This window comes from Homalodisca vitripennis, chromosome 7, assembly GCF_021130785.1.
Source record: "Homalodisca vitripennis isolate AUS2020 chromosome 7, UT_GWSS_2.1, whole genome shotgun sequence".
Lineage (NCBI taxonomy): Eukaryota > Metazoa > Arthropoda > Insecta > Hemiptera > Cicadellidae > Homalodisca > Homalodisca vitripennis.
In genome coordinates this window covers 93,461,083-93,533,171 of record NC_060213.1, presented here as the reverse complement: position 1 = coordinate 93,533,171, position 72,089 = coordinate 93,461,083, and the positions used below count along the sequence as shown (strand labels likewise).

The window sequence follows — 72,089 nt, the reverse complement described above, 5'->3', positions numbered from 1 at the left end:
AATGGAAAAACTTTTATATTACAATGTAGCTTAAAAAAACTATATCACACACACACACACACACACACACACACACACACACACACACACACACACACACGCTTGCTTGTGAGCCATACAACATTTCTGTTCCTATTTAATAGAAAAAATAAATAAAAATTGAAAACACGGTTCGTTGGTTTGTTTGAATATAAAATAATATTCAATTTACTCAATAATTACAGTTGGACTTTTCGTAATATGTGCACAACTGAACCTGGATCAATTGGGGTTATGTTTGTTAAAATATAACGTTCAAAGAGACAGGGCAATAAAAATTTGCACGTCATCCCGCACCCTGGGCGGATGCTTTATTATACCACGGGCGGTGGACTTTTATAGATATTACTTTCTTTTAAATAAGAGCATGCAATACCTCAGGATGTATTGGAAGCTATAAAAAGGTTGATAATTCCTCAAAATAAAACCTTAAAAAGGTATATTGTTTCGGGTTTGCTTAAATAAAACATTTAATGAATAATATGTCGTAATATTATGTATATTATGTATGTATTTCCTTATAGATAAATCTATATGTATGAAAATATGTTTATATATACATATATAAATACATAGATTTATTTATAAAGAAAATAAAGATTTATAGGATAGATTATTCGCTATATATATATATATATATATATATATATATATATATAAAGCATTTACAAACATAAAAATAAGCTAGCTGTATATGAAACTCTCGCAATATCGCAATATCACTATTGTGGCGTTCCGAAGGGAATGACAGATACAAGCGGAGAAAGTTCACAGTGCCCACTCCCTGCTCATGAGGCCAAATACAGGAGCTGACTTGACTCACTGAGTGCTCTGTCTATCCAGCGTCGCTATTTATCTGTTATCCCTTTTCTTATTGTTACTGATATCGAAAGTCCTGGCACATGTCCTCGTATGAAAGATTGACTTATTTATTTGGACCATTCTCCCACGCCTAGTAACTATATGCAAAGAAACATTCTAAATCCTAATGGGATTGTGAAAGTCTTTATTTAGAGTCGAATCTCAAACGATGCTTTAAGGCATTAAAACACAGAACTTTGGTTTTTAAAAAATATTTGCTTCATTTATTAATAGTAAATTTGTCAAATGTGATATGGAATTTGGTCAGTCAAATAAATTTGAAGGCAAACATTGTATATTTTCATTAAAAAGCACAAGGAATAATTAAACAGGAAAGACAAGCTATAGTGCAAAGAAAATGTAAGCAAATGAATTAGGAAATCCTTATCACCCACCTACATTGGTTTTTAAAAAATATTGCTTCATTTATTAATAGTAAATTTGTCAAATGTGATATGGAATTTGGTCAGTCAAATAAATTTGAAGGCAAACATTGTATATTTTCATTAAAAAGCACAAGGAATAATTAAACAGGAAAGACAAGCTATAGTGCAAAGAAAATGTAAGCAAATGAATTAGGAAATCCTTATCACCCACCTACAGTATTTTATAATGGTACGTTTTCAATTTAAAAAATGATTAATCCACTGTCAATAACGTACTTGTCTAACTTTCATCGAACAAATCTGAAATATGCCTATGAAAATGGTTTGGAAAATCGATAAAAAAATCCTGGAATTTTGTTCAGATGTATTAAATAGGTTTCATAACAGTGTGTAAAAGAAAAACTACTTCCGTTTATTACACGCGGGGAAATTCAACCCAAAACATTAAGGCTGAGAGTATTATAATCGTGCTCAATAAATATATTCATACTCATTCCTAGCTAAAATCGCACCCCACATTTACATAAAACACCACAAAACTGTCAGTTGTGGGCCTGCATAATTGATTTTAAAATTTTCTGGGGGTTTAACATAAGCTAAAAATGTTAGTTTTAAAATCTCAAGGAAGCATTTTACCTAGTATTTTGGATTCCTCATAGGATTAAATTAAAAGAGATTAAACGTAAAATTGTAAGTGATATAGCCTAAAAACCAGCAGCTGCATAAAATATATTGCATTTATACCGAGAAAATTAATATAACAGTTCAGTTATGTCAAAAAAGTGGGCGGGATTGTTATACGTTACATGCAAAACACAACACTACTTTGTATTACACATCAAGATACTTTTTTATCTCTGTATACTCTCGGAGATGTGTGTGTAACATTTTTAAGGTATTAGTGGTATACGTAAGAGCCCGGGTTACGAAGTTAAATATTTTTAGAGCAACAAAATCGAAAAGGAGTTGTTAGAAGTGAAATATACTCAGTTTATGAAGGCTGTCATAACCAAAATCTTTTTAGTGTTAATAAATTCTAAAATTAAAATAGATATTTTTTATATATATATATTTTTTGTTAAGTTTAAATATTATGAAATAACACTTGATAAATGATTTAAACTCGATAGGTAGGATAAGTAATTGCATATGTATTGCTAATTGTTTAAAGCTGGAAAATCAAGTAAGCACTTCTCTTAAATTACAAAATTTCTATAGGAGTTAGCCTCAAAGCGTGATAGGCCTAATGAGTTTTTAACGGGATATCATATTTTAATTACAATTAATCATAAAAAATATGCGATCAATGTGCTGTAAATCACTAATCTTAATAAACACTGGATTCATTCAGCCAATTCTATTGAAATAGGTTTTTGAAAAAGGAATTTTAAGAAAAGTAAAATTTCAGTCTTCCAGAATGATTCAGAACTCAATAAAAAGTAAAATACAGTCAGGAAACATAATTCAAATTTAACTGTCTCTAAACACCTAAACACTTTCAGCTGAAATTCAAAAAAGAGGTATACAATTTTCTAATATTTAATTTATATAAAAACTTCAATATGGAGCCCTTGATCAGTAGTGTATGGCAAAACACAAAAAATATATAACTATTTGTTACTACACATTTCAAAAATCGTGAAATATAACCAACCCATAGGACGTACTATGAAACGCTAAAATAAAATCCACCTCAGTGAACGAAAATCTCTGAATGTTTGTTCAAAAAGTAGTCGAAATTAGTTGGTCTCCTTTAAATTGTGCGATTCATTTTTACTTCGTGTAAATATAGATATGGAGATATATACATGCATGAATGATCAATTCTCTCCAGCCCCCTGACAAAAAGAAAAAAAACAAGACATTTCTCACGCAAACACTTTATAAAGAATTGATTTATAATTGTTAGTGATCTTTGTTCCTAGGACTTTCGAAAGTTTCCTGTATACCAGAAGATAACACACATTATGGAAATAGACTCTTTTTGACTGAAGTAGTCGTAGAAGCTTACATTTGTAAGTATTTTTGACTGTTAAAAAAACCAATGGTAGCTCCAGAAAGAAATATGACAGAATGAAGGAATTATATGCTCCTTAGTTTATAGCTGATAGCTACACATGTATATGTTTTCCTTATCTGGGTAACAAATTTTACGTACTAGTGCCCCGTAAATACACAAGACCTGAAGAAAATTGGATGATGGATCACACTCTTTTTTAATATAATAAGTTTTAATTGCTACATATATGCATACACACGTATATTTACTTGACACCTAACAATAAATATCAGTCAGTATATCATGTAGCTATCAGTTTTTGAAGGTATGCACAGCTAATAAAGACGTATATATGTAACAATAAAAAAGGCTTTTAGAGCTGGTCAACATTTTCATCTACATTATTTCTCGGCAGATTTGTATTTTTACGTAAAAAAATTTATCAAATAGATTCAGAAACTTTCAATATTTTTTTAAAGTATTTGTTACTTTATTAGTGTTTATAGTATCCAGCTTATATATAGCCCGTCATCTTAAAACGTGATATTATAATGCTCGTATGGTAAAATATATTTCTCCATTTGATACTTCAACAAAATTAACTTTTCAGAAGGTAATCTTTCTTCCTAACCTAACTTAAAACCAATAACAAAAATGTTTGATTGGGTTAGACTTAATAACAATATTCAAATAATAAATGTGCAGCTGATCTAAAAAGAGTACTGCTACCCAGGTCCTATCAAATATTACATCAAATATTGACACCAACTTTGAATTTCAAGTGTATAATGTTTTATTTTAGGCCAAAATCAAAATATCACATGTTTCAACCACATATGGTCATACGCATATGGTGTACAAAAGTATTATTCTGAAATTTAATCGTTCTTAGCTAATAATAATGTAAAATTATTCCCTAACGCCGAAGCATACCCCATTGAGTGATGTGCAGTATCTCCGACGTCAGTGTTGCTCATATAGAAATGAAGCCTCGTGTAAAATTCCAAGTCTATAATTCATGTATTTTCAAATGTATTGTGCAGAGGAACAGGCAGATACACAGATACAAAAATGAAATTTTCCAGCCTCTCAAACTGTACCCTTCCCGAAATCTCACGCATGTGGTGTAACTGGACACGTTCACCTGATACAAACCTAATGTTTTGTAATCTTTACGTAATCCAACGTTTTCATAATATGCTCTAACAAATCTCCTAGTTGTTACACATATTTGATACGGTAAATATCCTGTGCCGTTACAGAGACTTCTATATTTAACATGTGTAGGTAACATCGTATAGTTAAATAAAATAACAACTAGATTGTATCATTTTCGTACTTCAAAACAAGTGCATAACTAACTGGCTGTGTGGTACAATAACATTAATAATAATAATAATAAATACGTTTAATAACTCAAAAACGTCTTAATAATATTTTATTTTGAAAAAACAACGTCATCAAAGTCATTGTTATTCTAAATAAAATCAAGCTTTACGGGACATTTCATAACTATATTTGTTTTTTTTCAGAGATATCAGACAGACGGACAGATATAATAAAACCTATGAAAGCGTTTATGCCCAACGAGTGGTATGCTTTGCTAACGCTCAGCTAATTTATTTATTTATTTCCAAAGACATTGGCAGCAGCCAATTTACAAAGACAAGTATAGATGGTAGAATACAGCGGAAAATAAAATTAATACAATCAGATGAAAAATCTACATAAAGTAACAAAATAGGTATACAAAAATTTGATAATAAATAATAAGTATCCAAAGATATAACAAGTTATAAATATCCAAAACATAACAAAAAATAAAAATAAAGATTAACAAACAACAATAATTACTCAAGTATGGAAACAACTCAGAAAATTGTTTCAAATAAATTGTACTTTACATAAAAAACAACTAAAGTATAGGTAGATATCAACAAAAGTAGAACAATAAATAATTACGTAAAGGAAAAAATATTTATAAAAACTCTCTGTGCAACAGGAACAAGCAATCAACTAGCTAACGAAATTATAAGATTGATAAGAGTGAACATAAATAAATAGTGCTAATAAATTAAAATATAATATATAACATTTTATAAATAACAATAGAAATAAATACAACATATAATACAATGAACATGCACTTAACACAGCTTAAAGCTAACTAGGTCTCAATTTCTAGTCTTTCACAGAAAGAAGAAGAGAGGAGGCCTGCCGACGAACCCGGTGAAGTCCATCGAAGAACAGGTCACACCCAGACGCAACCTGATTTTCCAGGCGAATAAACCTTGCGAAAGGACTGTTGAAGTCGAAGTTGGTTGAATGGTATCTTCGACCCAGCAGATCTCGAGATCCTGTGTTTGCAGGAACTCTGAGGTCGATTTCAGCTAGGAGATCTGGACAGTTCATGTGACCATTCACTATCTTCCAGAGAAGAACAACATCAGCCACGTCACGTCGCAGCTAATTATAATAAGTAACTAACAAATATTAATATTTAAAGAATGCAGAATATTACATAAATTATAACAACGCTAAAGTATTGCAAGATTGAAATGTAATATTTTAGTTCTTAATTGAGCAGATCGGGCTCTCTTAAGTCAACAACAAACAGAACTTGTGTTTCAACTGAACACATGTTCCATTACTGATCATCAAGGTAAACTTGTGTACAGTCGGGTACGTATACAAGTTGTCTCTAGTGTGGCTTAGAGCAGGGAGAGTGGTAAGTTGAGAGCTCTCTATCACAACAGTGTTTCAACTTTAGAGTATTTCGATGTTGACTTTTACTTCGTGTTTTCAAGACGCCGGTTAGTGGAAAGACATAATAAAATTTCGTCAGGATGTCAATTAAAATGATATTTGCTCGAGTAATATGCTTTATTTATATTGATAAAAATGGATATAAATCATTTCAGAACACATAATTCTGTAACATAACATTGTATTAGATATTAGATTTTGATAGGTAAGTACTCTTTGCCGAACACCCACAATAAAATATGTAAATAGTCAGTACATAATTTCATTGGTAAAATGTTATATTTGTTTATACTTTTATGCTTAATATATTTAAAACAAATGTATTTTATAAATATAACTATTTCTTACAGTGGTATTACTTTGAATCTGTAAATTAATATGTAAATGTTGTATACGAAATGTTCGTACATTGTGAATAATTTCCTTTATTGTGACATTTTAATGAAAAACTCTCTTAAGCAGCATGATTTAATACCACCAAATCGCCTCCGTTATAAAGTTTATATTTACGTATCTATCTTATAAAACAGAGCAAGTGGAAACGTTAACTGCCTTAAAAACCCAAATGAAGTTAGCACTATGCAAAAATTTTATTCTATAAAATATCGAAGAAGTTCATTGGCCAGTTATCTGCGCTACTTTATTCCAGTATTAAATCTTTGTTGAATATCGGCAAAAATGCAAAAGAAGTTATTTATGACTATAGAAAAATTATTGTTTTCTGAAAACCTTACAACATTTACTGAAATGTTTGTAATATAAACTAAAACTGTATTCAATACATATATTTAATTTCAAATACTAAATTATATTTTCACTATCACCGAAACCCCGGTCTCATAGACCGCAAGGGAATTTCATTTGCTAACACTGTATAGCGTCGGCTGCCTGCATAACAGTACCTTCCTCCCTCCCCCTCCCCAGCACTCATGCAGTTTTTTGTTCAGTTTCAGCGTGGCGTTATTCCTATATTGACTGATATTGAAAAACGTGCCGGTCTCAGTTACCGATGGTTTTGGTGTACGTTTGTCGATTCGAGGTCTGTCATACCGGAGGTTTTGGTTGTGTGTGCTTTGGGGGTTTCTTATTACTATTTTACAATGATCCGGTTCTGGTATTTACCTGTTGCTAAATGTAAATGTGTCTAGGTATGATTAAATTTATATAGCTTTAAAGAGTGAAAAGGGCAACGGAGATGTGCTTGGCCCAACGGATTTATGACCCACAAGGACCAGAGTTGAATGATGGAATGCACTTAAAGGCGAGTATAAACAAACATTCATGTGCCGTGTGCCACATTACGGAATGCCGCTGGGTCAGAGAGCCTTTCTGAGGTCGCGTGATATCATTTTATTCAGAGGGGTATTTTAAATTACCTTGGTGAATGCGATGAAATTTTCTGATACTACGTCATTCTCTGTACGGTCAGAAATGTCTCCTCATAGTTTATTGTAGATAACAAATGGAAATAAAAGCAAAACAAATTTTACAATAAATTATATTTTAAACTTCATAGAAAGAAATTATTAAATATTATACACATTGGTATGTTAATTTTCTCAACCAACAACCCACGTAATAATAATTACTTGGTTAATTGTTATTAATTTAATAATTGAGGAAAAAATAATAGTTAGATCACTATATATATTTTTCATATGGAAAAACCGCTCATATCTACTTGTTTTCTTGTGCCATGTGAAGAAGAGAAAGTTTACTAGTCATAAAATTAGACCTCCCAGCAGTCACTCAGTGCTTTTCTCTACTAGGCCGCAAAGCACTAATTTAATCCTTACTATCTTAGTTACTATCTTACTAAATTAAGTATTATTAGAATATTTTGTAGAAAATTTGTAGCCTAAATGTAATTCAATGCAATGGTCTGCATCATGCTGCGTCACACATAGCGAATAAAAATATTTCAAAAATCTCTAAACAAACATATTGAGCAACTTGTATCGCGAAATATTGAAACAGACAGTAACAAAGTCTCTAGGAACTCACATGCACAAAACTTTCAATTCAGTATTTAACCCATTAAAGCCCACAACTTTTTTTCTTCTTAATTTGCTTGAATTGCTATTTAATTGTAAAAACTAACGTAATATGTGCCAATAAACACAATATTTTTTTTTAATTTTATTGTTTTTCTTAATTTTATGAGATGGGTCGCTAACGACCCATTGGGATTAAGGCAAAGAAATGTACATTTAGATAGATTGATATATTTACTAACACTACGAATAAGAAAAATGGTTTACATACAACTGAAAACCTGGATTTGTCTATTTTCTATACAAGTTCAAGTTTGGTTTTGATGGAAGCGTTCAAAACATGAATCATGGAGTGGTACCTCACACCTTTTACACGCTTTTACAGTTTTGTTCGCACACATCACACACCGTTATCTTTTCTGACCAGTAATGATCAAATGACCACCATGACTTTGACGTAAAGGATGCGAAGCTTTTGTAAGAACCCGACAAGGTCCAGGAGACAGTGCAGGTTGACCGTACATTTGCAGAAGAGTTTTCACAATGGCTCTACGGAACCCCAAACTATCAGTTTTTAGTCCGAAAAACCAAGCATTGCTCATCACAACATGAAACAGCCAAAATACTATGGAAATATACTACTGTTTCCCTCTTAATGACAATTCTGTAGTTAGATATATTGTTATCCATTAGGTCAAATGGGGTCCACCAATATTTAGGTTATAGTGACCAACCAAGTTAGGCTGTGGAATAGCAATTTTAGTTTTTTCTACAGTTGAATATCGTTTGACTTCTCACAGAGGTTCGACGCCATGTTCATTGGACAACGTTCGAACAACACTGTTGTCTTTCCAGACTACAGCAACAATTTGGTTCTTTTCATCGATGTAACATATATATCTACTGAAACGTTTAGGATTCAATATAGAGCACCATAATAAAAATTATATGTAACTCTTACCTTTTAAATAAAATACATTTTTATAGCTTAAATTAATTAGGTACTCATTTAAGATACAAAAGATAATTCGTTTAAAATTAGTTTTTTTACGATAGAAGGATTGTGAATGAATCATGATTTTTCAAAACATTTTCTATCATTCTATGATAAAATATAATCAACAGCACTATGTTTCGAGATGTTGAATCTGATTTCTTCTTCAGGTAAATGACTGAGCTAATGCATGACTACAATCTACGTTAAATTCTACAAAACATACCAAAGCGTTGTGACACGCATAACGCAGATCTACAAAAACAATTTTGTGTGTAAATTCCATGCACTCTAACTCAAGTACTTAATAAAGACTAAACACTAATTATTATACTGTACGACAGAATACAGGTCATAATATGTCTGCACTTACCGGCTAACCAAATAGAACCTTCAGTTTAATACAAAGCATATACTGAAATGTATCGTTGATTATCGATAAGTTAAAAAATCCAAACTAATTATTCAATAGCAAAATTTTATCTCATCCTTTAAGGAAAGGTAATGAGAGTAAAGCATTTTTAATTAGGGACGAAGTATATCAATGTAATCAAGGAAGAACTAACATCGTGTTAATGGTTAAACCGATTTTACAAAGTTATGCCGTCGTGAAGTTACAAGGCAGAAAAAAGTTAATCCAACATAATTAGTACTGATTCAGATGAACCAAGGACTAGAACTTGTACAGAATATTTATTAACTGATACATTTAGTTCCATATCTGTCTAATAGGTAATAGGTAATCCATTCGGATTTCCAATTGAATGTAATGAGTTTGATGGAAAACCAATTCCATAGTTTTACTTTTAGTAAACAACTGACGTGTAAATATTTTGAAAATAACGGGTGAATTATTGTATGTGTTGTTAATATACTTTATTTTACTGATTTATGAGCTGTAATTGGTATTAACCCTAAGGTATGTACTTTTATGTATGTACTTTTATATATATGCATTATAAATGTGATTTATTAAGGTAAAACTAAACGGGATAGAAAATCAGGAAATAATTGACGTTTTATGTATTATTTTATGAAAGCATAATACATTTATTAATATATTAAACTGAATTTTAAATTATGCGTCCGATTCATGTACGAATTATGCAATCAGGCTTGCCTAAGCGCCTGAATTAACAAGTAACTCTTTTACTCACTTAAAACTGTAAAAATATCAATAAAATTAATTAACCGGAAAACGTTTTTGTAAATAGTACCTGGGTTACTCATTAAAATCTATTTTAACAATCTGGAAATACTTCATAAGTCATTCAAGGTATTAAAATTCAATTTAGACATAAAAAATACGTCTTTTATTCTAAAACATACAGGTTTTATTAAATTACTGATAATACTTTTAAGGTTGCATGAGATTTAAGATCAGTAGTGACCGTAAGAAGCATACAAGAAAGATTGTTTTTTAAATGTGTATGATTATACTCTAAATTTGCTCAAAATAAATCTTTTAAAGAAGAACAAATCCGTTTTATAGTACATATTTATGAGTGTGTAGTAGAGTATATTTCAATTATTATTTAAAACCAAAAGTAGTAAATTTCGTGTTGCATTATTTCATGTGTGGCTTAACTTGAAAGACTTGCTATTAAAGTATGAGTTGTTCCTAATGTCGATAGCATTATTTCTGCTACAGGATGGTTACTGCAATGCATTAATAATATCAGAGGTTGCAAAGCGTTCGCGTGCTGCTGATTACTTTATTCGTGATCCCAAATGTCATTATAGCGTATCTTGATAAAACACTTGTTACCAAACGTTTCTTATAATTTAATCTCAAGTTATAAAAAATGTTTCCTAATGAAAGGACAGAACATGATAACAATCAATTCGCAAATTTTACAGGAGGGCGTAAACAAAGATGTTACTTCTTCTTATTTGATAAGGGGTAATACTTTTTACCACACAAAATGTATAAACGATGACGTATTTAATTTATACCTTATTGCGTAATTTAAATTACCGTATTGGTTTTATTGACAAACATAATAAGCAAAATTCTACCTATAGGTCATGGATTTACTGGAAAAAACATAATGACTTCCAAAGTTATCAAGTTGTTCGTCTTACATGTAGAAGTCTAAGAAATATAAAATTATCCACAAAGTTGAAAAAGAAATCTTTAATAGCTAAACACTAAACTAAATACAAAGAACAATACATTCTCAATCGAAATTTTTTTAAACTAAACTCGGTTTCTTGTGATTCCATAAATATGGTATGTTTCAGGACATCTATAAAAAAACGAACGTTGGAAAACTAATAACAAAATAAGGCCCATCACCTTATCTTTTTTATCGTAACCACGTAATTTAAGCTGCATTTGTCAAACAACTATTTTACTTCTGAGGCACTAACAGTAACTCTAAAATAAACTGTGGTTTTCCCCACCGTGAGTTGGTTTATCAAGTTATTCCCCAAAGCACGGATTTTCTTCCTCAAATATTTAAGGAATTATCACTTTGTACCTTTGACACTTAGTCACCATTAAAATCCTAATTATACGAACATATGTTGGTAAGAACCGGACCAAGGAAAACATGAAATCATCTTGTTCTTTTCTTGAGCACTCCTAATAAAAATATAGATATTTACCACAATCAGTTTTGTGTTAGAAAAATTGAAAAAATTTCATCAGAAATCTAGGGGTGTTCAGAAAATACAAAGAAGAACTAGGATAAGAGACTACACCCGGTTGTAAAACCTGAGCCTGAACAAAACCTCTAACTCAATTGTTAGTAGTGGTACAGCTATTCAAGTTCTATTAAAATTGATCATAATTGTATTTGCGTCCCAACCCACTAAAGTAATTCTTTCAAAACAATAACTTAAATTTTTGTAAGAAAAAAAACAATTATAGCTTTCTTATGCTTTTCATCACAACTGGAAAATTTCACAAATTAGTTTTTCATAAACAATTAGTTTGCTTAAAACAATATTTATCTAAAACATATTTAAAGGTTGAATGTTTTAAACGCGATATTAAAATTTTCAACTGTACAGGTAATTATTTTAATTAAATTACAATGTAAACTTTTATATAGACTTGAAGGTTAAAAAGTTTATTGTTCACGTCACAATGTAACATCGGTCATGACAGTCTGGCGGTTTGCGCTTTTAAACAAACATGCGCCCGCAGATTGCAGTAAATAAACAAAATCTGCTGAGTATATTTGAGTTAAAAAGTCAACATTTTCCGTAATTATTGACTAAATGATTCAACAAAAATAATAGCTGAGAGAGATTATCATTACTAATTCTATTTTTCTTAGGTACCCAGTCAAAATAATGGAGAATTTTAAATTACCTTAGTGAATGGCATGCAATTTTCTGATGCTACGTCATCCTCTGTACGGTCAGAAATGTCAACTCATAGTTTATTGTAGATAACAAATGGACATAAAAGCCAAACAAATTTAACAAGAAAACTATATTTTCAACTTCATAAAAAGAAATTTGGAAATATGATACACATTAGTATTTTAATTTTCCTCAACCAACAACCTACTTAATAACAATTACTTGGTTAGTTGTTTATAATTTTATAATTGAGGAAAAAATAATAGTTAGATCATTATATTTATTTTTCGTATGGAGAAACCGCTCATATCTCGTATTTATTTTCTGCTGCCATTTGAAGAGGAGGAACTTTACTAATCATAACATTAGACCTCCCCGTCGTCACTTAGTGCTTTTCCTCTAATAGGCCGCAAAGCACAAATCTAATCCTTACTATCTTAGTTACCTAGTAAATTAAGTATTATTGTAATATTTTGTACAACATTTGTACCAAATGTAATTCAATGCAATGGTCTGCAACATGCGGCGTCACACATAGCGAATAAAAATATTTCAAAAAACGCCAAACAAAGATATTGAGCAAATTTCATCACGAAATATTTAAACAGACAGCAACAAAGTCTCTACAAACGCACATGCACAAACCTGTCAATTCAGGAGGTAAATAATCTCTTTGAAATTGTTTCATAATTTAAAGACGGTTCTTAGGGGCGTAAAAAGGTTTTAAAATTCTAATAATTTAAAAAATAGTTATTCTATATCGTTCGTCAAAGGTGGGTTTTAAAACAGAGTACAACATTTGAGATAGTGCATTGAGAGTATATTTTACTTTTATATTTAATTGCAATTGTAATTTTTATATATTTTAGTTTTGTGTTTCATTCCATAAAAATCAGGACCTCTTTGCAAAAAAAATATTTATAATAAAAAAGAGAATATTAAGAATCAAACGTTTATGTAAAAAAAATTACTTCTTTAATGCAATCAGTCAATGCTATAACAATGGTGGTACAAAATTATTTTGCAGATAACAGATGAAATATTCTCTGATATACTTTAACACTATATAGTTATCAAAATATTTGTTGAAAAAAGGTTTGTTGTTATTTTTTAGTCAAGTGTAACAATTTGGTTTAGACTTATTTGCTTCAGACTTCTCAGAAAATGTTTTAAATGACTTGGAAACGCGAGTCTTTCATCAACGAGTTTTACATCAGAAATACGTATATTCACGTGTCATACTTCTGTCATTTGGGAGTGTGTCATGGGCGTCTCGCTAGCTGTAACATAACCAATATGTCATCCTATGGTCCGATACAATGCATTCATATGTGAATAATAAACACACTTTTGATTTTTTCCCGTTCTTACATTGACTGGTATAATTAAAGTTACTTTAAATAAATTGCATACGTTATAAATAAATTCATCTAGTAGTTAAACAGTAAAATAATACAATTACTATACCTAAAAATTAATGTTAATCATACTGTATTGTACGAATCAAATAAACAATAAATAAGTTAAAACAATAATATTTATGCTTATTATATACTCAAAATATATTACGCAATCATTCTAGTGAATAACAGAATTCAATAACTACATGTTATTTAGTCGAACTTACTTAAGATTCGTTGAGATTTAGACATTGTTTAAAAACATTACAAATATTTGAAATCTAAACTATCACCACAAAATGTTTTACATTCGTAACCGGAATATGTCCTTTAGAAGAGATATTTTACCATTTTAGGAATATTTAGGTACTAATAGTTTTATTATCGTAAACAGATTTTATATTGGACACATATATTACAACCACCGTATTTGAATATATATATATATATATATATATATATATATATATATATATATATATATGTGTGTGTGTGTGTGTGTGTGTGTGTGTGTGTGTGTGTGTGTGTGTGTGTGTGTGTGTGTGTGTGTGTGTGTGTGTGTGTGTGTGTGTGTGTGTGTGTAAATAAACTTGTCAATAAAAATTTATAACAAATGTAATTGTTTTGTTATAATAGTGATTACATAACTATATTGGTAGGAAAAAACCCTTCGTTAAGAGAGATTAAAAAAAACTGAAGAATATACTCATCACCGGTTACCCAGAGCCCTATGGTAACCGAACTTGAAGCGAGGAATAGACTGTGGTATAAACTCACAGTGACCCTGATTCTCTGATGAGCACCCTGGATCTTAAAACACCGGAACAAAATTCAGTTTTCCCACATTGCCTCGACAGTATTTCGCGCTATGTTGCTCAATTCACTGTACGCGGCATAACTCATGGGTATATTTTAATCCTCCCTTCAACACTCAGTTGTTTGGGTTGTACAAGATATAACGGTAAATATTTATTAAAAGTACCTGTAAAGTCTCAATAACATACGATAGGGTATGTTGTGTTATGTTAGTACAAATATACTAATGAATTTTTTCAAACATTAGGGGAAATTTCAATTTTTATGTATATACGTTTGTGTTTTAATCCTTAAACAAAATAACGCAGTTTTAACTCAAATGAAAATTGTATGCTATTAAACAGTATAAATTATAGATGATGCTCTTCGTTGTTTACATATTATCTAAGATATACAATCTGTTATAAAGGTTAAACTTTTCGGGTACTTCCATATTTATAAAAAGCAACATAGCCAAAACGTTTGTAACGAATATCAGTTTGCAGAAATGGAGAGGGTAAAAGTTTTGTGTGGATACAACAAAAACAACGTAACCTACAACGTGTGGATTTACAGGGGTGTGAGACAAGCTAAGTGCTTTGGACACAGGAAATTAATGGCTGTGGATGTCTGTGTAAACAAGGGTAGGAGACGATTAAGTGGTACAGGGTCTAGTACAACATCATTTATAATCTGCCTGTAGGTTAATACCGTATAATTTAATCAATTTACATTTCAACACAACATAATATTATATATACATATATAATATTTTTGAATTAAATATTGTAGACAGTGTAAGAAGCTGAATAAATAACAACATATATTAAATTATCCTGAATGTTATTGCTAAACTTCGTAGTTCATTTGGTTACTAATGTAACTCATAAAAAATGTATACAACATAAACCTGAAGGGCCCTATGATTTATATTAGTATTTATCGATGCCACGTAAAGTACTTTACATATTAGAACTTGATGTAATTCTAGTTTGAGGAGTGTTGTAGTATAAAGTAAACGAGTCATATCAATTATAAATAGAATAAAAATTCACAACAATAATAGTGTATCTACCAAAATTATGTACATTACTTAAATTTTAGTATTTACATAGAGATCTAAATATTAACTTTACTAAGTTACTTGTATTAAGAATGTATAGTTCCAATAGTGGGAATATTCAGAAGAAAGTGCTATTGATAATAATTGTAATATGATCCCAGAGGTTTGTGAATAATTGCATTATGCAGAATTAAAATTTATTAGAATATCCATATACTTGCACAGTGTTATGTATTTAATGTAAACACATAGACAACCATTGCAATATAGAGTAATTTCATATTTTAACCCTATTAGAATGCGTTTAAATTTACCAAGCGTGTGCAGATGATAGGATTCTACTATAGGCGTTTATTTATTATGTGTACATTTATGCAAAAGTTCCATTGACATCGGGGACCATATATAGCAGCGCAACTGTGACATACCTACTACGTTTCTCTACCCTTACTTCAGTGGGAGCTCCAATTATAATAGTCCTCCGCTCTCCTTTCTCAAGGAATCATTAACAGTCATTGTGGTTAAAACCATACAGCTTTTTGGTTTTAACTGGATATCGACCTAGAATTTGTTTGATTGTTTATATATACATTCTTAATATAATTATGTTTAGTTTACTATATTTCATGGTAGTTAATAGGAACTTAGTTCTTTATGTTAAATACTAATAGTCATATAATAAACGAAATAACGATGAAAAACTAAGTTATAATATTGAAGTTATTACAAATAAGAAAAATTCTAATATAACTTATAGAAGTAAAAATAGTAAAAACTACAGATCCAAAAATTACTCTTCATAAAAGAGCATTATAAAACAGGTTGTTTCTAATAGAAAAACGCTATAAAGAAAATCCTGTTGTCACTTATTACAATATAAAGTTTTATTTTTAGCTTGATCTTTGATCATTACTTGATGTACATTTTACATTACATTTAAAAAAAATGCACATCTTAAGTTAAGCTTAAGATAAAATGTTTCGTATTTTTCTTGTAGAACATACTTAATTGGATGTTAAGATTCCATTACTAAATTAAAACTATTTCTTAATTTCAGTGTTCTTATATTAAGTTTTAATTCGCAACTAACCAGTGATAAGAAAATTAAATGTCTAGAAGTGGTCATACATTGTAAATGTTTCAAGTAATAATCCGGCATAGATTTTTAATGAAAGAAACATTTAAGGTCGGATTTGCGGCATTGTACTATAGTAAAATATCTTTAATTTGATGTACTACACGACCTAAGTTCTCATTAATATTAAATTCTGACTTCTATGTGGCTATCTTCTTGATATGACCAACAATTTTAATTACTTCAAAAAGTTCGTTCACAGGTGGCGAAATGATTTATTAAGTTTTGGTGCTTCACCTGTAATCTTTCACTAATTATCAAGCCCATGCGTCAACCTGTATGAAGTTTACTTGAATGCATGTTTGTGCATGGTACATAATATAATCAATGATACCTCTAAAAAGTGGTTGTTTTTTATCCGAGCGAACTCTTAGGTCTTCGAGCCAATTTTATCTCACCACATAGTATGATGCTTGGTGATATGTATCTATCTTCTTGGTTTATCCATTCTGATTAGTACTTAAAATAAGTAGCATTGCAAAACTACAGAATAAGTGCAATAAATATTGCATACATTATAAATGGATATATCCTTATAATTATTTATTAAATTTTCGAAAACAAATTGAACCCTTTAGTGTTAAATATATAAGGTTTATTCTGTTATTTTCTAAAGGCCTGTGAATAATTTCCATAAATATATAAAGGGGTACATTAAGAGTTTGTTTTAACTAAACACGTCATGTCGTGGTTGACAAACTGAGTAATCGATAATAATAAATAAAAAAATCCAAACTAATTATTCTAGAGCAAAATTTTTATTAGGAAAGTTAATAAGAGTAGACCATTAATAATAAGACATGAAGTACACACCAATGTAATCAAGGAAGAACGAATGTCTTATTAATAGTTAAACCGGTTTCGCGAAGTTGAGCCGACGTGAACTAAAGTTACCAGACAGGCAAGACCTAATCCAACATAATTAGTGCTGATGCAGGCGAACGAAGTACTAAAACTTGTACGGATTACTTAATAACTAATACAGTATGCTCCATACCTGTCTGATAGATACTCTTTCCAGATCTCTAATTTAGTGCAATGCGATTACGTGAAAAACGTTCTTTATAGTTTAATGATTGATAAGAATGTACGCCCATTATTTCTTTTTAAATTGAAGGATGGATTATATTGTTAGTTGCAATTAGTGATGTATGAGCTGTAATTGTTATTAAATAGTACGTTTTTTGTAATACACTTTTTCGTTAGAGAGTAAGACAGTACAAAAGGAGATGTTAATACAGTTATTTTTTCTGGTAGTGTTTTATGAAAAATGACAATTCTCTTATTAATTTAATTATAATTTAAAATTATGTATTGGTTTAACCGTGACTTGTGTTATCAGGCAGAGAAAAGCGCCTGGATTTAAAAGTGAAATTTAGACGCAAATAAAAATTTCTTAATACAACAAAATTATCGGACATAATTTTTCAAGACTAATCCATGAATTACTTATTACATTTGCATAACAATAGATAGATAATTGAAAACACCTTTTTCATAGAATCAAGGAAAGTTATTGCAGAAGATAGAGACGACATAGTTCAATAGATTTAAAAATCTTTTTATATATCCGGATATATTTTATATGACTATTATGGAATTAAAATTAAATATTAAAATGAGTGTACGGAGTTCTGTGGTATGGAGTCAAAGTGATGATCGGATGAATATCCTGAATTTAAAGGCATCAACATAATTCCATTTTTCATATTGCCTTGAAAGTATTACAAATTATGTTCATGAATTCATTGTAGGGACATAGCCCATCAGCTTATTTGGCCCCTCTTTTTATTACTCTAGTTTTCATGAACTATACAAGTAATAACGGGAAATATCTATCTCGAATACCCATACTGTATCAATACTATGCAGTTAAGGATGTTTTATATATTTTCTACATTCTAAATTACGTTGTTGATCATATGGGGAATTAACGTTATTGATTTATACGCAATTGTGTCTGATTTCTTAAACAACATATCGTAGTTATAACTCAAATTACAATATTCAGCTATTGTAAATTATAAATTAGAGGTCATGTTATTCGTTTTTAACTTATTATTAAAGGTATAAAATATGTATTAAATAGATTGGTTGAACATTTTGGTAACTTCTTTATTTATAAAAAGCACCATAACCTACATGAAACGTTTTTTTAAATATTGGTTTCTTGTCATAATTGTTAAAAACATCCATTATTTAATTGTTTATCAAAGAAAATTATGATATTTGAAACTTTGGTTTATAATTTGTAACGTATATCAGTTTTGCAGAAATGAAGAGCGTACAATTTTTATGTGGATAAAACAAACAAAAAATATAAGTTATAACCTGTAGGTTTACACAGTTGTGAGAGAGATTAACTACTCTGGACATGGGAAATTAATAGCTGTGGATGTCTGTGTAGGCAATTGGAAGGGATGTGGTTGAATAAATAGTACAAGTACAACATAAATTATAATTTGCTTTTATGTTATTATCGAATAATGTAAAGAATGTATTATTCTATTGTTATCAGTATGTTATATAAGTAGCTTAAAATTTAAAATTATATATTTTAATTGCATTTTAAGTTTACTTTTTCAGGAAAATAAACGGGTAAAATTAACATATAAAAGATAATTTGTTTAAAATTAGTTTTTTACGATAGAAGGACTGTGAATGAATCATGATTTTTCTAAACATTTTTTATCATTCTATGATACAATATAATCAACAACACTATGTTTCGAGATGTGCAATCTGATCTCTTCTTCAGGTAAATGACTAAGCTAATGCATGACTACAGTCTACGTTAAAGTTCACAAAACGTACCAAAGCGTTGTCACACGCGTAACGCAGATCCACAACATCAATTTTTTGTGTAAATACCATGCACTCTAACTCTAGTACTTAATAAAGTAATTTTAAATACTCTAGTACTAATTTAAAATATTGTTCTACAGAATACAGAACATAGCATGTCTGCACTTGCCGGCTAACCAAAAAGAACCTTCAGTTTAGTACCAAGCAAATACTGAAATGTGTCGTTGATTAACGATAAGTTATAAAAGCCAAACTAATTATTCAATAGCAAAATGATATCTCATTCTTTAAGGAAAGGTAATGAGAGTAAAGCATTTATAATTAGAGACGAAATATATCAAGGAAGAACTAACGTCGTGTTATTGGTTTAATCGATATTACAAAGTTACAAGGCAGAAAAACGTTAATCCAACATAATTAGTACTTATGCAGATGAACCAAGGACTAAAACTTGTAAAGATTATTTAATAACTAATACATTTAGTTCCATATCTGTCTGATAGGTAATCCTTTCAGATTTCCAATTGAATGCAATGGGTTTGGATGGAAAACCAAATCCATAGTTTTACCTTTAGTAAACAATTGATGTGTAAATATTATCAAAATAACGGATGAGTTATTGTAATCGTTTGTGTTAATACACTTAAGATTACTGATTCGTGAGCTGTAATTAATATTGACTCTAAGGTATGTACTTTTATAATGCATATAGCGATATCTACGTATCATAAATGTGAGATAGTAAGGTAAAAGAAAACGAGATAGAAAATCAGGAAATAATTGACGTTTTAGGAATCATTTTATGAAAGCATCATCATTTTTTTAAATATTAAATTGGATTTAAAATTAGGCGTCCGCCTCCTGTACCTGTAAGAATTGTGTTATCAGGCTTGCCGAAGCACTTGGATTAACAAATAACACTTTTACTCAATAAAAACTGTAAAAATATCAATACAATTAAGTAACCGGAAAATTAGTTTGTATTAAATAGTACCTGGATTACTCATTAAAATATATTTTAACAATCTGTGAATATTTCATAAGACATGCAAGGAATTAAAATTAAGTTTAAACATAAAAACCTAATCTTTTACTATAAAACATACAGTTTTTATTAAATTACTGATAATCTTTTGAAGGTTGCAAGGGATTTCAGATAGTACAATAGTGACCGTAAGAAGAATACAAGAAAGAATATATTTAGAAAAATATGTAAGATTATACTCTAAATTTGCTCAAAATAAATCTTTTAAATATGAACGAATCCGATTCATAGTACATACTTACGAGCATATGGTAGAATAGATTTAAATTATTATTTAAAACTAAAAGTAGTACTTTTCGTATTACATGATTCCATGCGTGGTTTTACGCTAAAGATTTGCTATTAAAGTTCATGATGTCGAAAGCATTATTCCTGCTACAGGATGGTTACTGCAATGCATTACTAATATCAGAGGTTGCAAAACGTTCGCGTGCTGTTGATTACTTTATTCGTGAGTTAAATTTTCGTTATACCGTATCTTGATAAAACACTTGTTACCCATTTTCTATTATAATTTTAACTCAAGTTATGAAGGTAATTTCCTAATAAAGGGACAGAACATGGTAACATCCAATCCGCCAATTTGACAGTAGAGCTCCTCCAAACATTTTACCTCTTATTATTTGAAAAGTGTTAATAATGTTTACTACAGAAAATTTATAAATTATGGATTATATAATTGATACTTAATATCCTTATTTAAACTATCGTATTGTTGTTATTGACAATTATAATAAGCAAATCTAAATATAGGTCATGAATCTACCGAAATAACATGATAACTTCTGAAGTTATAAAGTTGTTCGTCTTACATGTAGAAGTGTAAGAAATAAAAAAACACCTAAAGTGTTGAAAACCAAACTTGAATTAGTCAAAGAATAAACCAAAAACAAAGATTAATACAATGTGTGTGTGTGTGTGTGTGTGTGTGTGTGTGCGTGTGCGTGTTTGTGTGTAATGCAGGACAAAATATGCAACAACTTACGGTCCACCTTTTTAATTAGGATTGACAAAATTACTCAAGAAATATAACAACTTAAAGAGATTATCGCGTGACTAAATCAAATATTCTTAAACACCCAGTCAAAATAATATTTTATATTTTAGTTATATAAAAAAAGTTTTATGTGTTTAAAATAACATAATTTATAAATTAAATTTATTTAAATACAGTTACAAACTTAAAAATATCACCAATATTGTCTAAAAATTATGTATTATTCAAGCTTTGATTTTCGGAGTTATGAAATTTTTAGTTTGCAGTTAATTTTAATTTTGTCTTACTTTACTACCTATGTGCTGAGTTTGTTAATTATACATTTACTAGATCTACAGGTAATTTATTAAAATAAATAATACAAAATTACATCCAGAGAATAAATGACACATTTCACAATCTTTATTCTTATTATCTTTATAGCTCGTAGTTTGTTTTTTAATGTTGAGTATTATAAGGTACAGAAGTTTGTGACAACCATTGGTGAACACCCTGTATATAAGAGAAAATCCCTTCAAAACTAAACAGGATGCCAGCATCACGCCCCATTCTTTATTCATGTGTTGCCTCAGTCTGTAGCGTGCCTATTGGCGCTTTTCATAAATTTTTCAAATCTGCTGAACTCAAGGGAACGGAAAATTAGTGTACATTGTCGTGGAAAAGATTCTATGTTATTTCATAAAGTTAGATTTCCAGAATAACTGCTATTTACTAAACTGGAATAGGAACTATCATTATAAAATATTATAAACAATGTAATATAAAAAAACATACTTATATGAACTAAGCGTAAATTCTGGGTTTTAACTTGTCAAATTTGTTTTAACCAATATATTACAGCTAATGTAAGGCACTCTACAATATAATTATATCGATGGTTTTAAAAATTATTCTATAATACTATTATCTAGAAAACCAATTAAGTACTTGGCGATATTTGTTCGTGGAAAAATTATGATACCATGCAACTGTATGAGGACGAAGATTTAATATTACATTATTTCGTTACTTAAAAATGCGTATATATTAAATAGGTTTAAATATTTTTCTTGAACCATATGTATATTTCAAAACATAATAACTTTTGAACTCATTTGTATACTGCAGTTCTATGTTATATGTTCAAAACTTCGATATGGTTACAATTACCGAAATCTTACTTTGTTTTTTCTCACTTTCTTTTTATGAGCACGTGTTGGATCAGTCCGATGAAGCCACACCTAATCGAATGACCCAATGCTCTAAATAGTTACATTATTATTTCAGCACCTTCTGCGGCTTAGGCATATCTCGTTGATCCAGTAATAGTATATCAATGGCACTGCACCCCGTTTTTAGGATTTTAATCTGGCATTGTTCCAAAATTTGTCAAAATTTAATCCGGCGTACACCATTTCTTATTATTACCGTGCAAGTTCAATTCCTTTTGTTTATGAGCTTCTAATTATAGTAATATTTCCTTTTTAATAGATGAAAAAATATTTATTAAAATATAACAGACTAACTAGCATAGGTTTTTGCACTATGATAGCCTTAAATTGTCCCTGTTACTATACATAACATTATTTATTCATTCTGGCTGAATTTTAAAATGGGTGTTTCTGAAATATTTCCTAGTCTTAGGCATGTCTCATAGAACCAATGAACATTGTCCATGACATTGCACCGTTGGACATTTCTATCTGGCACTATCCAACAGAATTTCAAAGGTAACTTTGCTAAACATATACATGTTGTGTAATTTTTTTACCAAAGAGCATAGTTCCATTATATGTTTATTCGTCGAATTTAAGTTTATACGATCTTTTAGACACTATTAGACATTTAACTAAAATGCATTTAAAACCATCGTTGTATATTACAGATCCATAAAACACATGATGCACGTATTTCTAATATTCTATACAGATTTTTGTGTATAGAGCAATTTATCGTTGATTTATTCAGCCTATTAGGTAAACAACATTGTCAACGTGAATGGGTTGTGGTGAAATGACCATATGTACGAACAAGCCAACAACCACCCGGTTAATTACACCACGAATATATATCGGCACTCCCACACCTGACCTGCAGGTTCACTGCAGAGCTATTAACACATAAATGGGCATAGACTATAGCTGTTGTAATGGTTTGTATAATTATGCATTACGATATCATGTGTAACAAATGTTACAATGAGATCTTAGTGAAAAATGGACAGATATTTAATTAATCTAATTTAAATTGAAAACGATGAAAATGTATTATCTACACAACCTTCTATGTTTGCCAGTCAAAATATACAAACATACTATGATATGTCATTGTACATTACAGTATGCACAAATATAAAGTCTTCTCAGCCTTGAACCTGATAATTGTATAATCGACCTGGTTGGGTTATTATCAATAGGTCTTAGGAACTTTGTTACCACTATATCTGGTGGCTATGAGGCATCTGAAAGTAAGAAATTTAGGGTACTCCTTAGCTATAAATGGGATTAGTTTGCTGTGAATACAAAAAAGTATAAGTGAGTATGAGAGTTAGATTTACTGCGGGGTTACCTCGTAATTAAAAATCTATTCATCGTTATAGCATGGCCTACTTATAAACACATGCCTACCGTATCAGCTGGAATTCAGCAATTTGCATGAAGCTAATTTAGTTGATGTAGTGAATTTTCAGTGAAGATGCAATTCTAAGTTTTTGGTAAAGCAAATTTATTCAAACATAATAGTTTAATGCAGGAATATTACAAGACCAAAATAACATACAAGGCCCGAGCAGATTGCTGTTACGTTATTTAATGAAGCTGCTTGTCGTTTTAAAATACGTATTACTAATTAAAAATGCAGTTTATATATTAAAATACTCCAAACATTTTCATCAGTTATGTGAAAATCAATACTTATTTGAGAATGCATGCTGTTAAAATAAGCTAATCAGCTAAACTAAGTTTTTGCAACTTTTACGGATCAGATGTTTTGCATAATAAGCTGCCAATTCACAAAAAATGTAAAAAATTGTTGTTGTCTACTTTTAATAACGGATAAATTAACGAAAAATCATGGAGAGAAGATAGTCTATTATATCGGTTAGTTCTAGTTAGAGTCCTTAAATAATACCACGACTTCAAATCCTTCATTGAATCCATCATTTACTTTCTATTTTTTATTTAGGATCCTAAATCAGTTTCTTTCTAATATTGGTAACTAAAATGACCTAGTCTTTTCTGTGGTTGGCTTAGCGGTTTAGTTAATAATTGTATGTATGAAACAACGATTGCATAACATTTCGAGGACTTAATGAAACAATGTTCTTATGAGAGAATTAGTAAAATTATCTTTATTAACGGTTGAACTTCGATAGAGTTTACAAATTTTGTTATTTTTACTTATTCAAATGTTTTTGATCATTTTATAAGTATTATCAATAAATTATTAATTGTTTTTGTTTATTACTTTATATTACACCATTAAAATAATGTGGTCAACAGCAAAAGCTTACGCTTTCACTAATTTTTAAGTCGATTAAGAGTGTGTGAGACATAAGGTACCGAATAAGGACAATGAGTATTAATAAAACAGTAAATGTAGTAAATTTGTGGTGTTTTTTTTTTTTTTTACATGAATAGCTCAGCTAGTTTAAGCTTAAAATCTTATTGTAGATGGCTTTCGCACCTTAAGATTTTAGCGTGAAAAATGGTACTAGATAAAAAATGTTCATGACTTATCTATGTTGATTTACTGCACTGCTTGAAAAATACTTTTATAAGTTGCTTCTAACACGCTAATTATGATGACTAATAACTAATTATTAATTCATACATGTTCGGTATTATAAAATTTATATACTAGAATGTAAACTCCATTTATAAATGTCCAAATTGGTAATATTTAAAATTTAGTGGAAAAACCATAAAAAACTAGGAACCGCAACACTTTTATTGTAATTAATCTTTGTTCAGTTTTTTACTGGTTTTTGACCGTTCTCGCATGATATCAGAAACATTGATATTTAATTATTTGTGTTCTAAGCTTAAAGATGATTCTAAAACGCAAGTATATAATTTTTGTTATAAAAATTTATTTCATATTTTAACTATCACAATTTTGTGTACTTAATAAAAATATCACGACTAATTTATATACAGATACGTATTAAACTCGGTATAATATATGTTTCGAACAAGCACTAATGTAATTGTAATTATTTTAAATCCCTTTGCTTTTTATTAATAATCAAAATGGATATAACTTGAGGGTAAGGCACTGTGATTAGGGTAAGGCGTCCGTGTTACCAAGGTGACGTAATCCTTGTAATCCAGACTGCACTAAGGTTAATCTGGTACATCCCACTCAGTAGCATTGTTGATTACTTATGTTAATTGCTTTCTTAGTTCATTTTATTACTATAGATTACCTCATCAATAATTACCTACATTTACCATTGTAACATTCTTCAGACATCATAGTATATAGAAATGATACAATTTATTTTTTCCTACAAGCAACTAAGTGTTTGTGTGTGTGTTATTTTACAAATACAGGCAGCCTTTTCAATTAAAAATTTCAAGTAATGGAAAATAAATAATTTTATTACTCGCATTGTTGGAGTATCATCTATGGATTGGATACTCTATTAGTCAATATATTCCCATACGAGGAGGATTATTGACATTGAATAGTGTGGTATTTTTGACTAGTCATGTGAATTTTTCGAATACCTTATCATTCAGATCATAAGTTTTGTGAGTCATAGACAGACTTAAAGTCCTGTAACTCATATGTCAGTATATGAGATACACTTAAACCGACAATCGATATACGTACTGTTATGAAATCCACTAACATGACGAAAGCTGTGAGTTCGTATGTTTTAGGTCTATGTACACACTTTACTTTATATTCAAGGACACTTTTCCCAAAGTGGCAGCCTCTAAAAGGGCAAGAATTAATGTTGTGTTTTGTTTTTATTGGTGCATGTTTTATAGTTAGAGAAGATCACTCAAAATTTGTTTGACTTATGGGTGGCATAATCCTGCAGTATGATATGTTTATTTTAACCTACATTATAACTATGCGTTAGGTTAGTTACTCACCTGAAGAAGAGATCAGATTACAGATCACGGAACCTATTGTGACTGATTTCTTTTTTTATCACTGAACGATAAGAAAGCCCGAAAATTTCCTGTTACCTTCACTATTTATCATGCATTTGATGCTGCTTGCTTATACAGGGTGACCAGCAACCATTAGAACAAACTTTGCCACATTGTTCAGCAGGCCAAGTGCCAGCCTCTAAAAGGGTAATAAATCATTAGTTTTTACCCTATTACAACATTTTTTTGTTTTGCATGTTTTATAGTTAGAGAAGATGACTCAAAATTGGTGTTTGACTTATGGGTAGCATAACCCTCCGGTATGATTTGTTAATTTTAACCTACATTATAACTATGCGTTAGGTTAGTTACTCACCTGAAGAAGAGATCAGACTACAGATCTCGGAAGCTATTGTGACTGATTTCTTTTTTTATCACTGAACGATAAGAAAGCCCGAAAATTTCCTGTTACCTTCACTATCATCATGCGATTGATGTTGCTTGCTTATACAGGGTGTCCAGCAACCATTTGAACAAACTTTGCCACATTGTTCAGCAGGCCAAGTGGCAGCCTCTAAAAGGGTAATAAATCATTAGTTTTTACCCTTTTACAACATTTTGTGTTTTGCTTTTATTAGTGCATGTTTTATAGTTAGAGTAAGATGACTCAAAATTGGTGTTTGACTTATGGGTAGCATAACCCTCCGGTAATCTGTTTACTTTAACCTACATTATAACTATGCGTTAGGTTAGTTACTCACCTGAAGAAAAGATCATATTACAGATATCGAAAGCTATTGTGAGAAAGCCCGAAAATTTCCTGTTACCTTCACTATCATCATGCATTTGATGTTGCTTGCTTATATATATATATCAATGCAAGTCAGTAGGTCAGCCTGTTCTCATTATATCGCGTGGTGAAACTGACATATTGCATTTTAATTCTTACAATAAAAAGTTTTTATTCCTCTATTATAACGCAATTTAAAATTACATACAATTTTATGAAACAATAAATTACTAATAACGATGAAAAGATTCTTTAATAAAGGTAATACACGGAAAAAAAACTTTCCTTTCAACATTAAAATACTTTATGTACCTCGGAAAAAAACTGCATTCACATCTTGCTCGTACGAAGTTATTTTAAAAGGTACATTATACTGCGTAATGTTCAAGATAAGTGCTCACAGTAAGGTACTTATTAGTCGAGAGGTTGTGTAGAGTTAAAGAGCCTGGTCAGCATGAGCAATGCGTAATTACCATTCCGTTCAATAATTCAGTATGAAGTGCTTCTTGTTGTAATCATGGAAGCTCGATTAACTACTTTTATTACAACAACATTTTTAATGTTACCGAATGTTTATTGGAGTCAGACCGATTATACATTTCAATTAGAATAATTCATAATAAATAAAATCTATTCGATTGATGGTTTCCCCAACTAATCTCGATAAGCGGTGGCGGAATTTTTTTACACTCTTTGAAAGTCGAGATTCGATTCATCGAGTAAATTAAAAAAGTATCCTGGAATTTAAGAACTTGGAAAAATAATTACAGTACTATGAAACATATTAGTAATTTATCTGATAGTAAAAATCTGTTCACCTTAATTTCGCTATGGAAGAATACACATATTTGAATACTAAATTTATATAAAATATTAAACCAACAGTTCTTGATCAGTATTCTAATTCTATTTGCAAAAGCTGTGTTATTATTTGCTTTTTACTACAAATTGCACGAATGACATACGAACCTAATACATTGGGCTTGCTATAAACCACATAAAATGAGCCGGTGAGAGGAAAAGTGGTCTAAGTCAATTTTTTTTTAATTTGAGATTATTTGTGTAACATATTGTTTGTAAGTCATTCTATCACATGCAAAAGTGATCCAAGTCAAATCCTGTTTTTTTTCTGATTTAGATGGCAGTGAATAATCATTGGCCAACGGAATAGGTGAAATACTGAAAGCAAAAGTGGTACAAGTCTGACTTATACCATTTTTCCATGAAGGTGCTTGACTTACTTCACTTTTCCATGTGGTGTGTCTTGTTATGTGCTTTTGCTTCCTCTGCAGACTTAACACAGTGATAGTTTTGAATTTTTGCTCAAATAGTTTATTTAACGAAACCAGTATGGAAAGTGAATCTGAAGATTCAACTCCTTCAATTCTATTGGATTCAGGATCAGAATACATTCCATCTGATGCTGAAAGTACAGGTAACTATGCTTTCTAATCTATCTCTAACCTCACTTTTTATAACCTCAATAGGCAATAGGCCTACTTATTGTATTTTGAATATTACTTGGCCTGTAATATTATTGTACTTTAAAGAGATTATTTATAGTAGATTGAGAATTCCAATTGTCTAGCAAAGTTAGAAAATTAACCTTAGCTTGGGCCTATCACTAAGTTAGTGGGCTGTTGTTTACACAAGCAGAGATAGGCCATGCCTTTGCCTATCTCTGCATATGAGATAGGCCCATGATTTTGGGCAGATGCCTATAGGCCATACAATATTAGGATATAATTACCATCCAATTATACTGCCAAATCCTAATTTGAGTTTATTTTTTTAGATAATGAAAACGCAGGCGCAGCGATACCACAGAACATCTCTTCTGTCAGTGAAAATTCAGGTGCGGATATTTCATAATTATTTTTTATTATCTCTTCTTATACATTAATGAACATAAAAACTGTTATATTGCAGATTGTGCTGTAGTATTGGTAATAATAAAAAGATAAGGTTTAAAATACTCAAATAGCCAATACAATGTTTTACATTTTGAGTTGTCCGTAGATGTCAGCCTACCTGGCGAAAGGCCTCACAAATTTTAAACATTGTATTGGTTATTTGAGTAGCCTATTTAAAATCTTATCTTTAGAAAAACTGTTATCCCAAAGTGTGTAGCTATTCCAAAGCTATGAGATAAAGTACGTGACAAACCACCTATAATAGCTCGAAAACTAACATATTTTGTTTCTTTTAGTTGAAATACTATTGTTGGCCTACAAAGAATTTGTTTTGTTACAGAACACAATATCGCAGTTGTTGCTGATGCCAAAACAAGAAAACGTAAAAGGAATATTAACAAAAAAACAGAGCGGAAAATGAAACGTGCTTATGGGAAGGAGTATTTCACAGCAAAAGGCAAAAAGGTGGCGCAAAAAATATTCGTAAATGAACCATGTCAGCCTTCTTGCAGAAATAAATGCAATGAATTGGTAGCCGAAGAAGAAAGGAAGATTTTATTCCAGAATTTTTACGATATGGCCAGTTTTCAAGCACAAAATGCTTATATTTGTGGACTTTGCCAGCAGTCAACACCGATTACTCATCGAATAAGAGATGGCTCTAGAGGAATAAAAAATCGAACAGTAAGGTACCACTTACAATTACCTACCAAAAACGTTAAAGTGTGCAAGCAGTATTTTTAGGTACATTTCAAATCTCAAACGGAAGAGCTTCTAGAGCCCTCAAAAAGGTTACAGATGGAAAAGAGCCGGGTAGCGATTTAAGGGGGAAGCAGGTTTCTGTTAACAAAACCGATGAAGGTAGACTGAAAATACTCAGAGATCATATTTCTTCATTTCCCTCGTATGAATCACATTATACAAGAAGTCACAATCCGAACCGCAAGTATTTACCAGAATCTCTTAACATTAGAGAGATGTACAATCTGTACAAGAATCATTGCTATACTTTGAACACACAACCTCTATCAGAGTCAATGTACAGAAAAGTGTTCAATTTTGAATTCAATTTGCACTTTCATCAGCCTCACAAGGATACGTGTGTGAAATGTGACACGTTCAAAATGAAACTAGCCATAGCTGAAGATGAAGAAGAAAAGAGAAATATTGAACGTATGAAGGAAATACATTTGAGAAAAGCAGACCTTGCAAGGGAGAAACTAGACGCAGCGAAAGAAGAATCCAAGAACAATTCCAACGTTTATTCATTTACGTTTGATCTTCAGAAGGCGTTAGCTTTTCCAAATTTGACATGTTCAATTGCATACTACAAAAGAAACATGTATGTGTACAATCTGGGCTGTCATCAGCTAGCAGATAGTTCAGCTTTCATGTATGTTTGGAATGAAGTTGAAGGTTCCCGAGGATCTCAAGAGGTTGCTTCTTGTATTACAGAGCACTTAAGTCACAATGTTTCCAATGATGTTAGTCATGTAATAACGTTCAGCGATAGCTGTGGCGGGCAAAACCGCAACATCAAGCTTGCTCTCACCATGATGCAGTTTATTCAACAAGAGAATTGTAAAATTCAGACAGTAGATCATAAATTTATGGTCAGCGGACACTCATTTCTGCCTAATGACGCAGATTTTGGCATTATAGAAAAGTATTCTAAAGGAAAAACAATATACTCTCCTCGTGATTGGTACGATACCATAACAAAGTTAAAGAAGAAGAAGCCCTTTGTGGTTAAAATCATGAACCGAGAAGACTTTAATTCCACTCAGGCGCTCGAAAGATCAATTACTAGAAAAAAAACCAATGTAGATAAACACAAAGGTTGATTCCCTTTGATTGTCTTGACATCACCCCAGCAAAAAAAGGAAGGCGAATGGTATCCCTCGCAAGTATCACAACTGAAGCTCTGTACTCGTCACCTCGTCCGGTTACAGCAGCGAAGAAGAAGGACATGATGGATCTCCTAGCCTTCATTCCTCCCATCCACCATAGTTTCTACACAGACCTGACAGTTGGAAATCAGCCTGAAGGAATTGACGACACCCCCATCATCGATCGTTGCAGTGAATCAGAATCCGATGATGAAAAGGACTAAAGGATAGGCTAACTTATCATTGTTCAATGTTTTTGTAGCTAACTAATGGCAAAATAAATGAGTTCTTTCAGTTTCTTACATTGTCAAACAATTATTTACCCGAAATATGTTTTGGAAAAGTGGTACAAGTCAATTTTGAAAAAAACTGCAAATTGTTACTAATCGATTGCATTCATTAAGTACATATTTTGATATATAAAATGATAAATCAGGATATGAGTAACCAATTTTGTCATAGAGTAAAAAGCTATTATGATGAATAGATTTATAGTACTCCTTTTAGTAAACCCTTCAGAATCTCAAAACTATAAAAAAGTGACTTGTACCAATTTTCCTCTCACTGGCTCAAATCATATAACATTAAGAAATTAGTTAGCACCTTAAAAAAATATTTAAATATTTTGGGCACTTAGCCTGTTATGTAATTTCCTCATCTGTTTACATTTTTAAGTGGTTTACTTTTATTTTAATTAATGAAAAAAACAAAAATGTAAAAATAATACATTGGTTATTTATTACACTGATATTTTGTAATATAAACAATTTAATTTAATTTGACAAGATATGACATTGTTTTACTTACTAATTTTTCGCAAACATATAACCAACCTACAATCGTCAAACAAACATCATGATAAATATTTTGATGTATCCCACTAATTTTATAAATGTGAAAGTTTGAATGTTGGGATATTTGGAGGTTTGTTAATAGAATCACGCTGAAATTACTATACGGATTGTGCTGAAATTTGGAACAGGTGTAGCTTTTGGTCTGAATTAACACTTCGAGTGCTTTTTACTACTCATAACACAATTATTTTACCAAATAAAGTCAAATTCAAATTTAAAAATTAGTTTTCTTACATTCGAATGTTATGATACGAACGTAAACGTGTTTTATATTGGATCCGACAGACTGCGCTACGACACGTAATACAAAGCGAACTGGTACTTAACAGCTGTTAATACTTTCAGCTGAAGTTCATCAAAGAGGCAGAAACATTTGTTTACATTTAAAATTCAGTAAAATCGTTATTGTAAAGTGCTTGACAAGTAGTGTAATGCGGGTTGCATAGAAGACGTCATTGCCTAATTTTACATTTAAATTGCACCAATGATTAATAAACTATCTAATATAATGAAAATATTATTAAACACTATTATGAAAACAACCTTATTGTAGAAATCCGTGGTTGTTTGCACATGAGGTTTTTGTTTGTTTGTAAAAATAATTATATTATAAGGTTTTATGGCATTTTGTATGAATTTATAGGTTATATTTTACAAATTTTAGTTAAATGTTAAAACTCGGAAATAAACTGAAATGTTATCTAGTTAAGTTTAAATAACTGTGTGTTTTGTGTGTAGTAATTATTTATACCACATGAATGTAGATTAATTTTATAATTTCATAAAAAATTTAGATTTTTTATTTTCCACATTTCATTAATGAGGTGAGTAAAATATTTCATATCGTAGGATAAAACCACTGTACTGGATGTAAAACACAAGTCCAAAAAAAAATTATACTTAGGATATTTTTGGGAAAAATGCATTTGAACTAACATAGGACAATGTTTCTGAAAGTAACTGCGTAAATTTTGTTGATAGCCTACGCATACTTCGCAAAGGAATATGGATAAAATTGTGTTTATTAATTGGTAAGGAAGTAAAATAATAATGTTTTACTGATTTAGTCTCATAAAACTAATTATATTATTAAATTTATGGCATTTTTTGAATTTATAGGTTATATTTTACAAAGTTTTGTTTAATATTTTAAATCGGAAACAAATTTAAATGCTACGTGGTTAAGTGTAATTATCTGTTACTATTGTTTGTCGATATTAATTGTATACTTTGAATGTAAATAAATTGTTTTTTTTATAATATAAAAAAATTCTATTTTGTTATTTCACTAGGCTATGTTGCGTTATTGAGGAAGGTAAAAAGAAGCTTTCTTTAGAAATCCATTTTGCAGACGCCTTTCCTCTAATTATTTTTATTGGTGTTACCATTGTTAATATAAGTAGGCATTTGACAATAGCTACAAATATTTTAACATGGATTTCAAAAATATGAAATGTATTCTAAACTTTTTAACTGACTTCTTAATTTTATATAAAACATTTATGCCCCCTTTCTTTTTTCATATATGTAGGTAGTACGCGGGCGAAGTCACGGGAAAAATCTAGTACTTCAAATATTATGAATCCTTAACCTCAAAACCATGAGGCTAAAATGTATGTATTAAAATATTATATATTAGAGTTGAACAGTTTACTTTATCAAAGGATCTTAAAGATTCTATAAAATACAGAATGGACTCCTATTGTTTGGTTTAATTTAACTTGTTTGGTAATTATATGAAATAATAGATGACATTAACACTATTTATACACATACTCACATATAATATTTATACTATATATATATATATATATATATATATATATATATATATATAAAACATGAATATGCAATATAAATATATTTGATTGCAAATATAGCTAATTTTCTCCAATTGATTGAAAAAAGTTATAAATATGGAACATCTGGATTTAGTATTTATATCATTAAAAAATTATACACTTAACACTTATTGCACTTCCTAAACACTAAAGCTGAACTAATAATCGTATTTAAAAAAGCCCATACACGAGAACGTGTTGCTGTATACAGATTTGCTGCGCTCTTAACAGATTTAGATGTAAATCTGACTTTGAATAACCAGAAACACTCTTGTGTAACGGCTGGAAAAGCTACTCTTGCTAACAAATCGGCATTAGTAGACGCAATACTTCATGTTATATTGTGTTCAAGTCATGTTATATTACTTCAAGTGAGCGAGAAATTTGGATTATGTGCTGCACAATAATAATTAAAAATCAAGTGCAAACAAATAATTCTTCCTTAATTGTGGAAGAATAGAAAGAGTAGAAGAATTTGAATAAAGCAATTTAAACTTTATTTTATTAATTAATTTATTTTATTTCATAATTGTTAAAACTGATTTTAGTTGACATTATTCATTATTAAACTTTATTTTATTTATTTATTTATTTTATTTCATAGTTGTTAAAATTGTTTTTTAATTGACATTATTCATTATTTATTAGATTTTAGGATAATAATGAGTACTTTAAAATAAGTATAAAGAAGTTGATTGATTCAATTAGTATAAAAATCAAAAATAAATTTAATAATAGCCCTTATATAACAATATGTAAAATAAAAGTAATAAATATTTTTCATGAAAAACTAACAAAATAGAACTAACTCTTCGAAGTGTAATGGTATAAACCAAATTATGTAGGATAAAAATACAATTATTCATTACATAATTTATGAAATATGTTTAATTATATACTTATTAGAACTTAGTTTCCAAAATTATATTTCCAAAAACGTCATATGTCCTTATGTCATATGTTCCTTAAACTGAGATGTATGAATGTATTTCTCCTGCCCAGATTTAGGTTAGAGAAGGGATCCTATTGCGTGTAAGATATTGTTATACAAATCTTCCTAAGAATTGAAAAGGATTAAGGATGTATTACATCTGTAACTGTCTCAACCTATTATTATAATGTTTTGCTTATATAATTGCAATTAATTTTATGCTTTAAATTTGTTTATTCGTTCGCTTTCTTGTGTAACTCTTAATGACTTATCCTAGCAACTTTAGAATCGACCTTTAATCTATCTCACGATGACAGAGTGATAATATTCAATATACGCTACAAGTGCATAGTTTTTCCATATTATTTAATAAAAATAGCACAAAGGCTTACAGTTTTTAGATAACATAATTAATATTTTTATTTTGGTAAAACTAATTTAATAGGTAACCATAAAGACAGCACAAAATTGCTGAATAAACTGGAAAAACTCTTTTAAAAATTGATTACCCTACAGGGAATAGTCATGGATTACATTATGGCTAAAATAGTACCGTAGAAAGGGTAATCTTCACACACAGTTAAATGATTTGGTGCGAAAGAATGGAGTAGGATTTAAATTGGGTTGGATCTATCAGAGGACTAGTCAATTGATGGTTAAATAAAGGAATGAATATTCGAACGTACAGTAAATGAAGTTCACTGATGGTACAGTGTATGTTTATTTACTGTATCGTGTAGTGACAGATTATTCCTATTACTAACAATTAATAAATTAAGGAAAAATACTAAAAATTAACTAAGAAATATAATGTTGACATATTCACTAAACGAGTTGTTCTGATAATAATAATTTTTACTTGACTGCTATTGCTGTCTTACTACTTTTAGCATACTTTAATAAAAAATTTTACAATACCAAAAATATTATTTTTATGTTACCAATAAATATAAATACTTTTCATTATTCAATATTAATTGAGCACTATCGAATACTACTATTAAAATAGGAATGGAAGTTTCATTATAAATTGTAAAACATATAATGACATATTGAAAGTTTGTCTTTTAAAATACTGTTTTGAATTGAGAATGTATTACACATTGTTATTTACAAGGTTATTGACTTTACATTAAAAATACCATACTTTAACTTAAAAACAAAATATTAATCATAATTTTTTAGACAAAGTGGTCTGGCTAACACATTAATTAGTTTTGAAGGCTTTTTTCAAACGCTTTGGTTCACTGTTTACACAAAAAAAGGTAATTAATAACTGTTTGACCAAAAACTTTAAAAACAATATAAAATTAAAAAATGAATCGTAAAATAAATGTTTTCATTTGAAAATCGCCTAAAACATTTTTACCACCTAAATTAAGCTCGTTTTGAGGAATTAATTGAGATAAAAATAATTGTATGGAAATATTTGAGATCGAAAAGGGTTAATAAGAGAGAAAGAGTGTAAAAATTAGTTAGTTCGACAGCACAGTGGTCTACCTTCCCTGTTTTATAGTATTCTTAAAAACATTAAAATATTCTGCTCAAATCTTTCAAAAAAAAGAATTAAAATAAAAAAAAGCTTCCTAGTATATGTATAGTCGATTACATATAGATAGAATATTTAACAATGATCTAAATAGTTTATAAATTAATTGCTAGCAACGATACTGTAAAACAGACTTCTAAAGTTAAACGATGGGGCCGTGGAACTTAATTAAAGTAAGGTTCTATTATAAGAGCTTTTAAATTAGTTTCTAAGGTTAACTAAATTTATTCTTTTCTTTAGTAAAAGGGCAACAGGAAGGTGATTATTCGACCTTTATATATCTTATATAATCTCAGCTACATCATAGTTGAGGTGCATTTCTCTGAATCAATGAATTTGGGTTTTATAAAATCGTTAATATTTTCTATAATTGCACTGTATAAGAATTCTAAAATGAAAAAGTTTTAATAAATCATGTTTAATTACAAAATAATTTACAATGAATGTAAAATAATTGCTTTTATAACTCAAATAATTAAAATTATTTTATGCTTTAAATGTACAAAACCTGAAAAACTTGTTCTATATATCACAAGTATTGATGTGCTACGGACACACTGTATTAGGATAAATTTAAAATTGTAATCTAATCTAAATACAATCTTTTTTTTGCTATTATTATATGTGGTTTCATTATATATTTAATGCGTTGAGGTAAGAAGACATTTTTAAATGATTAAATGTTTTTGTAACGGTGCCTGAAATTTAAATGTGAAAATAAACAGTTTATCGATGATTCTACAAACTGAACGGAAATCTTACTTCAATAAATAAAGAAATTCATTTACAAAATATTAAATTTTTTTGTATTCAGTTTTTCTTTTCAATTTGTGTATGCTGAATTATTCTCCTAGTTAGCTGTGACATAAATTAAACGGGTTTGGAATTATTTCTAGCTCTTAAATTAGTTTCTAAGGTTAACTAAATTTATTCTTTCCTTTAGTAAAAGAGCAACAGGAAGGTGATTATTCGACCTTTATTATTATCTTATATAATCTCAGCTACATCATAGTTGAGGTGCATTTCCCTGAATCAATGAATTTGGGTTTTATAAAATCGTTAATATTTTCTATAATTGCACTGTATAAGAATTCTCAAATAAAACAGTTTTAATAAATCATGTTTAATTACAAAATAATTTACAATGAATGTAAAATAATTGCTTGTATAACTCAAATAATTGAAATTATTTCATGCTTTAAATGTACAAAACCTGAACCTGTTCTATATATCACAAGTATTGATGTGCTACGGACACACTGTATTAGGATAAATTTATAATTGTAATCTAATCTAAATACAATCATTTTTTGGCTATTATTATATGTGGTTTCATTATATATTTAATGCGTTGAGGTAAGAAGACATTTTTAAATTATTAAATGTTTTTGTAACGGTGCCTGAAATTTAAATGTGAAAATAAACAGTTTATCGATGATTCTACAAACTGAACGGAAATCTTACTTCAATAAATAAAGAAATTCATTTACAAAATATTAAATTTTTTTGTATTCAGTTTTTCTTTTCAATTTGTGTATGCTGAATTATTCTCCTAGTTAGCTGTGACATAAATTAAACGGGTTTGGAATTATTTCTAGCTCTTAAATTAGTTTCTAAAGGTTAACTAAATTTATTCTTTCCTTTAGTAAAAGAGCAACAGGAAGGTGATTATTCGACCTTTATTATTATCTTATATAATCTCAGCTACATCATAGTTGAGGTGCATTTCCCTGAATCAATGAATTTGGGTTTTATAAAATCGTTAATATTTTCTATAATTGCACTGTATAAGAATTCTCAAATAAAAACAGTTTTAATAAATCATGTTTAATTACAAAATAATTTACAATGAATGTAAAATAATTGCTTGTATAACTCAAATAATTGAAATTATTTCATGCTTTAAATGTACAAAAACCTGAACCTGTTCTATATATCACAAGTATTGATGTGCTACGGACACACTGTATTAGGATAAATTTATAATTGTAATCTAATCTAAATACAATCATTTTTTGGCTATTATTATATGTGGTTTCATTATATATTTAATGCGTTGAGGTAAGAAGACATTTTTAAATTATTAAATGTTTTTGTAACGGTGCCTGAAATTTAAATGTGAAAATAAACAGTTAATCGATGATTCTACAAACTGAACGGAAATATTACTTCAATAAATAAAGAAATTCATTTACAAAATATTACATTTTTTGTATTCAGTTTTTATTTTGAATTTGTGTATGCTGAATTATTTTCCTAGTTAGCTGTGACATAAATTAAACGGGTTTGGAATTATTTCTTGCTATTTTTTATACTTTTCTATTAAAACTCATTGCACACATGGAAATACAGACGTAAAATGAATAGTGACTATATATTTCGATAACAATGTCCACATTTCATAAATACATATATATTTTTCTGTCATGTTTCTGTATTTTGTTACTAAATACACCACTATTTAGTATTTAAACATTTTATATAAAAATATGTCTTGAAAAATTTTGGGACATGCAATGTAAATGCAATATTTTATGAATAAGAAACAATTATCATTGATTTATCTACCTAAATTGACCGTTTAGAAAAACTGTAACTATACCAATTACCAGGTCATTTTCAAAATGATATTTACAGATCTACGAGGTAAGTGTTGAGAAAGAAGAACAGATGGTGGAATATCTCTTGGTATTCCACACAAGTGCCTTACCTTACTTCACATTACCTGCCAATAACTAAAATTCCTGGATTTATATGTTTTCTTTATAACATCCATACTAATAACATGTACGTTTCATTCATGGGTTGTAAACTCAAGCTATAAAATGAAAGACTATTATTAAGAATCCGACAGGGTTATCATGATCTTTATAGTTGTATGTTCACAAGGAAAACTATAGCTGTTGATGGAAAGGACCGAGTTAATTAAAGTTTTGTACTTAACATTTTTGACAATCATAGCCTTTAGTAAATCTTCTTCCACAAATAGTCATCATTATAACATTTTTTATTTTGACTATTTATTTTGGACTATTACATTGACAAGTTAAGCATTATTAAACAGAAAGACTTTTGTGGGAAATTACCGAAGAATTAAAATAATGTTTGGATTCTTTTCCAAAATGTTTAACAATTCCAAAATGCAATTTAGCAACTGTAAGAAATATAGCAAAATAGAAAGTGTAGAATTTACTAAAAATTTGTGAATTTTTAATGCGCTTTTCTTTGTTTTCACCAACGCGTCAAACTAAATATATGTTATAAAATGGAAGATTCTACCAACCATATATCCTTCTGAAATCCTATATCTTCTAGTTGTATTTTGAATATAAGCTAAAATTTCACGTCTAAGCATTTATATTCTTCTTTCAATTCTATTTTCTGACCTATTGATTACTTCATTGATTTCTTAGTTGAAAAATAAAAGTTCAATTCTAGCATTTTTTTTACGAATTTTTATATAACTTTTATATAACCACGCATTTTCGGCGCTCACATTCTAGACGTTATTAATTTTTCATACTGAGCCGGGGCTCAGTTTGGTCAATTTATTTTTTGTGTCTTTTATTTTTCCCACCTCGGCCACTCTTGTCAGTCGGTGGGGGAGTCACTCCGTCAAGTATTGATTTTCTGCCTGGTTGGACTGATTGGTCGAGGTCAGCTGGTTGACCTTGACTAGTTTACCGACCAGCTGTTCACCGGCACCGGCTACTGTTCGGAGCGGTCAGACACGTTCGGAGAAGCTACTGTGTTTCTGGCTGTTCTCTGCTCTTCCCGTTTCCCCATGGCTGGCTAACTCGACTACTTTCGGCAGGTAATTGTCTTTTTCTCTCTCTTTACTTAATTAAGTTGGCGGTTTTCTCTCCCTCCCAGACACATATTTTTCGTACTTAGTTAATAGTAGTTTATATATATATATATATATTGTAACTTGTGTTCCTCGTGTACGTTGTTCGTGTCGCAAAATGTTTCTTTCCTGTCTATCGTACGTTCTAAATTTGTTAATTTTTTTAACTATGCCAGTTAAGTTTATACTTTCGCTCTTGTGCTTTCTAACTGATCCGTTCGGCGAACGGAAATTATTTATTCCGTGTACACACTTTGTCTTTATTTAGTGTAAGCGAGACGGTACAGACTTTGCAAATTTTGTTACCTCGTGTTTTTGTGTTGCGTGCAAAATTGGGTGGCAACATTCATGATTTCAACTTTATTATTTAATTTTGGCTTTATAGTAGCGTGAACGGGATATAATTTAATTATTGTTATTCGGGAAATAATGTATTGTTATTATTTATAAATTACATAATTATTATTACACTACAATTAATATTATATAATGATTAAAATACAGTGATTTATTGTAACAAGTAAATGTTATCAAGCTGAATAATTTAGTATGGCTGTTCTAGTCTATAAGTAAATGTTTAAATATTTGAAAATTTGTTTTGTTTGTAATATTTAATATTGTCACCAAGTAGTGTATCTTATAATACTTGGTGACTTCAGTTATTTTTGGAAATAGTCTTTGATACTTAAAAGGTACTGTTAGTTACAGATGGTTATTTTTAGTTCTTAAATTTAAATATTTTATATATATACTTTGTTGCAAACATAATTAAGTTTTTATTATTTCTCAGGTTGCAATAACATTTTTCTAAATATCTACTGGTTATGTTGGGATTCAATAGGGTCCCCGTGAGTGCCGTCAACGGAATGGTGCGGCGAGTCTGCCCAATGGTAACAACAATGAAACAAACATTGAATGCCCGCGCCCCGCCAGCGCTTCTGTACCGGCATCCAACCGGAGTGTATGTGCTCCTATTCATTTCATCTGGAACAAGGTTGGATCCAAAATGTTTTTATACTTTTCTTATACTGAACTTGCGAGGATTGGGGTGTATGGAGCGCTGCCAGATATTATGTCTGGAGGAGGGCCAATATGTAACTAGTAATTAACTAGTTAACTAGTATGTATTTAGTTCTGTGACATGATCTGAAGGGGAGGATTTCATTTTAATTCAGATTCGTGGAGGCAACTAAGCCCCCGACTCCTTCGAAAATCGTCTTTAAGTATTTTTTTTTTTTAATTTTCGGCTACCAACTTGAAACCAAATTATTTTTTAAAAATAGTGGGCCTAGAAATTCTACAACCTTTTCCCTCCCCTCAGTTCATAAAAATTACCAGTTAAAATTTTATATTCACTACTGCCGTACCTGATATATGTTATTTATAGACCAAATTTCTATTTATTGTGTTATTATTATTATATTATTTATTTATTATGTTATTGTCATTATTGGAATTATATTTATTGTTTTTATTTAGATTTTAAGTTACGCGGTGCACCGTGGTGCTGCAGTTAACCGTATTTTGTATAAAAATGTTCGCCACCTTCTTAATTATAAATCATGTTCTCGAAGTCTTGTCTCTCTTTGTCTCTCTTCCCACTAGTGGCATGTGATTTTTTTATGGTTTGCTCCGAGTTTGGGAGGGGTGCGCTTCCGAGACCTCCTGTCTTTTTCGCTAACTCGGGACAATACACTGAGCAAAATTGGTGCTAAAAATAACGTGTCTATCTCATAGCTCAATATAAAGTAATCTCTAAGCATGATTACACTGATATAAGGTATCCAAAACATTTATTGTTTCAATAGATAATTCCATACTAACAAAACCATAACCACATTACTGCATTTTAAATTATTTACTCCTACCCCTAGTAAATCTGACGACGTATATTTCGTACTCGAAATTTAGGCTGTTAAAATTTCAATTTATTTTCACTTAACATTCAAATTTAAAAAAATAATAGTGTGACAAGTTTAAATTACATTTTCATCACATATTGTATTGAAAGTCTTATCGGAAATATAAAATATCAGGTGGTATACCTCAATACATACAACAGCGGGACTGCGCAAGAACACAGCATACATAATGCAAACCCTTAGAGGGCTGTGTTGAGTCAGAGCGGGATATTTCATAGCAATGATTTATTGGCACCGTGTACCCAATCGCTTCATACAGTACAACACTATGCATTTTTCAATAAAATGTGTGTATGAAAACGTTGACACGGTACTTTTTATTTGTTTAAAAAGAATTACGTTTTCCAAAGTTGCGATATATTTAATAATTATTTACTTCTTATTAAATAAGTACGTTCTATTATTACATCAAAGAGCTATATAGATACACAAAAATAAATATGCAATATAACATATTTAAACTTCAAATAAATTGTAATTAAAATTAAAATTTAGGTAAGTATTAAAAATCTTGGCAACTGCTACATCCCCTTCAAGTTACCTGAAATGGGAAAATGATTTATTACCAGATTCGGTTTAGCGTGCATTCGCTGAAACTTCCCGTCTACAGAAAGGAAATTTTTTTTTCAAAAATATTGTTTTAAATATGTTATACCTACTTTATATATTATTCTAGAACTCCCCCGGATATAGGAGGTGCTTATTATACTATACATACACAAGCCGAGTGAAATATATTCCCAGCACGATGACTCCTTACTGCCATACAGAATGAGTAGATGTGGAGTGCTATTTTAATCACTTGAATATACATATACATCTATATTAATACCTAAATTTATAGTATATGATAGTTTTACCCTATTTTAGATACTTTGAGAAATTTATTAAAAAAACCTTCACTTATTATAAATCTAATAAAAAGATATACCTTAAATTGTGATAGTTTTAATAGATCATGCAATCGGGAATATGGTAAAAAAAATTTTCTCTCTAAATCGGTTTTTTATTATTTTGGACTTTTGTTCTCTTCTTAATATGTTGACACTACTCTAAAGTTTTCTGATAAAGCAAAGCCTTAAAAATAAAATATTCCATGTACTATGATTCATATTTTTATAATTTCAACAGAGCAATAATATCCCACAAAAAGCACCCACACACACCCACACACACACATACACACACACACACACACACACACACACACACACACACACACACACACACACACATACACACACTCTTAGGAAATTCTCTTATTTAACACCCTTTTGAGTAGAAGTAATTTAGGACGAACTCAAAACCCAAAATAGTCCTTCAATGGGTTTATTTAGAAACGAACACCTAAAAGTGTTTATGTTGGAATTATAACACTGACAACTGGTGTTTGAGATGCCATTATTTCATTTTTAAAAGCTGCGGTTAGAACACTTGTTGACGTGTTAACAGATTTAGGACTAAAACACAGAAGACAGTAGAGTCTACGACTCCAGATGAGCGACAGGAAATAAGTGCGTGAAGAAAAGAAAAGAACTTTGGACTATCCTGGAAACTTTTAAAAATGTTTACTCTAAAACTTGCCTAAGAAATTAAATTATCCTTAATATCCGACCTAAACATGCTTACCGAATAAAATTATTGCCATGAAATAAACTTATCGTATTTTCGTAAAAAACGGCATGTAAGACAGTTCAGCTAGTATTTTTTTACATCAAAACATGTCAAACCCCACCATCGAATAAAAAATTTCTCAAAATGTATATCCACTGGTAAATTTTTAACTGAAAGTATATTTGAATTGCAATTTATTGGACATAAAACATCTGTAACTATAAAATTTATGGATCAGATCAGTTATAACAGGTGTTCCCTTTTCAACCATTTTGGACGAGTACTTGTATAATAAAGTTCTTCTTACAGTGTATTTATATACATTTTATAACAAAATCATATTATAATTGATATTTATTCTACAAATGTTTACTCAAACTTACTTTAAGTACATGGAAACATTATTATCAAACGGTGGCGTACACGTCTAAAAACTGTACGTATTCACATAGGTTGTAAGACTGCTTAGTAAAGAAGTAAAAATAATATGAATATTATGGGTATTGATGACGAAACATCAGCCAAGTCGTATTGACACATTTTTAACTATAAATATAGGAGAGGGATGTAAGCAGGGAGTATTGTTATGAAATATAAAATAAAAAGTGTTCTTTTAATATAACTACATGTGTGACTGAAATTTTCATTTCTTAGATACTCACAAATTTCCCCAAAAGATTTACTATATGATATACAGGAATAAAAAAATTTAAATTTGAATTATTATTTTCAAATCAATCCTTGTCCGATATAAGTGGAAATGTTGTCTTTTCGAGTGGGTAAATTCAACATTTAGTGCTGTTTTTAAAGACTGAAATGTTCACGTCAGTGTTCCTTTCGTCAGCGTTAGGGATATTGCACATTCTTCAGATTCTTCCTCTAAAAAAAACTTTAAAATACAAGTCCCTTCAAGTAAGACGTTCTCTCTCTCTCTCTCTCTCTCTCTCTCTCTCTCTCTCTCTCTCTCTCTCTCTCTCTCTCTCTCTCTCTCTCTTTCTTCGAAAAGTATCAATAGTGCTTTACTTTGACTGCTCGATACAATAACGTTATAACTGTATGATATAATAGGGACGGCCACATCTAAAGCAGCCTCTCCAGTAAAGACAGGAAAAGGTGTGAAAACCTAATTATCTTTGCAACCAAGAATATCGACACACGTGGTTAGTGATGTGCCGCTCCTGGAGTTAATTTGGCCCAGATTTAAGTGATACATCTGCTTTTGCTATGCTCAGTATAGGTTTAACTGGATGGTATAAGCCAGCCACGAGTGATCCCTGCTGGTTTAATAAATATTGGTAATAATGTCCACCTTACTTTAAATTTATTTCTTTGTTCTCGAAGCTTTTTAAATTATCCAATTCTATATTTACCTATTTATATATTTACTTAACGAAAGACATTCAAATTTTAGAGTAGCATGTACACTTCCATTCTAGTGAAATTTATAATTAATGCATTTAATATTATCTAAGAAGGCCTTTCAAATATCGATTATTAGATAATTTTGGTCTAATCCTTCCATAATCCGTCATATCTGTGTTTATGTATTTAACATTCCTGAAAAGTTTTTAATAATATTGCACTACTAAAATATGAACAGGGATTGATTACCTTATTCCACGCTGAATGTAAATTTACGTAATTATATCTAATTGCTAAAAGTGCTTTTTAATTTTAAGTACTTAAAGTTGTATACAATGGTCAAAGAGTTATGCCGATGCCATCTGTTATATTTTGTTATTCATAAGAAGACAATTCTTGTTTAGTTATTTCCTTAGAAAACGGAGTGAAAGTTTAATATTTGTAATGCCGGCTTTTTTGTACTCGTTATACATTGTAAATAATACATTCGGAGTTGTACGGAAAATGAGGAAGTGGTAATTAGTTATTATTACAAATGTACCAAAAAATTTTAATGAGGTATAATTACCAGTAACAACAACATACTGCAGGTAATTTAAAGCAATATAACTTCCAGAAACAACAATTTACGCTTTAAAAGCTAAAATTAGAACCAGAAATCAGCCTACATTGGTTAATAGATTTTGCGTAAGGTAGAGACAATTAACAGATGTTGTGTTTTGGTTTGAGGTAATGCACCTTGTTTTCTGTATTAATAGGCACTAATAATAATTGGTCCTCATGCTATGATTGACCTGCCATGATGTTTGTATTTCAGATGGAACCGTTTCAGGACAGGGCATGGAAGATGTAGGTATCTCGTTCATAAGCAGACCTGAATCGGCTGAACTAACGGCGAGCGTGGGGAAACAGATAAAACTTTGAACCAGTTAATTTCTGACCGTCTGTTATACGAATAAAGGTAAAAAAAATCTGATTTCAAATTCCTATGTAATCCTGAGACAGCATGAAATTATTTTACCATAGTTTAGGCAATAGGAATTATTTCAACATCGTTAGTTCTAGTAAATGAACAATGTTCCTAAAATACTTTGAGGACACCCAGTAGATTTAGTTAAACCAACAACATTTATATAATATCTTTAAAAATATTTTCTTTCGGGGAAAAAATGCAACATGATGAGTTAGTAAATTAAACTGGACTATCCTTTTAAGATTTTATTTAATTTTTCTAGTAATAAACATATTTTTAAATTGCTAAAATTATTACAAAAATAACATATTATCACTAAATCATATCATAAACTTTAAAATATTTTATATAGCTTTTGTAATAAGTATATTATATAAATAAAATATCCGTTGAGAATTATTGATTAGCCACTATCACGTGTCGAATGATTGTCACGGTAATTTACAGAATAAAAAATTTGAAAAAGTGGAAAATGTAATTTAGTGGCTAAAGAAGTACGGTAGGAATGGTAATCCTCTCACACAGTTAAATACATTTGGGGTACAAGAATGGAATTGGATTTAAATTGGATCGAATGTCTCAAAGCACTAGTTAGTTGTTCGTTGAATGAAGGGATGAGTAATCGAACGTACAGTAAATGAAGTTTAGTGATAGTACAGTGTCTTTTTATTTATTGGATTGTGTATTCATCAAATATTCCTTTTACTAACATTTTAAAAATGTACAAAAAATACTAATTAAAAAGTGTAATGTTGACATATTCACTAAACAAGTTGTTCTAATAATACAAATTTGAACTTTACTTATATTGGTAATTTTCACTTTTAGCATATTTTTATATCGCTAATAAATGGACCTACTATTTCATATTTAAGATGAATTGCGAACTAGTGAAACCTATCACTAAAAGGGGACGAAAAATACTATGTCTGTCTATATGTCCTAAAGTGAACTTTCCCCTGATTATGGAGTGACGGAATATTGACGATGACGATTAAATTATTTCTTGTTAAGTTTCCATTACGAGGGATAACAGCCGCCATATAATTTGAAGAATACGAGGATAGATACTCCTATAAAAGCGATAAAAGGGGAGACCATAGTATAAAATACTCTGCAATGATATAAAAGCAGGTTTTCGAGTAACCTAGGAAGAGAAACTATGTAGAATAATATTTGTAGGGAGAAAAGTTTTCCTTTTCTCCCAATGTAGGATATTCTTATCCTCTTACTTATATATCACATCATTGATAAGAGAAATCTCACTTTTGAGGTTTATTGATATCTTCTTAAACGTTACAATGATAGGAAAATTGTTCAATATGTGGTAGTAAACGTAGGTAGTAGTACATTGTTCATGTTCATTTTCTAACTTATCATAGCTTCTCGATTAGATTGGGACTCATACGGCGTTTAGTGATAAACGAATACAATAGACTATTGAAGGACCAGACACAACTGTACAAAAGGGAGAGCGCACAGATGGAAATTCAGAGGGCGAGACTGTTAATTAATTTTCTACCTTAAAATGAATAGAGCTCTTTATTGAACCAAGAGGTCCTTAGGTACTAAACTAAAATTCTAGGATCTTCCTAAGAAAATTTACACCACTGACGGTAAGGCAAACATACCGTCGGTTAGCTCTTTGTCATTTTGAACTAACGGTAATTGAAACTAAGCTTGGACCTAGAGAAACCTATATAAAAACCTTGTGTTAATAATAAGCATGATCATTGCCTATTAACTTGACTATGTAAAGATTCTTAGGAATTTAAGGTCTTCCAAAGACAGTTATCCACAAATGAATAGTTAACGAACAACAATATTCTAAGAAGGCCCTGTCGGATTCTTTATAATTGATAGTGATTCAGGTATATACCGTATAATTTTTTTCTTATTTAGGAATAATCTTTGAATATATCGCTCATTGCCTAAGATTGCTGTTTAATACCCCTTTAGAAGTAATTTAGTTTGAGCTTTGAAAAATAAACAAGATAAGAAATCGAAATATCGTCAAGTGATTTTCACCTTGATAATAAATGCAGGATACCTATTTTGTAATGTTTATTGGTTTAATACATATACTAATACCAATAGGTTGGGTTCCAGGGATAGGCCATATGATTTTAGTAAAGCTAATGAATTTATATAGTACAGTATAACAAATTTAATAAAAAGATTGTAATAAACGGTGACATAATAGTGATTGATGCTTGTTTTGTACTCATAACGGTAATGTACACGCACTAGGATATGCGGCAAAGGTTTAAAGTAAACTTAAGCTCTCCGCATTGCAGATGGGGCCAGTTGTAAGCTTACGTGGTATAAAGCGGATATTGTACGGCATTCTCATTATTTATTATTGTTTTATCTCTTAAAACAGGAGTTTCATGATGAAGTGGTGCATATTGAACCATATATAACAAAACAAAACCTCTTCTGGTTAATATAAAATAATTTCACCCTTAATCTACTTCTTTATTTACTAATATAAGAAATGCTTGTAATGCAATTTGAATCGAATAATTAGTATATTGATAGATTTGATGTTATTGTAATACGCTTTTAATTTAATCATTCCGTATTTCAAATGCACATACTTTAACTGACAGGATGTACACTGTAAAAGTTTGTGTATCCAATTACTTCCCTTGTTGAACAGAATATATTTATATCAAATTATCTGTTTCTCATTAGATAGTCGTTCTCATTACCCATGGAGTATTTGAAACAACTTAGAAAAGATTATGCTGAAAATCTAAAGAAACCGTCTTTTGGAATAATCATTAAATATTCAATAAATAATAAATTAAATAACAGAAAATACGTAGAAAGTATTTTAACTTTACCTAATTTCTGACTAAAATAGTAAATTTGTTCTTATGCTAAACTAATATGAATGATGTAGGTAAAGTAATTTGGATGTACTACAAAAAATTCTTTTTATTTACATCAAGTGTGTTTAAATCCACTGCCTTTATCATTCACATTTATTTATGTAAATAAAAAGTTTATTAAACATTCTGGGCAATTTAATGGACATTCTGGGCAAGGACCTTATGAAACATAATAAGGTGGAGAGTCGATATAGTACAAGGGAAATTGTTCAGATGAAAAGTGCAATGGTCACAGACGAGCTTTGAAACAGTTCTATCTCTAATTCAGTCCCAAAGTGTAACATCTTAGAGCACTCGGCCATCGGAACTCCGTAAATAGCATATTATAACGTATTTAAAAGTACGACTACCAATGTTTTTAAATATGAAGATTAGGCTTTTTGATTAAAGCAAATGATCTCCTGTGCTATCTTGATGTTGTGTGCCCGGCACGAATTTTTTCTGTTCTCTGTACATCTAATTGCAAAAAGCTCTAGAGGCGTATCTCATTCCCTGAGATCGAAAAGAATAATTGATGTCATGTAATCTTTCATTTTGGCCCAAGTGTACAAAATATCAGCAGTTAATTCTTCAGTGTAACATCATGTAATTGCAATATAAAAGCACCTGATGCGTAAAATAGTTTTATTAGGTTTAAATGATAAATACCATTTAATTTTACAAATATTTAGATTTAAGTTGTTTTACTTATACCAAACCGTTCATTTACAGAGATTGATTAGTTGAGGGAGAGGGGAGTTAAGGAGCAAACAGTAGAAATAATAGTTTATATTTTTCCATAATTGTATATTGATATTTAAAATAAAACACTGTGTTTCAACAATTTAGATATAGACTGAAGGCGTAACAACTGTACTTCAATCATTATGATGTGGTGGCCCTGTCCCTCCTAATTACGATCTTGAAGAGAGTAAGGCTGAAAACGTGTATAGATATAAATCTTAAAAAAAACCTTTAAATATCATTTCGTCTAGGTTTATACGAATATTTCAATGTTATTTAAAAGTCGTTAAGTTATTTAAAATAATAATTAATTTTAAAAGTATATTGATATTTCGCTATCAGTGCATTTCCCTAAGATTGTACTTGATATGGTTTCAGATCATGACATAATACCTACAAATATTATTAATGTATTTCAAATGAATATGTTAACTGTTACGCATTAAACGCAGGGTTTTATTATGAAGTATCTAACAAAGATGAAGAATTTCTGTATTTTGTCACCTAAAATTATTTATTCAGTAAATATAATATGTCACTATCTGCAACCAACTTTGAAACCTACCTACGAGATTATTTATCCGTAAAAATGTAATAATTAATATCGTAAATATTAAATATTAATCAACTCTAATCGTGGTTAATTACAACAACTACACGTTGTATTTTAATGAAATATGACTTTAATTTATTTCCTATCATGTCTAAGAATTAGTTAAATATAAAGTCATATATCACAGATTATATAATCTATGAACACATCCAGCTTGTCACATTAAACGTATTTTAGTTTTATGAGAGCCGAATTGACAAAAACATTTGATTAGGCTGCTATTCGTAAAACCCATCTATAAACACGCATTGGCCTGATTAGCAGTTAATGTTTAAGTATAACAATGATATATACAAGTATATACAATAAAATTTGAATGATATAATTAAACCATAACAAAATCGTAATGTTTACTATAAACCAAATTTATTTATATTTATAATTATTTTCAATCATTTTGTCTTCAAAATAATCCGTTATCCCTTTATCATAAAGATATAAATTTTTTTTAAATTAATTAAATGTTATTTTATCGACACAAATTAATAAGATTTAAATCAAAAATATTTATAAATGTTGGGATAAGAATAATTAAAATTATAAAAAATAAAAACCCAATATGTTTTAACTAAAGTTTACTTTTAACCATTTCATAATTATATATATATATATATATATATATATATATATATATTATATATATATATATATATATATTAATAAATATGATATAAATCATATATAATAAGTCCAATAAGTTCCAATAAGTTGGTATATATATAAATTTGCAAGTAAATGGATTATTTAGGGATATATGATCAAATTCAAATAATTAAGCAGAAAGCAACTAAATACATTTTTTGCATGAATAGATACGATAATTGAATTTCGAAAATAGAACAATAATATGAAAAAAAATTTCTAAGAGATCGTAAGAAAGGAAATAATGTCTTTAAAGTTGATTGCGTGTCAAACGACATGAGTTATAAACTTCCTGATGAGCGATCGAGTAATTTTTATTTTTCAATTCTCAGCAGTCTATAGAACTAATACACATAGAACTAATTTCCTAATAGTTTTTACTCCTATTACGAAATTACCTACTTGAAAATGTTCAAGAAAATGTGTCGTGTTATCTTAGTTGTAACATTGATGTTAACTGTTTTTGATGTTGTGTTAACTGTAATTAAGAAATATTAGGGGCTCGCAATATATGAATGTTTAAAGTCATAGAGAGCTCTTTCTAAGGTAGAATCTAATGTTGGCGTTTGTTAAATGATTCAAAACTGTTTATATCCATAAAACTGTATTTATCAGATTGTAACGTATATGACTTGTTACATACAGACATGTTCGTGTGTGTTTTCTTTCTTTTAATGGTTTCATAGGTTTATATATTAGAGAGCCTTATTTATAGCTATCCAAATATTAAAGCAAATAATTTCAATATTATACTGCGTTTCAAAAATTAAATTGATACAACTACCATAGAATCAAAGGAATACACTTTGGTATATTTCTGATTCAATTTGAGCCAATTCAATATTTTTAAAAAGCTGACAGTTTTAGTGCTTAGATATGACATTGTAATACTACTCTCCATTAAATTTAAAGTTTGATATTACAACTATGAAAATTTTTATCCCAAATCTGGGAACGCATAGGTTCAAGTTGTTCAAGCATACCTACTACAATAAACCTAGTGTCTAGCTTACATCTTCGTAATCCACATGTCAAAGAGTAACGTTATATTTTACAAAGATTGAACAATCTAAAAGAAACTGTAAGTAAAGTTCAACACCTCCTTAATTAGTTTCAAACTTTAATCACGAGAGAGGAAAGTTCATTGACATGCAATATCCGGCAGTAACCGCAGTAGTTGATCCAAGAGAGAATATTTTCCAACGAAATGATCTTCTGAATCAACAAATTAAATAACCGTTTTAATTGTGGTAATATTAATTTTTATCAATAAATAAAGACTTTAGAAGCATATACCAAATGTTGACATTCCATTACACGGATAAAATTAACTATCTCTAGAAACTTAAATAAAAATGCTGTTATATTACGTCTTACCCAAAGAATCCCAAATAGTAATCTTTGAATATACATTGAATATACTTTGCATGAAATGTCTTTCTATTGTGCAAGCAATAGTACACTTTGCTTTTTAACAAATATTTAGGACACAGTCTGTCACTACCTAAAAATGAATATTGCATATATAGTCAATTATCATCAAGATTTAGGGTTCGAGAGTTTAAAATGTTTCCATATTGTATTAAAAACCTAAATATTATTTTTAATTAGTTCCGGGCTACAAATACAGAATTTTTTTAAATATACATATATATGTTGGCTTTATATACATTTGTTTTTTGGTTGTAAGAAAGGCATAATACAAGAGTACATAATAATTATTTTATTATATTTAATTGAATATTTATAACGTTTGAGTTGGTAAACGTTAACTTTGTAAAGTCCCTAAAACTACATTGAGGGCAGTTCACTTGCTAACTAAAATATTGTGCTTAAATTCTGTAAACCTTAGCAGAAAGTATGTTATCAAATTTTACTTTATGTTATTTGAGGCTATGATGAAACATTCATCTTAAGCATGTACAGACTGTCGTTATTGTCTAAGACTATTCAATAAGATTCATGTATAGATGTTATCAAAGATATTACAGTTACTTTAGGGAACCTTATACACAATCCCATAAAACCAGCAGGCAAATTGTTTAGAGTAATTGGCAATTGTATTCCTGTGGAGTATAGTTTTCTCTGTCATCGTCCTATCACATACAAGTTCCTCTCAAAACTTCTTTTAACAACAATCAATACTTCTACGTCATCCACATACTAATGGTAAAGTTGTAAACTATAAAAAGCTTCGGAAAAAATATTATTATAAAATAAAACATTCAAAATACGATAGTTTTATTTAGTTCGTGTGAGAACTTAAGTTAAAATTAACTTTTGAGATAGAAGTGAGATTGGATGTAAAAAATAGGCTGTAAATTGTGGTAAGTCGCGTTTGTGTACATGCATTGAGTGCATTACAAGATAAATATCCTTTTATTTTGGAACTATATAGTAGTTAATTTTTTTTTATTAACAGTTCAACCATACATTTGTATATATATAAAGGAATTAGATATAAGTCTTTGGTTTGTTTAATTTTTTATTAATATCCTCCTTCATATTCAAAGTACAATTAATGGTCTTAGGTCAATTTTACTGATTGATAAATAAAAAAAAAACACTATATATAGGTATTAATCTTACTTCTTCAGATGAAAACACCCAGTAATATTTTCTTTTATTAAAAAAAAGAATCATACCTCTAATTGTAGCACTCGAGGCATTCTCATCATTGAGCCGTAAAGCAACCAATTCATCATCACTAGCTCGGTTCCTTTTAAAGAAATTGATACACAACAAGTTTAAGAGAAAAGAACACCTAAAGTTTCATCAACTCTAAAAAGTCTTCAACATGTTACGTGATAATTGCCAAAATAAATATGCCTCAAGTATGTGTGGAGCAAAATGTATTGCACAAATTTTATCACGAAATATTGGAGACAGGCTGCTAGAAGGTTTCGGGAAATTTGAATGCACAGAACCTTCAAATCAGCAATTACCTGATTAACAAGACTTTTTGTCGTATTTTAAAGACGATTCCTTTGCGTTTTGTAAAGTAGAAACTGTAACAGTGTATTTACAATGATTTATTCTGTATTCTATCTTCAAAATGTTGCTTTTGAAATAACACTAAATTTAAGATCGTAAATTAGGAGTGAAGCCAAAACATTTATTTAATTTTGTTGTCAACATATAACTGAAAACTATGTTTTATGTAACATTGTTTCTTTACAAATCAAAATATGTTTAAATAAAAAAAAAATAATTTTACGAATCATAGGTTTCAGACTAAATATGTTACTTTTATGTAGTGCATCAAACATGCAACAAAATTAAAAACATATAGACTGTAACACGTTTAATAATTATTCATCAAACAAATATGCTTTTGTAACGGTTAGTAAATTCCTCATAGTGATGAGGTTAAAGCGGTAATCATATATAAAAGTTGTCATATTCATATAGTTACATGAGGAGAAACACTTTATTATTATTTACTATATAAACTGTACTAACTATGCAATACCCATGCATTTTGAGAAGTGTAGGAAAGTATGGCTGTTGCTATGACTTTGACTGTACCTAACTTGCTCCCTTTCCTCAGCAGTCAAGGTTGAATATGATAATTATGTATTTCTCTCAGTTTAATAAACCACGTTATGTCTTTAGCACAAGCTGTTGTATGACTCGTGGTCTGGAGTATTTCTATCTTCTAATAACTAGTAAACTTTATAACACGCTACTGAATCTGATTTTTATCGAAAAAAGCTATAACTACTGTTGTAAGTTAATTTTACAGCGTATTTTGCTTTGGCTTGTTTATAATGAAATTTATTTTTGTACAAAAAAACCCCTTATTATGAATAAAACTGACGGTAGTGGAACGTCTACCAAATTCAATTTGACCATGGTACTAAGTTTTTTGAACAAATATAATTTATTAACTCTCTACCCATTGAAAATAGATATCTTTAAAAACATGTCTCGGAAATTTCAACATATCTATTATAAATTCAATAACATAAATCGATACCACATTTTAGAATCAAATTTAATAAACTTCGGTAAATGACATCAAGTTCACCAATGAAATCTTTGAAATGTACAGCCAAAATATGCTTTATTAAAACTTATAATATTCTTATATGTTTAATATTTTCAGTTTACAATAAACATCTGTTGCAAAAAAAGGTTGAAGTGATGTTACTATCAAGCTAACTCTGTGCTTTTAAAACTATGTATGTAAATTGATTGAATAATTTCAGACATTACACTAATATGATTTATAACCAAATAGAGGAAACAGTTGTGGTGTTGGGGTCAGATATTAGTAATATTCGTAGGCTATAACGTGACATTAAATAACGTGTAGTATAGATAAATATATTAAGTTACATATTTGAAAATATGAGAGATACATATGCTATTATAAACTAGTGCAGATGTGAATTACTTTCTGCGGGTACGAACGTAATATAATGCAAATGAACTGATCGTTGTTTAACGTGACTGCGATAGATATTGCAGTAGTAGTTGTAAGGTGTCAGTAGCCTTGTTCCCGCCAGAACGTGGTTGTTACCGCGGTACATTACTGATATCACAGGTTGTTCTGTGGCCGGCAAATCGTTGGCGTGCTGATGATTACTTTATTAGTGGCCACAACTCTCGTTGTAGAGTTATCTTGATTTAATACTTATTGTCGTTTGGTATTTTACACTTTTTACTGCAATAATAAGGTACTTTTCTATAAAGCAGAGTTGTGCGTTTCTAATATGGTATTAATAATAAATAATATTGACTGTTAATTATGGTTTCAACATTTAATTAATAAACAAACAGTTATGTGGATGTAAATTTCCCACTTTAAGAATCCAAAGAAACCGTATGTGTGGCATATTTACTCTATCAATAATAAACATAATTTAATGATGTATTACATATTGTACTGACGTAAATTTAGGTAATGATTTACTACTGTGTAATGTTTTACTTTTTTACAATAAACATACATTTTTTATTTTAAAATTTCGAAAAAAATATAAAACACAAGTAATATATTATCGTTAAAATGTGATATTTATCGTACCACTAGGAAAAAAAGTTAAAGTCTGTAAATTGCAAATTTCATATATTTTAAAATTAAAATATCCTACTATAAATCAGCTTTTTTCAAATCCTACGTGTTTACGGATTTAGAGTAATTGTTCTCTTTTCATAGTAAAATATATGCGTATAAATCAAGAATATCGCGCATCCAAAATAGCGCAGTTAAATAGTTTTTGCAATCGTCAGTGGTGCAGTCTGCTATACACAAATTTATATTATAAATAAATTTAATTTCAAATTTTTTTAAGGCTAGAACTAAACTAATGAAACGTTTCAATTATTCCTCGCAGAGCCAACAAATCAGTAAAGAATTTAAGTTTTCAATTTTCGTAAAGTTTTTTTCAATTGTTAGGAGGGCATCAGTACGAGCATGATATTCCAAACAAACTTTCTTTTTAAGTAAAAAGTTAAAAATATTATATTATGTTGTATGAATTCGAAAGGAAAGGATGGACTATATGGCTCTTACCATATCCTTTAAATCACAGAATATGAACTTTGCAAAGAACAATTTCTAACAGCAATTATCAGGCGATTTATTGAAATAATATTCACATTTATCCTCTTTCTATAATATAGTTTTGTCTTATGTCATCTTTATTCTAAAATAGAGATTACGTTTTTCCCAATAAGTTGATGAACCAGATACAAATTAATGGACGTGTTTGGATAATACACCATACATTGTTGTAAACTATCTCTATACAATTAAGCTATCCCACAGAATTTTAAAATTATATACGAATATGTCAATCGTAATAATATAATAATTATAGAATAGTATAAAAATACTCAAATAACTTAGTTCTTTTCGATTTTAAAAGTTTCGGTTTGTATAGTTCAGTAATAAAAAATATTATTACATATAATTGAATCTGTATGAGTGTTTCACGTATAATATATAGTTATTTGTTCAATGAAAGAGAATATATAAATGTTCTACAAATGATGAAAGCCCGAAATGGTATTCGATCCAATAGAATTAGCATTACATCTGTATCCAAGACAACAATAGTGAAGGAAACAGTAACATACACGATTAAATGAAAATACCTGTGATATCTAAATCAGTTAATAAGAATATCAAAACCATATTCAGTGCAATTAAAAGTTCGATATATGAAATTAAATGGACATCATTTATGAATAAAATTCTTATAATTTTTCATTGTATTTTTTAATATTAAAATTTAGTTAAAAATAAAAGAAAATTGGAAAAAGAATTTATACCCAATGGCAACACACAAAGCATTAGCTTGCCAGAGAAGCTGGTGCAACATTAATGGTGCTCTGTAGAAGGTGAGACAGACAGCTGTCAGTAAAACTTGCATACAAACAGTAACATTTCCATCTGGCTTGTATCTCTGTAATTATATACTGTGTATTTTATGAATTATAATTTTATTGTAACTCTCCTTGAATTTAAAGCATTTTTCCAGCACTACAACATATATAAATATATTGTTAAACGCTCAAGATATATATATATATATATATATATATATAAAATTTTAATAAACATTAAATCGCAAAATGTACTTGCTCAGCCGGGAGTCGAACTCGGATCTCTCACTTGCCGGGTGAATGTGCTACCATTACACCACAGAGCGCTCACTTTTTCCGATTCAATTATTTTGTATTTGGCCGTATCTGTCACATATGCGTTTAAATAAACAAACTAACATATGATCGGAAGACCAAATACCTGTCAAACGACTCTTATTTCCATTAAATTGTATAAATGGCAATTACCTTATTTAATTTCAATAAACATTGAATCACAAAACGTACTTGCTCCGTCGGGAGTCGAACCCGGGTCTCTCACTTGAATATATATGATTAATCTTTGAAGAGATATCTTATGGCCTGCAAATATACAGATATATTCTTCTTCTGATAGGATTTGTTGTTCTCTGCAAATAATCGTTACTCTATTTTTGAAACCTATCAGTCGTAGATATGTTACCATTACAAACCGTACTTGTGATAATTGTTTCTCATTACATTGACTACTTGTGTAATTCGGTGTTATTAGTTGCTTGGGAACTGCGTTTGGTATACATGCCCGTAGACAATTTACAAAACGTGTGAACCTAAAGTGTGAGGTAATAAAGACACGTAGAAAAGTAAATTGTTCAATCTCTAAAAGGCTATAACGACCGTCCCTGGCCAATCGCCAATTAGTTGCGCCTCTGAGGGCTGGACAATTGCCAGCTGATAACTGTAGTTTGTCTTCCCTGTTTGTGGAAACTTCCTAGTTTCTGCAACAGTATAATTTGACCATCCAGTACACGTTGTGAAATAATTATAACACATAACTGATATAGATTTAAATATAGATTAAATTTAACTATAGGTCAGTAACACATATACAGATTATTACGAAATCGAATAGGGAATTAAACAATATTTGTTAATATTTTTATATTGACTCAATTTACCGTATAATAGAATCACTTTTTAAAAATACGTGTTTTTATTGATCTTCACTTTTGATCTTTATTGGTAGCCTACATGTGTACAATCAGTTCTATAACGTATAAAAATGCCGATGTTAATTCCATTTAATCGTAAATTTACATCCTTGTATTTAGAAACTTCAAATGAAAAACATAACAAATTATAAATTTATGCTGTGTTGTTTCCTCTCATAAAAATATACGTCCGCTCCAATATATATCTGGAACAATCAAGAAAGTAATACATCTATTAGTTTGAAAAGTCTATTTTGGTCAAAAAGCGACTACTTCAATTGGTCATTTTCTGCGGTATTACGAATTGTGGGATCATTTTGTACAAATTTGATGTTGTACAAAAACAGCTAGATCATACTGATAAATTCAAAATAATGTTCCAAAAATCCGTAGAATTAGATTAAACTTAAAATACTAACACTCAAGGTCTATTCTATTTTACATTACAATATGCACAAATATAGAAATTAATTCATTGCTAGCACAGATAACTAACTGTATGTAAGATCTCATTCAGTTTAGATGATTTTTAGACACATTTTATTCTCTAGTTTGGAGGTTATATTAACAATCGTGTATAGCAACATAAAAACAATGTAAAAGACCGTGAAATGCAGTGTCAACAATAGTTGTAAATGAAAAAAAAACTGCAATTCATCTATATATATATATATATATATATATATATATATATATATATATATATGTGTGTGTAGATGAATTTATCTGGTCAGCTACTCCAAATTTTTTGACTCGAAAGGCTCAAATTTACCGGTGTACCAAACTCAGCTATCAATGAACTTAAATCTAAATTTTAAATATTTGTTGCCTTTATTAAATATCATATAATTTCTACTTCCATGTGCAACATAGTTACATGCACACTCCAAGTGATGACACCAAATTACGTAACGGAGTGGGTCTGTTATATTAGTTAATTTTTAATGAACTCCTTAAAACTATACCAAGGCCACATTTTATATTGAAAATCTTAGCTTTGTTTTAATATTTGTGTCTTTTTTGTGAATCTGAATTGGTAATTGACTACATTCTTTCTTCTGGCGCTAGTTGAGCGTGTGGGCTCATACTTTAATGCATCAATTATAAATTAAATGATACATCAGGAACCGAATTAGATAATACTGCTGGAAGGAAATCAATGAACATCGATGTATTCAGAGATAACTGAGGTTGAGCAGTTTTTTGTTATGTAATTGTTTATTTTTCATTTTTATTATATACCTAGGACATATAATTATTCCCACTAATACAAAATAATATTGTTTTTGTGTTACTTTAAAGTGTACAGATGCACTTAACAATTTTCATTGGTAATTTAATCATAATGCCACTTGGATATAATGGTAAACAGCAAAGGCAGACGCTCTGCCATTCTTTTAAATTTTGAGTGTAAATTACTTTATCAGTGACAGCGAGTTTTAATAAACTAATCATCAATGGTAGGCTCTCTTTGGAATATCACGTACTATAATATTTTCTGTCAATAAATGTAATATATTTTTAACGAATTTTTAAAAATAAAGAATAGCATAACTAGTTTTCAGCCTACTATATCCGATTGTACATGGCTGCATATATCAGGATTTGTATGTGGTTGCGGTGATAGGATACTAAGTTGAATGATTAGGAACATTTCGTAAAGGCCTGAGTCATAAACAAATATTCATTTGCTTCTATTACAAGATAATGAAAGTTATAAAGCAAGTTGTAAGAAAGTTAATGATAATTAATATTATTTTATATATTCTCCGGACTACTAATGCTTATGTATGTAAATATATATATATATATATATATATATATATATATATATTAAAATAATTAATCGTTAACTAAAACCTTTTTAAAAAAATTATTTTTTTTTTTAAGACACGTGTTTCCGTATAAACCATCTTCAATGTGAACATTAACCTCGAACTAATGATCAAATAAATAAACATATGCGTATTCTATGTTTAATATTTGTTCAAACATAAGATTTATCTTATTTTTTAGATTAATATTTAATACTATGTAAAGTTCCTTGTTATCATTTAGATAAATATGTATTTCTTCTCTGGAGTTTAATTTTTCTCCTTTTTTTTAAACTTCAAAAATTTACATTTTAGTCTCCATGTTTTTTAGTTGTGTCCAGTTTTTAATAAATGTTCAGCAAAAATTTATTTTACTTTAGACTTTTTATTTGCTTTCTAAGTTTGTATTTATTCTTTAAACCTTTTATTGAAATTCCTGCCAGTTTGTCCAGTATAATAGCTTTCACAGTCACTAAGGTTAATTTTGTATAATCCATATTGTTTCTATAATTCTTGTTTTCCATATTTTTTTTACTATGTTATCAGTAACTTCAAATGTTTTATTTACTGTTTGGTAACTGTTAAAAAGGTTGAAAGGTTTCTCAAACGGCTTTGTCTTTTTTAGTATTGAAAGGTACACATATGTATTTCTGAATTTTATAATTATAGGATTAGGTGGTATAATGCTGGTTTTATTGATTTTTCTAGTTTTCTTCTGAATCATTTTGTGTAAAATATGGGGTTGATATCCATTTTTGATAGCTACTTATTGTATGATTCTCAATTGTTTAGTTGTATTCTTATCACTCATTAGTATATTTAACATTCTGTTTATCATAGCGTTTCCATGGATTGTTAGAGGATGATGGTGTTAGAAGATCTGTTTGATTTGTTTTTATATAAATTTTAAATGAGTAATTTATATTAAGATTAGAATTTCTTATATTAAGAAATTTAATTTTGACTTTTTGGATTTCTTTTGAAAAAAATTGATTGTTGGGGATATAGAAGTGAGGAATGTTAAAAACTGTTCTGCTTGTTTCGCATCTCCGTTGAAAATACATAAGGTAGCTAACGCAGTAAATTATTTTATCTTTAAATGGATTAGTATCCCTTATTATTTTGTTGTTTTCTAAATGGTGCCTTTTAAAAAAATTATATATATATATATATATATATATATATATATATATATATATATATATATATATATATATATATATGCGGGATATATATATATCCCAGATCTCATATCCCATTGCCAACCCATCTTCTTGTTTGTAAAAGCCCTTATAGTATTGAAAATAATATACGTATATATGTATAAAATACAACTACATAAAAATATAAATTGTATTTATTTGTGAATAGTACTAAACCTAGAAAAAAAGGACGTAATAAACACATGTCACTGGGTTAAAAAATATTGCCATTTATTGATTACATTTAAAAGTAAAATAGGTTTAATAACCCGAAATACAATTTTTACTGGTGTATATTCTATTACTTATAAATCATATGTCGACAAAAATATTTTTCAAACATGATCCTATTATCTTGTACAGTGATGTACTTAAACCATTTTTTAAATGAACGTAATATTAAATTACATGTACCATTTAAAAATTGCTTTTCTTAATATTCAAAAAGGATATAACTAGAAAATACGAATCAGTGACTATATCGGCGTATCCAAGGCAACGTGATATAGACTGTACTTAGGTTAATCTTGTAAATCCCACTCAGAGGTCTTGTTGATTACTTATGTTAATTGCTTCTTCGTTCATATAATTGCTTTCTAGATTATCTCATCTACGATCCCCTACAAGTTTCACTGTAACTTCTTAAAAATATTCTGACATTCAAAGATATAGCATGGTACAGTTAATTTATCTTCGATTGACTTACAATATGTGTTATGTACTAATACGAAAACCATTGCCAGTTGAAGTGTAATAAATAAAAAATAACAATACTAGATATTATTATCATTTTTGAAGTATCATCCGGAGATCGGCCATTAAATTACTCAATATAATTAGATGTGGGAAGAACTATTACTTGCTACTGCATTTTGCGATACTTTTGTATTATATTCGCAGGGTTTTGGATAAGTTGATTTTCAAAAAAGATTTTGTGACTATAATTTGCCTCCATTTTAGAAGGCAGGAACCGGTAGTATCGATTTACTTATTATTACACGATTCGCTAAAGCATCTCTTGTGAGGAGCATCTCCCTAAAGTGCTAAGAGTGTCAAAATCTGACAAACTATGACATTATTATTTTATCTTTTCTTAATTTGTAGGGTTTGAGTAAAACTTTGGTTCAATACAATCAGGCTTTAAAAAAAACGATTACACACACACAAACACGCGCGCGCGCTTTGCTCGTGCGCCATACAAATTTGTTCTTGCTATTTAATAGATGAAAAAGATAATAAATTTAAAACACAGTTCGTTGGTTTGTTTGAATATAAAATAATATGCATTTTACCCAATAATTATAGTTGTACTTTTAAATATATTTATATTTTATATGTTTTATATATTTATATGTTTTATATATTTATATGTTAAAACATGTGCAAAAGTGAACCTTGATCAATTGCGGTTATGTTTGTTAAAATATATGTTCAAAGAGACAGGATAATAAAAAGTTGCCCGTCATGCCGCACCCTGGGCGGATGCTTTATTATGCCACGGGCGGTGAACTTTCATACATATTACTTTTATTAATATAAAAACATGCCATACCTCAGGATGTGTTGGAAGCTATAAACAAGGCTGATAATGTTTCAAAATAAAACCTAAAAAAAGTATATTGTTTCGGGTTTGCTTAGGTAAAACATTTAACGTATATTATAGCTTATTAATATTTATTTTCTTTATAGATAAATCTATATAGAATCTATATATATATATATATATATATATATATATATATATATATATATATATACATAAATTAATGAGAGTCATATATACAATCATTTTATTTACAGCTAGCTCAGTTTTAAGTTTGTAAATATTATATATTTATATAATATTTATATTTATATAATATTTATATTTATATAAAATATATATATATATATATATATACTATTTATAACTTAAAACTAAGCTACCTGTAAATAAATTATTACATATCAAATTCTCATTAAATTATATTTTTGCAATATCACTATTGTCTATCTACACATGTAGATGTACTATACACTTATTACACATAATATACTACACACAATCTACACACGTATATATTTTCCTGATCTGGGTAACAACGTTGACGTATTAGTGTCCCGTAAATACACAAGACCTGAAGAAAATTGGATGATGGATTATACACTCTTTTTTCCTATAGTAAGTTTTAATTACCACGTATATACATACACAAATATATTTTTTTGAGACTTAACAATAAATATCAGTTAGTAAATCATGTAGGTATAAGTTTTTGAAGGTACGCACGGCTAATAAAAAAGTAAAAATGTAACAATAAAAAAAGGCTTCCGTTAGGTTTTTATCTACATTACTTCTTTGCAGATTTGTATTTTTATGTGATAAAGTGTTATCAAATAGATTCAGAAACTTTTAATATTCTTTAAAACTGTTTGTAATTTAATGAGTGAGTATAGTATCCAGCTGCTATATAGTCCGTCATCTTAAAACGTGATATTATAATACTCGTATGATAAAATATATTTCTTCATCTGTACTTCAAAAAATTAACTTCTAGAAGGTAATCTATCTTCCTAACCTAACTTAAAACCAATAACAATTTTTGATTAGGTTAGACTTAATAACAATATTCAAATAATAAATGTGCAGCTGATCTAAAAAGGGTACTGCTATCCAGGTGTTTTCCTACGAAATACGAGTAAAATCGAATATTGACACCAACTTTGAATTTCAAGTGTATAATATTTTATTTAGGCCAAAATCAATATATCACAGGTTTAAACCACATATAGTCATACGCAGATGGTGTTCAAAAGATTTATTCTGAATTTTAATTGTGCTTAGCTATAGTAATAATGTATATAATTATAAACCTTTTAACACTATTTAAACTTTTTATTTTTATACTATGTACATTTTGAATTCTGGGATTTCATCTTCAGGTACTAAGGTTAAGTTAAATTATGAAAATAAATATATAAAAACCAAATTGACATGTGTTTTTTTCTACGTTGTTGGGTATATTTGTTGTATTTAATTTTATGAGCGATCAATGTATATTGTTTTAAAGTTTATCGAATAATAAATTTTTTGTTACAAAATCTTGCCATTTAATAATATATTATGATTAATTTTAGTACTTTTTTTAATTTCAAAATGTTCTAAAGTAGACAATAGGCAACGTTTTTTGCTTGTGTATAAAATTTTAAGATTGTTTTCGATGTTAGTGTATACATGGCCGGTGTTATTAAAATGGTCTGCTTATTTTGAATTTGATGATGTTTTCAATGCTTTTATGTGTTTATTAAATCTAATTTTGAAGGATCGGCCGGTTTGTCCAATATAGTGGAATTGACAATCGTTGCAATTTAATTGGTATACTCCGCTATTGTTGAATGTTGATTTTAGTTTGTTGAATTGCTTTTGTTTTTGATTAAAAGTCCGAGGTTGTTCGAGGTTTTGAAAGCCAATTGATATCCTTGAATATAAAGTGATTTGTTAATTTTGTGACAATGTTTACCATAGTAATAATGTAAAATTATTCCCTAACGCCCAACCATATCCCATTGAGTGATGTGCATTATCTCCGACAACAGTGTTGCTCATATAGAAATGAAGTCTCGTGTAAAATACCTGACTAGGTATTTTCAAAGGTATTGTGCAGGGGGACAGGCAGATAGACAGATAAAAAATTGAAATTTTCAAGCCTCTCGAATTGTAGCCTTCCCGAAATCTCACGCATGTATGTGTAACTGGACACGTTCACCTGATACAAACCCAATGTTTTGTAATCTTTACGTAATCCAACGTTTTCATAATATGCTCTTACAAATCTCCTAGTTGTTACACATATTTTATACGGTAAATATCCTGTGCCGTCAGAGAGACTTCTATATTTAACATGTGTAGGTAACAGCGTACAGTTAAATAAAATAACAACTAGATTGTATCATTTTCGTACTTCAAAACAAGGGCATAACTAACTGGCTGTGTCATACAATAACATTAATAATAATAATAAATACGTTTAATAACTCAAAAACGTCTTAATAATATTTTATTTTAAAAATACAACGTCATCAAAGTCATTGTTATTCTGAATAAAATCAAGCTTTACGGGAGTTTTCACAACTATATTTGTTTTTTCAGAGATATCAGACGGACGGACAGATATAATAAAACATATGAAATTGTTTATGGCCAACGAGTGGTATGCTTTGCTAACGCTCAGCTAATTATAATAAGTAACTAACAAATGTTAATATTTACAGAATGCAGAATATTGCATAAATTATAACAACGCTAAAGTATTTCAAAATTGAGATGTAATATTTTAGTTCTTAATTGAGCAGATCGGGCTCTCTTAAGTCAACAACCAACAGAACTTGTGTTTCAACTGAACACATGTTCCATTACTGATCATTAAGGTAAACTTGTGTACAGTCGGGTACGTATACAAGTTGTCTCTACTGTGGCTTAGAGCAAGGAGAGTGGTAAGTTGAGAGCTCTCTACCACAACAGTGTTTCAACTTTAGAGTATTTCGATGTTGACTTTTACTTCTTGTTTTCCAGACGCGGGTTAGTGGAAAGACATAAAAATATTTCGTCCGGATGTCGATTAAAATGATATTTGCTCGAGTAATATGCTTTATTTATATTGATAAACATGGATATCATTCATTTCAGAACACCAAATTCTGTACCACAACATTGTATTAGATATTTATTTTTCTTAGGTAAGTATTCTTTGCTCAACGCCCATAGTAAAATGTTTAAATAGTCAATACACAATTTCATTTGTCATATGTTATATTTGTTAATAATTTTATGCTTAATATATTTAGAACAAATGTATTTTATAAATATTACTATTTCTTACACTGCTATTTATTGCTTTGCATTTGTAAATTAATAAGTAAATGGTGTAAACGAAATTTTCGTACATTGTGAGTAATTTTACTTTTTACATTTTAAGAAAACTTTTAGTTATCTCTCTTAAGATGCATGGTTTTATACCACCACATCACCTCCGTTATAATGTTTACATTTACATATCTATCTTATAAAACAGAGCATGTGGAAACGTTAACTGTCTTAAAAACCCAAATCAAGTTGGCACTGTGTACAAATTTGATTCTTTAGAAATATCGACGATGTTCATTGGCCAGTTATCTGCGATACTTTATTCTAATATTAAACCTTTGTTGAATATCGGCAAAAATGCAAAACTAAGTTATTTATTTAACACATTATCTGTGAATATTATGTATATAGCCTTTTGAGATTTTTGTATTAAAGTAGTTCAATCTTATAATAATTGCAATCATTGACATGTTTTAATTAGAAGAAAATACTAAGCTTTAATTAATAATATATTTGAAAAATATAATTAACATGATGAAAGGCTACAAAGTTACGGACAAAGTCCTCTAAGTCTTGAGGTTGTAAGGGTAAAGATGTGTCACTTTAACACGTGTGAGTTAATAGTTTCCATATTGAGACAGCAAGGAAGTCCAGCAAGTTTCCGATGGCTTTTAAGGTCCTTTAGGTATTTGATTGACACGGGTTTAACTTAATATATGTATTAATATTACAATAGTCTTCTCTGTAATATATCCAGAAAGAATAGACTGATTTAATTATTTTCCAAGGACCAGACAAAACGTAACAAAAAAAGGTAAAGCACAGACGAGTAGACGGTTAGACAGACAGAGGGGCGCTAATGAAATCTTTTACCTTAAAATCAATAACAGTTTTCCTTTTAGGAACCATGTAGAAGGATACAATTCTCCCTTTACGATTTTCAGACCAACAGTAATCTAACTGTAATAAACATATACCGATTGTCATTTAAAATTTCGATCCACAAACCAGAACAGTTCATTCTTAGACTAAGACAAACCAATTTTAAGTCTCTAAGACCTTTTCATAAAGAGTGATTACACAGACGGATGTAAATCTCCATGGTTTCAATAAGGTCCTGTTTAGACGTTGATAAGTAATGGTATAAATTAACTTATTTTTAATGTTTTACCTTTGGTCCTCCGACTAGTATATCATAACTATCAATCATCTCGCAAGAAGTATATAGTTTTATACAACATATATTATTGTTTGTATATTAACTCACATAAACACGTGTCGTTAAAGAAATGAAAAGTATTTTGCTCTTTGGTAATTTTTTTAAACTGTACTGGAAAGCATGTTTATCATATCACAACGCCTAATGAAACATTATTCAAATCCTTTGAAAAAATTTACTCTTGACAACATGGTGTAAAGCCAGTTGGCTTCCTTTGAATATCCGATAATATACATGTCAACATTCGGTTACAAACATAATATTGTAAGTATAATATATATGTAAATAAAATATTACTCTGTGTGTACAAGGGTTGTAGTACGTAAAATGATTCAACATTCTGCGTCTTGAATGCAGATGCATGATATATTTAGTTATTGAAACACCTTATTTATGTATATCCATTGAAGTTATTTAGCTAGTAATAAGTACCGCCGATATTAACTTATTTACTGTATGTAAAAGGAAAGGTAAATATTTTATTTCATTTTATACACACCTGTATAATCACATTAATAAAAGCTTGATAAAGTTTTTTATCAAGGAGAAAACTGTGATATAAAAATACAAACATAACTTTAATATTACTTCTTTGTTCTTAATTTTTTTGGCCCCTCTTACGAGTACACAACAATTATTTGTTTCAACTAAATACGTTTACATATTTTCAAATACCATTGAGGCGAGTGCCACTATAGTTTGGAATTTGGCGCGTAATCATCAGTGGCCGCGAACAAGATAGCCAGCTGAGACGACCAATTAGTCATAACTTTAACAATGGGAACATCTTACTATCTGGAATACTCCTGGACAGGTTCCGATAGGTTGATTCTTGCCAAAGATAGGCAAGCTGCCTGGGCGGATTTGATCTCGGCTAAGGGTGCGGCTATCGTGTAGAGTAGGCCGGGTGTCAGGGACATGTAGATCTCTAAGCCCAAGTTTATAGTTAGGGAACTTTCTGAGACATATATTAATTATTATTTAAAATTAATCTCATCAAAGCTGGTTAGGTTTGGATGGCAGAAATCAGGTGGCGGATCCCAATGGATCCATTACATACCATAACATAATTGATTACAATTACATATTTGATCCTCTGGTAAGGTGACCTCTTTCGGTCACGACGAAACGAAGTTTCGCTATGTAAATTAAAATCAAATGAGTTATAAAATTTATAATGTGGAATGGTATCAGTATGATATTATAATTAGTGCTCGTAGGCCTAACCTTAAAATTAAGAAATTTCTTTAAATTTTGTAATTTTTGTATTTACATTTTTATTAATTTTACAAATTGTTAATTTAAAGTATTAATAGTATATCGTTTGATTAGTTCGATTCCTATCACCAATAGGAAATAAATATATTATATAATTTCTTATTTTATAAAAATCTTTACTACACATCATAACACAGCACAATAGTTTTATGCTACTCATATCTTCATTGTTATATATACGTTGTTGAATATGTACAAATTTTTAAATGTCTTAATTTTTGAATTTAATGTTCATATCGTTATAAAACCACTAACTCAATATGCATTGCACTTCTTAAAAACAAAGTAGTAATAATAATATTTGTTCACTCTAAATAAATAAAGTAAACATTTACAGAGTCAGATGTTGCTGTGATGTATCACTAGCACAATTAAAAATGTAATTTAGATGTAAACCTCACTGAGAATATTAAGAAAGGATCTTCTGTAGTGGTTTAAATAAATCGGCATGATTAGATGCAATATTTTGTGTTCCAATGTATTTAAGACAAAACATTTTACTTCATGTGACTGCTGATGTTCGATTATGAAATAAAACGTCTTGATTATTAAAAATTGCTATACACTTTTTGTATTTCCAAAGTTATTAATTTTTCAATTATCGTAATAAAACCACTAACTCCATTTGCATCGCACTTCTTAAAAACAAACTATAAAAAATAATAATTGTTCACAGTAAATAAATAAAGTAAACTTTTACAGAGTCAAATGTTGCTGTGATGTATCACTAGCATAATTAACAATGTAATTTCGATTTAAAAATATCTGTAAACATTAAGAATGGATCTTGTGTAGTGGTTTAAATAAATCGCCATGGTTATATGAAATACTTTGTGTTCCAATGTATTTAAGACAAAAAATTTTACTTCATGTTAGTGCTGATGTTCGATTATGAAATAAAGTGTCTTGATAATTAAAAAATGCTATAAATAAAATGAATCAGAATTTATTATTATTAAGTCAATACATGTCACAAACTTGAAATTTACGAATAATAACAGAGTAATTTAAAACTAGAACAATTTATTTTACACAGAAAGAATAATATAAATGCGACTGTTTTTTTCAATTGATTTTAATGACACTTTGAAGGTTCTAAGATGAAAGAGTAAACTAATTAGCATCTGAAGTAGTTATAAATTTTAAAAAATCGTGAAGAATGCAACTAATCACCAAAATAATGAAATGAGTTATATAAAAGTTCGTGTATGACAAATTGTAAACCTAAGATAAAATATTAGTTTTACTAAAAAATTACAAAAACAAAATAAACTATACCAGCTATTCAAGTTAATAGTACCAATTTAAAGGAGTAAAATTTGTTTTTCACTTTGTCTTCTACATAATATTAAATATTAATGAAAAATTTACAGCAAGAAGTATACGTGTACTAACACTTTCAATTTTATAGTATGTATAATTTCTTACTCTGCACAAAAGCAGTTGCAGAAGAGCTTGAGATAAGAAGCATAGTTTGTATCAAGCTTACACTATGCTTTCAAGACAATTAATGTAAGCAAATAGAAAATACTGTCTAAATTATTTAAATCTACATTTGTGCTATCATACAACGATATTAAAAAAAACAGTTTAATAAACGTAGCAGGTTCTTTCAATTAATATTTCATAATTTTCGTACTCACGGTTGGATTTTTCACGATAGTTAGGAACTTAGAAACCATTCAGCGTAGCCCTGGAGGGATTTAGAGAAAAACAATATTCTTATATTCAAACTATGGACACTTGGCAAGTTCATGCAAAATTTCAGTACAATTTGTTGAATATTAGACACGTCAAAGAAAAGCCAACAAACAAAAGCACTTTCTCATTTTTAGTATCGGGTGTTTATAAATGAATATAGTTGGTTTAAAACTTTGTATATTTACATACGAGTTAAAAATTGTAATTGCTACAAAAAATCAAAGAGCAACTAAAGCAGATTTGTTTGCTGTCTAATATGCTCCTGCAGACACATTGTTTCCTCTTCCATTTGTTAGAAAGCGCTAGTAGAAAAAATGGTAACTCGTGAACACATGGGATTTTGTGTTATGCAGTTTGTAAAGACCGGATATGTAGTCACTGAGCAAAGTACGTTCCGTATGAAATTTGTTGTGATCCTATCGGTGAAAATGGTATCACCAGTTTGCAGATAACTCCTACCTCTGTAAAGGGACAAGTAAGAGACAAAAAACGGTTAGGGAAGAGAGTGTGTGCGAGTGAGAGACTTTAACGCGAGGTCCACAGTAATCGGTTCGAAAGTCTAGTCATGAATTAACGTCTGTATTTCAGTCGTTATTCGTGTAGTATTTCAGTGACGACTGTATTTTACGGAGCGCAGTGCGTGATCGTCACGACGTATACAATACTAAACTTGATTACATTAATTTGTTAGTCTTTTTATTATACACAATTGTGACCATAAGCACATTTTCAGTATCTCTTATAGCTTTCAAAATCCCTCCATTGTCCATAAAATTTTGAATAATTGGTCTATCTTTTAAATTTTTAACTTTTGACCCAAAATAAGTATAGTATTTTTTCCATAGTTCAATAGACATTTAAGGAAAATTTTCAATTCTTTAAAACTTTCTATCTAAACTTATTACAAAAACAGATATATAGATTAACAGTAAACAACACGATTTATAGGGGAGAAAGCGTAGTGAATCAATAACTATTATTAACCATTACCACAGATTCACATATACATCATTATATATCATTCTAATCATTTCTTTCTTATTATGCAAATATTTTACATTTAATTAATTCTTATATTAATATCACACGCAAAGCTCTGTTCCAGGAAAATGTCTATAAATCCCATTCATACGTAACATTTGACATACAACAACATTTTAATAGCTTATCTACTTAGTTAAAGAACAATTTATACGAAATATTATTAAATTAAATTGTGTGTCTTACTAGTATTGTTCTGTATATAATAAATTACGGAAGTATTGAGAAAAAACCACACAAGGTAGAATTTGTCTTGTTATTCCAGTGTAGTTCCTTTCCTTGTTTGGCAGCACCTGCAATAACTCAATTCTTTGGACTTATTTGCTTTCTTTACAGCATGCATTTAAATAAATCTTCTGTAATACGTATATATGCGCAAACAGTGAGATGCTATATTTTATGTAGCTGGCAACTCAATGTATCGATT

General features: G+C 29.4%; 1 protein-coding gene across 1 annotated transcript; it reads left to right on the top strand.

Moving 5' to 3' along the window:
* Window positions 1-29,266: 29,266 nt before the first annotated feature.
* Window positions 29,267-31,225, top strand: LOC124366805. The gene is made up of 2 exons (XM_046823406.1): window positions 29,267-29,323; window positions 29,722-31,225. The coding sequence occupies exon 2, from the start codon at window positions 30,359-30,361 to the stop codon at window positions 31,223-31,225; it is 867 nt and encodes a 288-aa protein (XP_046679362.1). The 5' UTR covers window positions 29,267-29,323; window positions 29,722-30,358.
* Window positions 31,226-72,089: the final 40,864 nt, after the last annotated feature.

Excerpts from the sequence above, each read along its gene's own strand:
- LOC124366805 (XM_046823406.1), top strand. The coding sequence starts at position 30,359 with ATGTACAATCTGTACAAGAATCATTGCTATACTTTGAACACACAACCT.